Here is a 72089-nt window from a genome sequence, read left to right on the forward strand (position 1 = left end):
CCTAGGCGCGATTTTTTTTTTATCATCAATTAAGATAATAAGTACGAAGAAAAATTAAACAAGAGAAATCTGAAACATACTCTTAAAAATGATAAAAACGTCGCCGCCCGCGCCCCTCACCATTGTTACAAGGCTTGGACCGCGCTCGCAACAGAGTTGTGTTTCTAGAAACGAATTGCATCATAATATTGAATAAAAATTGCAATTTAAATTTATTCAAATCTCATAAATACCTATTTTTTTATCATGAACGTGTTCTAGTCATTGGATACATGAACTGGGCTGCTTTTGTAAGACGACTAAAAAATCACGGTGTATAGGATAACTATAAAAGAACATAACAAATTGAACCTACAAACCTACAAATAGAAAATATACCTACAAATTATATAGTTTGTAGGTTCTTACTTTTAAAGAAAATGACTAATCAAACCAAAAATCATGGGCAAATATAAAGTGAAAATTATTTTAAAATTTACTTTAATAATAATTTAATTTAATACTTAACCGCAGCATATACTTATTCAGCGAAATCTCCAACTATCAGGCTAGCACGGTTCATGAGATACAGCCGGTGCCAGATGGAGTGACAGCGCCAGCGGAGTCTTTGTAATACGATTTGACCGAGATCCGTTTTTACCCTTTGGGTACCAAACCCAAATAAAGAATAATTTCTATTTCTTGCCGACATCATTCTGAAAAGTCCACAGCGGCCAGTTACAAAAAACTATTTATTACTTAAAAAGACTTTTACACGAGGGGTCTTCCATAATTGGTAGGTAAGTAAATTTGTTTGGAACGTGTCGCGTGCCACTAAGTACTACGGAAATTGCGTACATTACATGCTGTCGCGACAAGCTGCGAGTCCTTTGGGCATGTTTGTTTTAAACTTTCATCTTGTTTATTATTTCTTCGGTGTTGGCATGTACTACATTGGAGATACATTTGTTTCAGCAGCTGTTTGAGAGATTTTCTAGAGTGTTACATAATTCTAATCACATAAGAAATAGTAACAGAAATCATCATCATTCGAACTTTTTCCCTTTTTTTTTGGATCGGCTTTCAGTCTTACCGGGTGCAGATAAGTACCAGTCAAGAGGCGACTGGCTATCTGACCGACTGGCTATCCTCAACCAGTGACTAGGGCAACAAAATAGTTAGACTTTTTGCCAGACTTTTTGGCTTAAGCCTACTCGTAACTACTGTATGTATATACTACTAATGTATGAACAACAGCCGCGACCCACAATAAAACGTGCTTTTCGAAACAAGGAGGACCTCGCTACAGAAGAGATGGTCACTCATTTAGGAAAAAACCAAGTCAAGCATAGCTTAAATTGTGATCGATCAAGTTGTGCAGGTGTAGCTGTCTACTAGAGATCTTGTGCGGGAACTTCCAGACAGCAACTCGTACGCCAGAATGTCAGGCCATCTAAATTTCCTCTATTAAAATGCCATAAAAATATGTGTGTAAACCATCAAATCCTTTCCGATGATCCTCGGTCCCAGAAAGCTGTAGCATTACATACACAAGATAAACGTCACTAAAAGCCGCACAACTTGGCAAACAGGAGGGCCCTAAGTACTCCTCGTTTAACGTACTTCACAAACTTTTATGACATACACGAAGTACGCGTCAAGTGGGGACGACGAAATTTTGTGTGTATTGTGATAAAGGGTTGAATAAAACTTCAACCAGTTGCTCCGTTTGCGTCACAAGTCTCACTTGTGCAATAATGACGTTCAAATTGGCTTTTGTGGATGTACGATGAACGCTTACGACCATTTTATAAGATTTGTTGTAAGACAGGGGTTCTTATTGTTAAACAAAATATGTATAAACCTGGAACTTTAGAAATACGTGTTTTTAGGGGCCTTAGAGTAAGTACAAAGGTATGTCATATTTGATTTACCCGTCTTTTGCCCATTTTGATTATTTCCGTTAACTTTGTCTGGTCAGAACCATCGAGACAAGGCACCAAGAGCGATGTAACTCTAGATCCTTTTACTACATTTTTATATACCGTAACCAGTTGTCAACTAAGCAATGGAAATTCACCAATGTTACAAACATAGCAAGATCGAAATAAATTAAGGTATAAAATATTCCCGTTAAAACATGTTCTATTACGCAGGTTATTTTAGGTGACGTGTTAATATTATATAAACCTTTTTCCTTTTTTATTCTATCATAGAAGGCAATTAACCTATATGGTAACAAAGCGAGTAAAAAAGTTGAAGCTGGCTAGCGTGTAAAAAATGCACTAGCCGCGTAAAAATAATTCGATCGAATGCACATCGGTACTCCAACGACGATCAGACACATATAGGTTATAGAAGCATCGTAAATAGTTCAAAGAGGTCAAACTTAGTTTAAAATATATATGAAATAAAAATATGTATGAAATACTAGCTGTTGCGCCCGACTTCTTCCGCGCGATTATGAAGATATGAGTAAGGATTTTTTCAATTGGATTTATAGTTTTGGAGTGCACGCATCTTCTTTCCGCTTTTGTAACATATTTCATTACTTCACTGCTCCTACTAATCATAGGGTATACTCTGCAGACCTCAATAAATTGGCTATATAACAATGCGCCAATTTTTCAAATCAAACCTGGAATTAGTGGCTGGCGTATTCGGTATTGCAAGTCTTATTCCGAAATAAGTCTTGCAATACCCATAAATACTTTTTTTATTTAGTTACATGATTCAACTTTTAAAATCATGTAATTAAATAAAAAAGGTTTCAGATTTTAGAAGCGTATATTCAAATTTGAATGATACTGTCAATTGAAATGCGCGTTAAGGGACTTTTTCTCTAAATAAAATACATGGATCTCCTTTACTTTCGCTTTTCCTTAAAAAAATATGGGGAAAACTGACGTCAGAGAGTTATATATAAGGAAAACGGATTACCTCCGTTAAACCCATTTAGACAGTTAATGAGGAATGTTAATGTTAATCAAAACAAATGAAATTCTATTTGCCTATTAAGTAGACTTGAGGATCGGTCACTACCTGTTTGACTTTATCGAAGTGATAAAGATTATCCACCTAACATTTGTCATTGTGCATGTGATTTGTAAGTTTGTGAAACCCTCCGCGGCACATGATTAAATTCCTTACAGCGCGAGTCATTTATTTAAGAAAAAAAAACATTTGTTTTTTGTTAGTAATGTTTTTCTACGCCAGAAATTCAATAAAAAAAATGTGTAAGACAAAACAAGGTTTGCCGAGTCAGCTAGTTATAATTCAAATATTCCATATTACCATAAAGACGTCGGCAAAAAGGTAGCCAGGCTAAAATGGGATTGAGCGAGTCACGTTAGCCACATGGACAGCGATCGTTGGGCCAAAGTCATCACACTATGGGAGCCAACGGATGGACGGCGTCGTCGTGGGCGACCTAGGAAGCAGTGGCCAGACGACCTCAACGCTTACCAACCAGGCTGGTTCCATGAGGCCCAGAATAGAGAGTCGTGGAAGGATTTGGGGGAGGCCTTTGCCCAGCAATGGGACACAGTAGGATAGGAAAAAAATTAAAAAAATACCATACCGTCCCTACGAAATAAATACACGACAAGTCTTACTACGTATCATAACTTTAAAAAAGGCAAGATACTCTTAAAGAAATATAGTTTTACGTAAGAAATTATGTCAAAATTGGAACAGAGTCACGTCCGTTGCAGCTTTTCCATGAAATAGCAATTTTCGTTTAGAGCACGTCGGTTCCGAGAACCGCAACGACACTTTTTCTTGGTGCTTTATATAAATAGAATAAGGAAACCCCTTCTATCTTTAAGAAAACGAAAGAGTTGAATGACAGTCTTATTATATGATGAATTTAATTATGGTTTTGCAAAAGCGTGACATAGCAGTGGGTAACGCTGTTTTTTTTATTATTTAAGGAATTAGTTTTGCAATCGTTTTAACGATTCCGTATACATAAGATAAAAATAGAAGCCTATATCAAAGCTGGAGTACCAAAAGCTTTTTTGAACATTTCTCGTATCACAGCCATCACAACACATCGGCGATACAAGTAAGTAAGTAACTTTTATTTCCTTTAGCCCATTTTGCACAGAACATTCAAAATCGCGAGTTTGACTTTAATTTTACTGATTTTTAGTAAATAATTCCACTGGGAGTTTACATTCACTTTTCCTTGTGATCGTATTATTTTCGCAAATTGTCAAAAAAGGAATGCGGGAAAATTCTTAAATTCCTGGTACCACCATTTTCCAAAAAAATCGAAGCGTCTTCCCAACAACGGCCATCACAACGACACAACACCAATCCATCAAATACTACTTAAAGAATAGTAACATTTCTAACACAAACAAGGAGGTCTGATAAAGCTATAGAAATATAATCAAACTAACAGAATTCGATAACATGCGTAATGAAGTTATGTAGGGGAAGGTAAAATTGGGTGAAGGCCAGTAATGAGGTTACAAAGACGATCGTCAGGCCCAGGTGCTACTAACAGACTTTAATATGACAACCGATGTAGTTCTGTTCACTGGTTATTAGATCATAAGGAAAATAGTTGGGCACATATACCTATATTTGTAACAGAAGTGTTACAAATATAGGTATATGTATGATGAAATTAAACAAACTATGATGAAAAATTTCGCAGTCAGAAAACGGTTTTTAAATAGACTATTTTGTCCATACTGCTAACAACAAGGATTAAATATATCTTATCAAATCCTATTACGATTTGGCAGGGGTATTTCTTTTAATGTGCTTATAAATAAAATTGCTAGAAAATAATTATAACATTGTTGTTGGTCAACATGGACTCAAACAGAGATATGCAATTTTATAAATGCAATCTAAAAGCTGTTTGATTGTTTTTTTGCTTTGGTATCAAAGTTTTTGCAAAGAAAATTCAAATACAAATACAAAATTATTTATTGTAGTACATAGGTAAGCAAATAGTTGTTACATGTTTTCAATTCGAACGTATTAACAAGATGGCGTTTCAGCGGTGCTCCTATGACCACCTTCGAGCTCGAGAAGTAAATCAGCTCCATGTCATTTCATAATGTTTCATTGTAACACAACATACATATGCTGTCAAAATTTCAAATCAATCGGAAACCGAAATGTGGATCTAATTCAACTCGCAAGATTATTGAATACAGACCAACAGACTGAAAACGGGACAGGTGAAATAATATAAAAGCTTGTAAAAATAGGACACTTTTTGATAAGAACAATAGTGAATTTTCAAACGGTTGTTAATGGCCTATTATGTTTCCAATGACCAAATCATTAAAATTACTGAAACATTCAAATCGTATAATAATCCTTTTTCGTTTAACCAATTAAATTTCTTCGACTCTTTGAAAAGCAGGATAAAAGAATAAAGGTTTCCAGTGGCACGATTTGATACAAAATGCAAATGAAAATGGTAAAGATAATCATTTGATCTCCATTTTTAACGACTGAGACGGCGACTTGTCTTTTTTAGACGTTGTAGGTATTATGCAAAATGGCCGCCGGGCAGATGAAGCTGGAGCTAATACTTCGGAAGGAGAAAATATCTTCATTTATATATAGTTATATAGTTATATATAGTGATGAAGATATAAAAGAGTTATTGATTAATTTTGTTTGCATATATTTCAGGCTAAGATCAAACCTAGCGTTAGACTAGGAAAAACCTGATGGGATGAACTGTAGGCTTTCATGAAGGTCGGAAAAAGAAGAACCGAGATCCACTAAAAGGAACGCACCCCAATTCGTGTATCTGCTTACAATCGCAGCTCAGGTTAGGCCATATTGTCTGGCTAAAAAAAGTATCGGTTAAAAAGACATTTTTTGATGGTTACAAAAATTACGATATATTCTTTCCTGGATCTTATCTGATGCCTTAGAAGAATGCCCAAAATCTATACATCATATTTCGTCTCTTACCATGTCACCAATAAGGTAGGTATGCTTGAACAAGGCTGTATGTTAAGATTTACATTATATCTGTACATATTGGAAGGTGTTTGTTCAACGCTCAAGCCAGAGAGACCGGGTGTTAACGCTTTATACCTCATAGAATATTTATACCCGTAAAATAGCACTTATCACTACCATAACGCTGAAAATAAACCAAATTAGAAATAAAAGTTCCATTTCAGTTTAACATATCTAGTTCATGTAAATATTTAAGTGAATAGAACTTATATATTATGCTAAAAAGAACATTATTGGTATAATTCTATTTTGTTTGCCACTAAAATCCATTTAGAATTAAAAACATTTTTCGTATAAGACACGTGAGTTCAGAGATGAGATAGACAAATGAGTTCCCAAGAATAGATTTAGACTGAGAGGCATTTTTAAAATATATATACGAACGTCTTACTTCTGCGTGCACGTGCACTTAAAAATCTGTCCTATCTTAAATTAATACTGAACTGAATACTAAAGAAGAGAAAAAAATACCCTTACATAACCCATTGAACCCCGATTTTGGCCAATGGAGATTGCATACATAAACATAGTTAAGCTTTTAATACCCCTGTGGGTCTAACTTTATGGGTAACTATTTATACTCACCACTATACCTTAAACTTCAATAAACAAACTAAAAAAATATCTCAATCATTCTTTTGTAGATCGAACTTCAAACAGTATTTAGCAAGAGCCGTCCAGTGTTCAATTAAGACGATTAGGTAACCAAACCAACAGATCCGCAGTCGTTAGCCGGGCTGGTAATTTACTTCTACAAAATGGCAGCTTTTTACTGTCTCTTGTAGTCAAATAAGATGCCTGCTGCTTGTTCTTTGTATTAGAATTGCCATGAAATGTGGCTGTATAGGTATGCGTATGGCTTCATATGTTGCAGATACTAGCAACTTTCAAAGTTTTTAGTTGCTGTATCAAACTAAGCAAAGCTTGCATTATGAGTAGTAGACTTCTAAGTACCTACTTCGTATTGTAAATTATACCCCAGCATAGAAAATATTAAGTGCTTATCACACAAACAATTGTCTTGGATAGAAATTGAATTTATAACCTCCGCCGCCGCCCCGTATATCAGTGCATGCCACTGATCGTTGGATCAATATTTTAGGTACTTTAAGAGACTGTTTCCCGTTACTGAAGGAGGTTATGAGTCAAGAGCTTTGTTGTAAAATAAAACAAATATTATATCGATACTCGTAAAAATAAAAAATACGAGTGCAAAAGCTTTTGCGTCGCTATGAATAAATTGCAAATTTTGAGCGTAGCAAGTGAGATTTCAATTTTTATTTCAAACTAAATTTGTCAATATTTTGCACTCCGTTTTTTAGAAACGTTAAAAAAAAAACAAAACTGAAAAAGAATTTATCCATTCACGTTTATTTTTAGAAAATGCTGTAAAAAAACTTTTCCATAAAAACTTTCAGCGATTTCATCACTATATTGAATATTTTATTTTCTACGATATCACAGCGATTCCACCTAGGAACGGTGCAGTTATGAAAGCAAGATGGCGTACCATGCAGCATAGAACGAAATGTATCTTTCTATAGCTATTGGGATTGGTAAAAGGCCTCCCGCTTCCACATAATGTGAACAAAGTCACAATAATCTAAGTAGTAGCCACAGAACAGTAGCATAGTTTTAATGCCACACATAAAAGAGAAAAATAACCTCGTACCAAGATTTCCTTTCAAAGAAATGTTTTATAAAACTCTCTTGATTACGGCCAACACTAAGTGCAAAGTTAGTTGTAACTTGCTGTAACTTCTACAAAATGTCGTTAATTCGTACTTGTGGCAAAACTACTGGTAAGGGGTAATTAGTTTTGGCTAAATCAATGTCTTTTAACAGACCGCAAAGTAGGTCAGGCACGTTCTATTTTTTTTTGTTTTTAAACTAAAAACGCTTAAAAATGTAATTTTGTCTTAAATACAGAATTTTATTTACCCTATGAACTTACGTTACCATCTTCTTCAATATTTAATAGACTTCGTAACGAAGAAAACCAAACTCAAGAGTCTACTACCTACCTGTCATGTACTTAATATATACTACTACAGACAACGTTTTATGATTTGATCCTCAAATCGTATATCCAATTCACTATTGAATATACGATTTGAGGCTAACATGTGAAAGCGAATGGAAAAGTAATAAAACAAAATTGAACATGGAAATTATCTTTTAATGACTAACATAGGTGTGTAGGAAGCTTTGCGGAGTTGCGCTAACTTTGAACCCATCATAATACCGTCCGGCTGAACAAAATAACTTCATTAAACTTTCGCCACAGCCTTCCGTGTCGAAAGTCCACATAAAATAGAAAGAAAATATCCTCGCTGACTGATTGCCTCATCAACGTAGTAGCTAAGAACGAGAAACACGAATTATTTTAAAAACAAAAATGTTTGTTTACCTAACAAAGCAACAGTAGAAATTGGAATCGGTTGGTTCTCTTGCCACACTATCTTGCGAAATTCAAAAGTAGAATTGGAATAATTAATTAACTCTGAAAGCACTTTACAGGTTGTGTGTTTCTGAGCAACACACTAGATCACTTAGTTAAGTTAGGTAATATTTAGTGATTTCACTCAAGGAAGGCACATCAAAATTAATACCATAATTTTCGCAAACATCAACTTGAACTACGAAGACTGTCATCATTATGGAAAGGAAACAGAGCCGACGCGTCAGGCGCATAGTTACCGCGCGATCTAATTAATATTCGCATTACTTAATATAAGTAAGACTAGAATCAACAGTTAGTAACAAGAATACAACAATATTATTTAGTATTATACTGGAGTATAATGGAAACATAATAATGTGAAGGTGGAAGGTCGAAATAACGTCATTAGCATAAGGGCGGAGGTCTGTTCGGTCTGTGGGCGAGAGATAACTTTTGATAGGGACGGGGACCCAGTGATCCGTGGCTGAGGGCTAGGGAGCTGGAGCCGGTCGAGTGTGGACGGCGGAGTAAACAGACTCACGAACATATGTTTATGTTATGATTTATTATGATGTGTATGTAAATATGTGGTGAATTGGTGGAAGATTTTTATAAAAATGTGATTTTGAAAATCGTTTTTTTTAATTCTTTCAAATAAACCTTCTAGACACGTTTTGTTAACAAATAGACACAAACGATCAAATAAAGCTAATAACTGAAATGTACATCTCGTTACCCTTTCATAAAGATTTGAGGTCAGAGTCCATTAGTTAACAGAACTGCTTTGAGATCCCACAAGAATACATCAAACAAGTCCGAAAAAGCCTAATAATTCTGAACCTCAAATCCGCTGGCCGAAAAAAATAAATAAAACGAGAAAAACAAGTTCCATCAGCTATAAGAGCACAAAGGAATGAATGATGTCTGTACTCGCCTCACAAAATTCTCCAAACGAAGTTTCAAACTCAATTTGCATTTGGAATAGAAATAAAAAATTGACAATTGTGCCGGAGAAAAAACGCGGAAATCGAATGAGGAGCCGGAGTACGAGATAGCATATTTATTAATCGCATTTTACAATTTATTACGACATCTCCACGCCATCAGAAAGCGAAATAAAAAATAAGGAGCATGAAAGGGTGATATTCATGTAGAAAATATTTATTATGAGGATCTGAGTTGAGAATTAATAAAAATTGTGGGAAGTTCCTGTTCATTCATACTTATTGAATTGATTTGGATCGAACCGCAGAGAGAAAACTTAATTAAAATTATATTCAATAATATTCACTTAATGAAGTTACCGCACGTCTTTATGTGTTGAACAAACAGGTGTCTTAAAAAGACAAAATAAAGGTATGTTTAAGAAAAACTGTACCAGGGCTTGTAAACATTTTTGTTATAAATATCAATGGAAATAATCCTGTGATACAATAAGCACTTCCTAAAATTTTAGGATTACACAAACAGCCTTCAAGTAAGAAAGTTTGTGAGATGTTCCATAACCTATACAGTTATACCTACCACCTTCCAATATTCAGCCATATTTGGCTAGATAAGTTAGCCCTTAGGAAAGGTCTAGGCAGGCTGGAATTTTTGTTTATCGAAGACCCTTTTTCTCTACACGTTGAACGGTGTGAATACTAACGTAGTAGTTTTCGTTTGCAATATTTTATGTTATTATCACGAGCTGACCCGCCGAACTTTGTACCGCCTTAGATAATTAATATTGCGTCGACTTCAGCTACATACCTACTCCTGTTGTGTTTTTAAATCATTCAGAAATTCATTGAAATATACGCAACATTTCATACTCGTACATAATGATCCGACTGCTTAAACGACGTGCTTGCAACTGTACCGGTACCTATAATAAGATGTTATTTTTCAGTTACATCTCTAAAAATGTGTCTATAGGCCGTAGTTGCCTGACAGTAAATAATTCATTGCTACTTAACCAAAAGTACAAATACAAAGTTTTCAATCAAACCATTAAGCTCTTTATTCAAAGAGCATTAAGCTTTAAAATACGTTAACGCATATCACTCAATCAAACTCTAATAATCCTTATACCTCCCCCACATTAGATCATTGGCTCTACAATTTATAAAGAGCTCAAGTGAACCACAGTTCACTAAGCATCTGTAATACGAGTTGCCAAAGCGACGCAAAGTATTCGTAAATGAATAGTTACGTAGTGACAATACAACGCTCTTCTCGCAAATGAAAAACGCGCTTGCAAAGTGAAAGACACTCTTTATATCTATGGCTTAGGTCCCATGACTAGCGATTTTGCGGACGATTTTAAGTACTCCTATACTCCAGAATATTATTTTTTCAAATACAAAGTGATGCTATTTTCGAAACAGTATTAAATACCATCATCGTTACGATTCTAATCAATAACGCATTATAATATGCGAATTTTATAAGTCTCCAATTTTTTTAAATTTCAAATTATTAGTTTCTTTCTATATACATAAAAAAAAATATTCTCAACAAATTATTCTCTCTAGCTCTAAATTAGTCCATAAATCATGAGTGAATTATGATTGCCACACTATGTTTGGGAAATTCAATCAAAACAAATCAAAATTATTTATTCAAATTACGCTTCTAAAAAGCACTTTTTGAATTTACTGGATATCAGCCTTCAAGCTTATACATATCAGCTAGCCAATTAAGTCACCAAAACCCATTAGTACTTCACGCCCGCTTACTCTACGACCTCGGCCGCTGTCAGCACAGAGATAACTCCTAGAGCTTTGTACAAAATGACAATACGAGCACTTACAATAACTACACAAGTACGCAATGCGTTTGTACACACGCCTGCGGAAATCACGTATTCAAAATACTGTAAGACGCGAGGAATTTCTATGGATGAGAGTTTCATAACTCCGGAGTTAGGGAAGCGATGGTCTTTGTTGTTTGTTCCCTAAGTAGACATGTTTTACCGATATTACGCTCTTCACTACGTGGAAAGATAATTAAGTGTTCAGAACGAATAGTGACTTGTGACTTAAGACTATAATTGTCTAGTAGCAAATAATGGTTAATGAATTGTTTATTTTTTATATGGATCATAATAAAAAAAAATGTTTTGAATGGGGCCTTGGAAAGCTTGCTATATAAACTCCGACTTCGTTACTATTTATCAAAATGCCTGACTAACCTTTAGTTTATGCAAAACAAAAGGTCGGGTCAGTCGCTATCGAAGCAGCGTTATCGACGAACTGTCACAGAAAAAGTAAACAAAGCCAAAGGGATGTTACTAAACTTAGACAATATCACTTAAGGGCACATCGTACTATGAGAGCGACGTTATTGGTCGAAGTTCGACAGTAAAACGGGGAACGGATTAGCATTTTATTTATTTTGAATCCGACGCGACGGTGTGAGGGGGGAGGACTTTACGATCTCATTTTACATTCGAGACAGCAGACTTGTGGACGAGTTACAACATTCAGGAACTTTGTGGTAATCAAGATATCTATCTATCCATCTTTGCATTTTCAGTAACCTTTAATAAATAATAAAACCCGGCAAGCGCGAGTTGGAGTCGCTCACGAAGGGCTCCATACCATTATATTTAAAAACTGCACAAAAGACCTATTTGTTTTTGTGAGCATCTTTAGCAACATCATTTGAAAAATTTCAAAAATTTTAAGAGTCTAAGTATCACGATTGATTAAATACAACCTAGTGAAGGACAGCGGAGTCCTAGTCATTGAATTTCGTTTTACTCTTAGGTTAGAAATCCCTAAACAAAGAGCCGAAACCATCGTTATAACATTTCAAGTGCGAGCCCCTATGTATTCTGATGTAATTCCAAATTACTTTATAAACTATTATTCTACATAAATTCTCTGTAGCTTAGCCAGTCCCTGAACTATATTCTTATATATAAAGCAAAGGCCAATCCAATATAAAGTTAAGGCAACTGTAAGACTCAAAGCAGAGTATAAATCAGGTCTTAAAACTTCGAAACACTTGACATTTGGAGAAGTTTTCAGTGCTCATGGTCACTCGGTCGCATGTTGCCTTTAAAGCTAGATCCTACTCAAGATTGTTTGATATATATCTATTAATTATACGCAATGGAGCCTTTGTTGTGAATACATTGAATTGAATAGTGTTTGTAGTAATAATTCAATAGATAGTGAAGCATAAATCTAATCTAGTATGGTCCTAGTTAAATTAATTTACTTGGTCTTATGACGTAGGATATATGCTGTGAAATGTAACGTGTTATGTGAATGATGTCTTTTATATTTTATTCAAAAACAACATTCGAAAATGTTTTTAAATATAAGTAGAAAGTAAGAAAATCAACAGTTGTTGCCAGTACAATAGGGACGACGAGATGGTATAAAAAGTAAAAATCTTTTAGTTCGATAAGTAGAATAAAAAAAATATATTTTTATACAATCAAGTCACGTTACGGATCAGTTCCATTCAGTGCAATTAGATCAATTCATATTTACGGATCGAAAGAAGAAAACACTTATTCTTAACAAAAAAAAATGTCGTCATCGCAATTCAGCTACAAATTAAATTATTTATATAAAATTTTCAAAGATACCAATTATCATTTACCTTTTACAGTTTATGATTTTAATACACCATATAAACAACATTCTCCAATCAATTACTCTCGCTAATTGGTTTAATAGACATATTGTATTACAAGATAGCTTATATTTGGGTTCCAGTATATTACTATAGTCACCTGATAATACCGATACATACCGTCGACGACTATTTATTGGGTCATAACAATAATTAAGATGCCTATTCGAAATGCTTGTTATGACATGAAAACGATCTGTTAATTACTAATACAATCGAATTAGTACTTCAGCCAGTTATAAAGCTTACGATATTGTTACTAAGAGTGTCAAGAGTGAATAAATTAACATTTTTGTATGGCATTTGGTATGTAATTGTAAAGTAATTGTAATTACAAAGATAAAATAGTTTATTATAGGATTCGAAAGAATTGTGCCTTCTTTTTTACTTGGAATAAAATTACTTTCTAAAGCGTTCTTAATTTTTAAGACAAATTAAAATAGTTGCAGTGATCCTCTGTTTGGGCATAAATTCTTTTACTATTTCAGTTAAACTTATAAAGCAGTATAAAAAATTCAATGTTATTAAAATATCTCGACTTAAATAAAGTTTTAACCTAACATTTAAAAAAACGGGAGGACATTTTTCACGCCAATGCAATTAGCTTAATATAAGACATTATAGAAATCTAACAGCCGGCCTATGTAATGAATATCTTACATTATAGCAAATCTCCGTCGTTATCTTGAAATTAGTGTAATGGTGGCCGGTGTCGTTCCATTCCATTAATTAGTAATTATCGATATCCCCAGCTCTTAGCTGGAGCACTCGTTACTGCCCGAAGCGTAATGAGTTATTTTAGACTAAAGTAATGAAAAAATCAAGAGTCAATGATCTTTGGTCAATTATACAAAAAAAGGCCGGGCATTTTGTAATCAAACTTTTAATTGCCCTGGAATAAAGACTTTTAATGCCTAAAGGATCGTGCCTACCTTTTTTTAGCTTTCTGTGTCTTACAGCTGAGCAAAGGATTCCATCAAATCCTTCCACGATTTTCCATACAGAACCACACGCCACCATATGTGTTTAGACCGTCCCGATACGGCCTCTTTAACTTTATAGACATCATCATATAATTAAACTTACACAAACGGAACAACGTTTTATCTTAGTCTACTTCCACATCTGACAAACTGCTAGTAATATTCGTAAAAAAAGAGATTAATTTATGGACAAAATCTGTCTTTAAAACTAATCTTAAGTCGTTAACAAAATAATTCGATTTATCTTCTGAATATTGGATAAGTCATTTTGCGGTGATACCGCAAACTTATTTAATAGGAATCTGGTAGAGTAACTATCTTAGTACAAACTCAAGTCTGTTTTTTCAAATGTAATAAACATGGTAAGCCAGTCTTTTAGACTAAGAAAATAAATAAAAAGATACTCATACATACTATAATTGTGTATGTATGTATATCTCATGAGGTTCATTTGACGTTTTCACAGATTCTATACTTTTGCGTGGCGTATTGATTGAGTAGCGAAACGAAATGCATCATTTAATACTGAATCATCCTCGGGAAAGTTACTTTGAAATATATGATGTATATCTATTTTCGAAAGATTATCAAAAACCCTGAACAATTATATCCGTCTCAAGCACTATTTTATAACACGAATATAGTATACTACAGTAACGATCACAATATAACGCTCAGCTTTATTGTAGCTTAAGTGTAGAGTTAATGATCTTAATTAGGGCTCTAGAGAGATAGAATTAATGGGCCCAACATACAGTTTGTTAAGATTCCTTGACTAATAGGTGACCTAAATAGTAATAAACTCTTTTTTTGTGAAATATGTTATTTTTTAATAAATTTACACTTTTTATACATGCAAGTACGTAATTATTTATTTTCTCCAGAAGTGATACAAGGCTTTTGAAAGTTTCTTAAATAGTCATTCCGTGATATGACATTCATTTTAGGTATTAAAAATATCAAAAAGATCTATTTAAATATTGTAGAGCGTTTTGTTAACTAATACTTTATACATTTTAACCACTTTAAACAAAATCTAAGAGATCGTACATCGATAAACAGTTCATTGATCGTTCAATAAACGTTTCAAAAAGAAGGTTTTTGTACAAGCGCAAATAAAGGGTCTATTAAGTAGCACTCACTTTATTTTCCATTCAGGCACGCGTCGTATCGTTGCGTGTTCGTTCTCTGAGTAACGAACCTTGCTTATATTAATAAAATATTTCAATCGTACTCTCCTTAAGTAGGTAGTTTTAAAACACCGATAATGGATTTTCTTCGAATGGAAATGACTTGTCGTTTTCGTTTTGTGTTTAAGATTTATTTGTAACAACAATACAATTTTTTTTTGAGTATTACGATTTTTTACTAAGTTTTTGTTTCAGATTAAATGTTTAATCAGATATTTGATTGTGATTGCAATTCAAGCAAAGATAGAAACTGATCACAAACCTTGGCAGAAAATACTTTGAAATCAAAACTATTGAATCTACCTCTCTTCAACAGGCAGTACTTATCAAAGCTCTACAAATACAAATAGAAGCATTAAGTTTTTCCGACACTGCAGAGTGTATCGATTATGTACCTGTTGTTGAACAACAATGTCCGCTGTGTAACGTGGGCACAAAGGCTCCGTCCATCGTAATTTATCACCCGTATTGATAACAGACATCTATAACGTCAGACCGTGAATTTGCCTGTTTATTGTATTCACAATTTCGTTGTTACGAACGGAATCGTTTTGGTAGTAATAGGGTTTTCCATGAGCACGCAATTATTTATAGTCCAATACCTTTTCGAGTAATTTAGTGTCTGATTAAGTTCTTTTTTAGGACTGAATTGATTTGTTTCGAATTGAATTAAATATTTTTTATGTCAAGATTTTTTTAAATGCTGTTCAGAGCTAAGATACCGACGGGTTTAAAGTATTTTCATACTATGCTTTCGTAGTTTTGATAACTAGGTAAGGATAAAAATGTTATACTATAGAATGGAAATATGACAAAATTACCATAAAAACCTACCGTAAGTTCTTGAACTTCATATAGTCTGTCAGAAATTTGAAACAATAAAGTTCATGTAATAATTTTCTCCATGGGAATAACGACTCTACTTTTCAACGAAAGTGGGAGAAACAATTTATCCAAAATAGGATGAGGAATACTCACAAGACATTTGCATATTCCAAAGTTATGCTACTCATGAAATGCAAGACATCTTCGGTCTCGTAATATGCAACGTTCGGGCACCGCGAGACATGTAATTTATGTTCAATATCGAGACACCAGACATAGCTGCCGTTTCTTGTGAATATGATATCTTTACAACACGACAGAGGCGACAAATATATTCTTAGGAACCGAACAAATATCTTAAAAGAGGTTTTATACAGGAGGTTATGTTTTAGGACACGTGTAGCGCTGTTTACCTACTTACTTACAATAACAGTGTGAAACCTAGATCTTGAACTAGGAAAATATAGGTATATAATAATGTAAATATACATACACGAAGGTAGGTATTTGAAATGGCTTCCCTGCAATGAATTCATAATTTAAGATCATTGTGTTAATTGGTAAGTTATTTTGTTTGATCCTAAATGCTAGGTCTGCCAGGATTTGACCTTCGTTAATTCCGCTCCTAGTGGTAGCAGCGTTATGTTAAATTGCCAATCAAATACAAAAGCAAAGATGTGGAAAATTAAAAATAAAAATACTAATTTGTACCTACACCTAAGAAACACAATGAAGACTGCAGCTTTCTAATATATATTCAAAAGTATTTTCAAAAAATATTATATGCCGTCCTAAACATCTGCCCTAATATTGGTTAAATTCCACGACATCTATGATATAGACTTTGTAACTCATAGCAAACCTAGACACCTAAAACTAACCTAGTTTTAGGTCTAGACACCACAACCTCCAACAGTGCCCTGAAACAACGTGAACACACAAGTAACGCCATCTAGTTCTATTTTAGAGAGCCACATAAGTAGAGCGGTTGAACGCATTAAATTTAGTGCAAAGTTATTTACACAGATGTCGCTTCTATCAGTTAATTAATTCATTAATCCGGTTCTTTTTAGTAATATTTATTCGAGCTTTTATTATATTAGTATTTTTCATATTAGTTTTCGAAATGTATAAGGAGGTCCATTAAAGTAACTTTAACGAGAAACACTTGTACTACTTCTCTCGGCTCGTGTCGCATTTATCTCATAATTTTCTTATTTTCAATTAAGATGAAATTTTATTCCGAGATCGAGGTACTTCATTATCACATCTTACAAATAGATTTTTTAGGTAATGTTCGACTTCAGAACAAAGGCTTCGTTTGTCTTATATTAGAACAGGATTGCCCTAGACGTCCAAGATGCCTTAATTTCATTTTTTTTTCCTTTTTTCCAAACACTTAAAAAGAACAATTAATAATAAAATTCGCTCACCTAAACAACCAAATAGATTTCCAAAGTAATTTTCTACAGAATCAAGAAAAGCATGGCATGCCACGATTCGAATTGCCAGGGAAAAATCCCTACTAATTACAGCAAAATATTCCGTTGCTAGTCACGTTTTTATCCCTTATGTACCCCAGGCTCTTGCTCAAACAACCACCCACGGATCACGTGTTTAACAAACGTGGTACGTCAAAAACTTTTCCAAAGTTTTCCACCCTTTTCTTACCTTTTTACATAAAGTTTTGCTGAGTAATATGTTCTGTATGGCTTCTCAATTCCTACTATAGAAAATCTGGAAAATTTGATTACAACTTTTGCGTTTGAGGGATTTTTCCGATTGTTACCTAATCAAATATGTTTTCAATTGGTTCCTTTTGTTATTTAGATCTTATTTTTCGAAAAAGTGGTTTAATTCTACGATAGTAAGTAGTTGGTTATTTTTCATGTTTTACGTACCCACTACACATAAGTTTTCACTAAATCACGGTTCATAAGTATTTCTCAAGAAACCTTGATAAGTAATTAATATTGACAAAAACTAATCAAACTTTCCATGGTGCTCCATTTCGTTAGTCGTCGTAGGTAATTTAAAAAGTTTTCGTAACTTCGAGAAATTTTAATAATAACAACCATACAATTTCAACGACATACAAAGCTCTACAATTGGAAGAATGACTCCAAATAGTTTTCAATAAATTTCTGATAAAGCATCTTCAGACTGCCAAATTACTTAGAGATAGCACGCCGGGAAAGCAACATAGTACATATAAATACATTTTCCGATCCACCCGATATACACTTAGTAGATCTGTACAGTCGCTGCCGGAATTACCTGCGTAGTTACCGAGGGCGCCTGCGCGGCGATATCGACCCGAGACAACATCGTCTGAGGGCTCATTCGCCCGGTATCTACCAAATCGGTGAGTACGAAACAAATTTACCCGTGTTCGGACTATGTGATCAATTTCCATTAACGAGTCGCTTGAAAACGAGTGCATGTATCTTGCAGTGGCGCTAATCATAATTATAGCAAGTTTGGTCAGGCTACAAGTAAGTCATTTTACATTATAACCGCAAGTACCTTCGCTCTTTGCTTTTAACTTCCTATATTTTATGATCCCACTAAAGATCTAGGCACGCAATCATATCATTTTGTACTTAGACGATCCATAAATCTTTATTTCTTTTCTCATTAACTTGGCTTTCCAAAACTATAGCCACGCATTTTCCTAACAACATAAATGTACACGTCACTAATCGCCCAAAAGTATCCTTTGAAAAGACAAGCCATTTCTAATCCAAACCAATTCATACATCGTTTTCAGGCAATTTGTATTAAAATTCCAATATATCTGTTACATAACATATAATTTAGATTACGTGCAACAGGTAGCTACCTAACATAGTAGAGTTATATTTAGATCAAATATAAATTGTCTCTCCTTTTTGTTGGCACAAAGCACTTTGATCGGTAATTGCGTTTTTTGAGAATTTTATTGCTTCAAATTGAATTAAATGACTTACTAATAAGTCATTCTAAAGAATGTAGAGGTACTTGCAAGCACGGCGTTCCTAACCACATGTTGCGCGTTTGTCAAGTTGCCAGTGTTGCCACGTACGCCGGTTTTCAGGTGTACCGCAAGCAACCTACATTTTCCCCCTTATAAAAACAAAGCGTTGTTCGATTTTGATGTTTGAGATTGAAAAATAGAACGAATAATATTGAATAACAAAGATACCTCTGTCTCTAGTATGGTGAACTATTTACCTATTCCATAAATCCACATTAATTAAGGGGTACTTACTAATAGGCGATACAAAAACGTATCTTTTGATTCTTTATGGCACTCAGAAAACGTTTTCAATTAATTAAGTTAAAAACAAGTTAAAAAAAAATTGTCAGATATCAAATTATTTTTTAAAACTTTAAGCCATCGTTATTTAGCACTTTAATTTGCAAAAATAGCATTAAATCTATCACGTTTGACAATATCGGTTAGGCATTTGCCAATTTAGCATATTTGGAAAATGATTAATTATAATCAGTAAACTCGACCGTTGTAAAATGATTTATACCTAGGGTTGAGAACTACACAAGTCTTTCTTATCTAATCAGATAGATGTTCTTAAAAAGTAGTTCTATTTATACCGCGATCAATAAGCACTTATCGACTTAAAACGGATAAGCTGGTATAGACACTCGCAGCTGTATGTAGCTGTTGCCCGCGACTTCGCCCGCGTAGCTATAATCTGACGTATATTTGTAGTAAATGGAAAGACAACGTGTTCCTGGGGAGTTTGTTACGCCGTTTCTTCTCTCACAGCAAAAGCACTTAGGAAGCGGTGACGGGTGGGCAAAACTGGGTGCTGTCCAATGTAATTTGACCTTTAAAAAGTGCTACTTAGTAGCCTAATTTGAATAAATGACGTTTGATTTGATTTGAAGTGTTTAGTAGTATAATTTTGTAGGATTCACCCAACATTTGCAAGGGAAGTTCAAAAACTAATCTATGCACTGAAAAAAGCGGTTATCACTATTTCTGTCATGTTCATTCATCCTGCTTATATATAAATGTGAATGTCAGTTTTTTGTTACGATTTCATGCGAAAAATACTTAACCGATCGTCATGAAACTTTACACACATGTTTTTGTGGGAATAGTAATAGCATAGAGTTTGTTAATTTAATCAACTTAAAAAAAAACTTATGCTATACAGAGATATACCACGCGGGCGGAGGCACGGGCGACCGCTAGGCGTCAAAAAAATCCACTTGAATCACGAAATAAATTACATAGTTTTAAAAATAAAACCCTAAACAGGGTCAGACATACGAGAATTAGTGACCCCGTTTTTAATGTGTAGAAATAATTATAAATAATAAGATTTTTTTTTAATGATTATTAGACTAAAATTTGTCTACTAATATCTAACTCAATATAATTTTTGGCCAAAACAGCAGCTATTTTGCATCGAACAAAAATCAGACATCTGTAATAGAACCAGGAATCTCGGAGAAATAGGTGTACATATAATGTAATAGCACCAGCTTAAATGAGAGTACGTGCTACTGCTGGGCACAGGCCTTTAGGATTTGAGAAGATTTTTCACCACGCTAGCTCACTGCTAGTTGGCGTTTCAGATATCAATATTTGTAATTCAGGTTTCCTCGCGAAGTTTTCCTTGACTATTTTTTCGGTGTGTTAGGTTACTTAAGAAATTACATACAACTTTAAAGACCATCATTGATACTTTTATTACGTCCCATGAATAGAGCAGCAAATAAAAACATTTTAACCAACATAAAATAATGGACGTGCATAAAAAAATACTGAACGGCTACGGCTGAATTGAGTGCCTAGTAATTTCTTTTTTATGTCAATTTTTTCCTTATGTCGCGGGGGTTTCACAAACATACAAATCACATGCACAATGACACCCAAACTCAGAACAAGCATTCGTGGATTACACAAATGTTTTTCCTACGCGGAAATCGAACCCGCGTCACGACGATCACAGTGGATTTGACGTGGTGCCCTCAACCATATGTTTATAAACTATATGGCAGACTGCATATAAAAACTTACTAGGTATATTGTTTTAAAACTTCCTATTGTTATAACGGTTCCAGTTCTTCTTTCGTATCGTAAAAAGAAGTAACACACAAACGCAACAACGGAGGACTGCGATCGCGATTTCAATAGCAGATTTGTCAAAAAATCCGTTTCAGTCATTCGAACTTAATTATCGTTATGTATACTACTGCATTCATTTCCTTTATTAAACCATAAACATATTCAATACATTTTTAAATATATTTATAAAAAACAACATATGTATATTTAAAAATATATTAAATAGTGTCAAACCGGCAACGGGAACAGGGCCCAAGCAGCCGGTGGTCAGGGCTCCAGAGAGAGGAACCTCCTCACGATGTGCGCCGTGTCTAGAAGTACCGCTTTCTGAATCAATTCATTCATTTCATTATTATGCTTTTTTAATGTGCGATATTTGAGATTCGTTCAAAAGTTGGTAATATGTGCACCTTATTCGTAAAATAAGCTTACAGAAACATTTAAATACATTTTTTTACCTGCGTTTCTTTTAAAATTGTCATAAGCGTTATTGAGACGCTGTAAAATTATCTGATTTTTAAGATTTATGAAATAAATCTTAATAATCAGATAATTTACTATACATTATCAGGTGAAAAATTTACATTTTTCTTTGATGGGTGACCAATTAACTTTAAAATTTTTCACCTGAGAACTTTTTTTATGTCCTATTTTGTGACCCGGTGGAAATCCTCATGCTCTTTCTCCGCTCTGGGAACTCAGGGTAGCTGGGCGCCTGATAGCTAAATCGACGCATATTTTGTTTAAACCTTATCTAACCCGTACCTAATAAATAAATAAACCCTCGATCGACATAACAACTAAAGTTCGAAAAGACGTTACAGGGTAGCAAAGAGCTAATGACAATCACGTATTTTATTACTATTTTTTACATTACATTTATTCGTCGAGGTATCTATCTAAATTTACATGCTATACATTGTGTTATGTCTATTTTGAAGGTACGTATGACAACAATTTATTTTTCTGTTTATACACCGTGATTTTTTAGTCGTCTTACAAAAGCAGCCCAGTTCATGTATCCAATGACTAGAACACGTTCATGATAAAAAAATAGGTATTTATGAGATTTGAAAAAAAATGAAATACAATTTTTATTCAATATTATGATGCAATTCGTAGTTTTTTAGAAACACAGCTCTGTTGCGGGGGCGGTCCGAGCCTTGTAAAAATGGTGAGGAGGGCGGGCGGCGGCGTTTTTATCATTTTTAAGAGTATATTTCAGATTTCTCTTGTTTAGTTTTCTTCGTACTTAATATCTTAGTTGATGATAAAAAAAAATCGCGCCTAGGGGTATTTTACGTCGGATACATGAACTGGGCTGCTTTTGTAAGACGACTAAAAAATCACCGTGTATACTCATGGCAATTTTCTCAGCTGTCCTCCCTTGGTCATCCCACATTTTCCAGCCGTTGTTAAGATGACGTCAAACCATTATTCAGTAAACTTTTTGAGTCATATGTAATTACCATAAAATTACACGTTTAGAGACACTTTTGGTATTAATGTTGCGTAAAACTTTGCTCGTTTTAAAGGCACAATATAATTATGATACACAAAAGATTAGGATAGGAAAGGATAATCATCATTTAAATACATTTAACCTGCCGAAAGTATCTTTACATACTTTTATGTATTCATCGCGTTAAACCTCTATTCACCCCTGGTTTATCCAAAATTAACCGTTACAAAGTTACGTACATAGTAGTGTATTCTGGTAATAATTATAGTCATAATGAAAATTGATTTATATAATTGTGAGCCTTTTACGTGGGATAAGATGGTCTACGAAGAAAGAGAAACAGTAGGCTGTAATTCAAAAACTATAGAGCCCTACAACCACACTGGCTTCGAAGATTTTATACTACTTTACATATGAACCTACACCAACACATATAGCGTTCGTTTGTCGAATCAACAAACCAACCTTTTTCCCAACTATGTCGAGGTCGGCTTCCAGTCTAACGGGATTTTGCTAAGTACCAGTGCTTTACAAAAAGCGCACAGTTTCGCCCACCCTTCATCACTTCTTAAGTGCCTTTGCTTTGAGAGAAGATACGCAACAAACTCCCCAGCAGCACACTGCCTTTCCGTTCACAAATTTAGTTTGAGGAACGCAGGAACTCTCTATGACAAAGGTGGATTAAAATTCCGTCCGACCCCGTCAAGCGTCACCTCTGATCGATCAAATTAATTAGTTATAGCTTAGCCAAGAGCTCCTCGTTCGTTACGTACGCTTTTATGAACGTAACATAAATTCGATTGATCGATTTTCAAAAACCGAGTTTACAATGGTTTCAGATCTTGGAACGGTTCACGGTTCACCGTTCCAAGATCTCTATTGTTCCGAAGTATGGTTGAGAATCCAAACTTTATGATATGATAGTTCATATTTAGTAAACTTTACTTTTACAATACTTTTATAATGTTCGTTCTGTTCTGTTAACTGTCAAATGGGGCAAGAAGATCACATCACTCGCGTAAAATGCTTTGCGAGGCCATAAACATTCTTGAATCAGAAATAATTAGAGAAAAGACGTGTATTTAAGGCGTATATTTACTTTTTAGCTATTCAAACTCATTTGTTCACTAGTTACGTTGTTTAAGAGCTATTTAGAATGACGGATATCTGACTGCATACTGCGATATTCATTGTGACTAAGAAATCAGGTTAGCAAGTAAAAATAATTTAAAATGCGATCAAGCTATTTGCAATTTTTTGCTTAAACCTTTTTTTACAAAAATATATTAAGTTAAGAGTTTTATCAAAAGTCAGTTGCTTAGAAAACCTACCCGTAACTCATAGGAAACAAAAGGCCAATACAAATATAAATATAATCTTTAAATTGAAAAGGAAAGCCTATTAAAAATCTGTTTACTTTAAGCACTACAAAAATGCAAAGTACAAAATAATATTTTTCCTTATAGTTATATTTTCGCGTGTTGACCTTAACCACTCGCCGATAATAAATTGTACGTCTAAAACTTCCTATGCCTAAAATTTATAACTGTCTGTAACTTGTAAACATATTCTTCTTTGTTAATAAATGTAATAATTTTTTCACAACTTGAACGTTATTACATAATATTCACACTTATGATTCACTTTTCACTCTAGGTTTCTGTTTTTTTAAGCTTGTCTTATTGCGGCTTATTCTTAATAAGAATTTCTTATTGATTGGTGAGGCTAATCTAATCGGTACTATATTCATCGATGTAGATGTTTTTGAGAAACACTATGTGTGTTTCATTTACCTGAGAAACCTGGAAAAGTAAAACACAACATAACCTAAATAGCGTACATTTTCGTTGCCTTTACTGGTTGACGATATAGGACCTAGAATAATGATTATAACAGGCCAAAGACTCCTGCAGTAAGGAATTTAATCCTTGTTGTCAACAAAGGCTTGTCCTACGCAGAGATCGAACCCGCCACACGTCGCGCACAATGGGTTTGGTGTGGTGACCTCAACCACTCGGCTATCCATGCATTCACAAGTATCGTTAACTAGCTGTTGCCCGCGACTTCGTCCCCGTGGGTAGAAGATATAAGTTATGATTTATACCTGCCGTGTTTTTTTCATATTTTCCATTGTATCTTCGCTCCTATTAGTCGCAGCGTGATGGTTTATAGCCTAAAGCCTTCCTCGATTAATGGTCTATTCAGCGCAAAAAGAATTTTTCAAGTTGTACCGGTAGTTCCTGAGATTAGCGCGTTCAAACAAACAAACAAACAATCAAACAAACAAACTATTCAGCTTTATATATTAGTATAAAGTATAGATTTATAAATATATTTTTTTAATATCGAACTTCACGCACTTAAGCCTTTCAGTGAACAGTTCATTGTTCTGTTATAACTGAAAGCTCAAAATGTAGGTATCATCATCACCATAATCCCAAAGAAAACCGACAAAAATAAGGCATTTATAATATACGTTAAATAACGAAACTGCGAAACATATACAATACCTTTAGAAAAAATCCACAACTTTCACACAACGCCATCTCGTCTCAAACTTTAGTTTGTTTAGGGCCGGGTGTAACTACATCTACAATATGTATGTATTAAGACATTTAAATATGTTTATCAGTTGTCTAGTACTCATAATGTAAGCTTTGTAAACAAAGCTTACACCCGGCCACAGAACAAATGATCATGCTCATCACTCAACCATTTGCCCTGGGTGAGAATCGAACCCCCGACCTCTGGTATAGCAAGCAGGGCTACTAACCATTAGATCAACATCCAATATTTTTTTATCTTGCCCACTGTGTCCCACCACTGGGCAAAGTCCACCCCAAGTCCTTAATCCACGATTCTCTATTTTGGGCCACATGGAACCAGCCTGCGCGATACCGCTTCCTAGGCCGCCCATGGGGCTGCCGTCCATCTGCTAGCTCCCATAGTTTTGACTTTGGTTCAGCGATCACTGGCCAACTAAGGCCCGGTTCCAACAACATCGAATTAATACGAGAGTATCTACCCCAGTATAAATTTATTCTAATTATTTACTCTTTGGTTAACTTCAATTACATTTCACCATGTTAGTCTACGGATATCTTAATCTTGTATAGTTACTCTGTAACCGTAAACGACTGAATAGAATGAAATTAGAACGCTACCAAGTAAAATAGTCCGGTTTTCCGTGCCTGAGCAATGGCGCTCCCTATTTCCTAAAATTGTTTGGATAATACATAAACCTGACGTTTTGAATAACCTTCAAAACAGCAACCGTTTTGACTTATGCTTTTTTGTTTCCTTGTTGATAATCGTCATCAAAATAAAAATAACGTAGCTGAGAGATCTAGTTACTGAGCATTTTTATGTGATAGAAAATAAAACAACTAACGGTGTTTCATTGAAGCAAAAACAACAAACGACAATATCTAATAAATATAATTCGCAGACAACGCCTTTCCACCGTACTGCCGGAAAAAAAACAATTTTTTTTTTTTGATAAACGAAATCTTATCACCAAATCGCGTTCGTCGTACCTACTTTTCAAAATAATTAGCCCTTTCCTTAAATCACCGTGGACGAAGACAGAAATAATCATCATCTTCGCTATCGGTTTCATTTATTAATGCATACAAACGGCGCGAAATTTTTTAAATGGTATGAACTGACTTGGCTGTGACACTACTAACCAAAGAATAGCAGTTTAAATGGCCAAAATCGGCGGTATATGACTTTACTCTAGTATAGAGGTTTTATCCTTAGTTTAAATGTTGGTGAAACGTAAAATGGTTATTATTATATATTATACTAGCTGTTACCCGCGACTTCGTCCGCGTGGTTAGAAAATATAACTTAGGATTTTTTTTAAATCGGATTTGTTTTTTGCGTTTCTGCCCCTAGTTGTAACATATTTCATTACTGATCTGCTCCTATTAATCATAGATTGATAGTAGATATATATCTCATTGCCTTCCTGAGTTAATGGACTAACACTGAAATATTTTTTCATACCACTCAGTAGTTTCTGAGATCATGGCGTTCAAGCGTGACAAACTCTTCAGCTTTATAATATAAGTAGGTATGTGTAGGTTATGTGCGTGCATATAGGAAAAATAAAAAAAACTTAAGGAAATGTTTTTTAAATAATATCATAAAGAGGTAAAATTCGTGAGTCTGTGACATTGGGGGGATAATCTCAACATATGCTGAACCGATTTCGAAAATTCTTTTACTAATAGAAAGTCATGTTATTTTTTTTGCACCTCTGGCAAGTCACTTTTCCTTCAAAGATTGGACAGGGTTTTTCATACGCACTGTATATACCCAAACAAAGTCGTCTAATAGCGTGGGGATGTGGCAGCAAGTCCTCAAGATGATGGTAGTGTTTCAATCCTTTACTCACCGATCGCGTGCTTCTGCCGGTCAGAAATATGACCCGGTGGGTCATTTTCTCGTGTTGTTTTTGGTCATGATAATTCGATACGAAATATATTTGTAAAACCTTTGGTTAATTTTTAGGCAATCATGACCAATAAGGTGGTAAACTTGGGCTTGCACATTCCATGTCATCATAAATCGGCCTTCTTAAATCTGTTGCACCAAAAGATGGAACGTGAATGGTCACCGCTTAGCAGTCTTAATATTTCTGAAGGATTTTTTTTGATATTTCAATACGTACTTTCCCAACTGAGAAGAACATACCGTTTGTTTCTTTTTGCCATTTAACACCTTCATAATATATACCGTGGTTCGGTATCTGATGTCGGAATCTGTAGCGCAGTCAATCATAGGAGTATAGGAAAATGCACTTCGTTCCTTATCAACCTAAGAAAGGCCGCCATGCCTTGCGGCAACATTTTGAGACACATCCGATACGTTACGTCAGATGATTTCGACATTGTTCAAAGATTGTCGAAGGCGATCAGAATTCAAATGTTCGTTGCGCTCTTTTTCTGTCTCTTAATGTCGTTCTCCAGTTATTCTTTCTTTCTGATTTTCTAATTGATTATGAATATTTTAGTGTGTGAGTGTTCGGTACAATTTATGTTTATCTCGGTCAAACTGTTGACCATCACTTGTTTCAAAAGACTTATTAGTAGATATGCAAATTCGCTGAGAACTCAAGCATAATTTTCTATCAGTAAACGTCTCCGACTCGCGATACAATGCGTGACGTTCACGATCAGCGAACTGTCGCACATGTTCTGCACTTGCCTCTAGAGATCTAGAAGCAGATGCGTAGATACGTTGAGATATGAAACGCAATTAACGCTACGGAGCGAGTTGCAGCCTGATGTTCCCGAACAGCATCAACTCTCTCCTGACGCTCTTCGATAGATTCTTGGGACCTTATGATCCTCCATATTTTAGCTCCTTTGAAACGTTGGGAACCGTTTGGTTACCTGATCAAGTAAAATGTAAGTGACTGGTCCGCTGGCTACTACGTAGGTTTTATGACAATATATAAAACAATAAAGACTTCTTTTAATTTACTTTTCAAACTATGACAGACATCAAAATATGTCAAATGTTTGACAGGAAAGTAAGGTAAAGGCACCTAATTCCGCTTTGTTTTCATGATAACTTGAAAGAACATAAATTGAGTGTTTAATATACCTTTCTGTAGAATTGGCAATTTTTATTAGAAGTGTTATTTATCTTAATTTTGAAATATACTCACAGATTGACTGTATAAAAGATAAAAAATGTTAAATAGTGTAAAATGTAAAGAAGTCTGAGGCATCTTATTCCGATTTAAAATTCTAATTTCAATGCATTTTGTTCCTAATTCTGAGTGTAAAAAATATTTAGGAAAGGAGAGGGGCAAATCTCTTTATTGTCTTTGGATTTTAAATCAATCTTAGTATTTAAAAAGGCTCGGTATTTAAAAACTTAATTTTCTCCTCAATTCGTGAAGAAATACTCAAGAGTTAAGTGTTTTCGATAAAAAATATAAACCTCATAATATTTTGAAATATACAAAAACTCACACAATATAAAACTATCATCTTAAACACTATTTAGCAATTTAGTATGAAACATGCATTCAAGTAGCTGCTAGCCTTAAACTGAGCGATTATTAGAAAATCTTCACATACTAAAGCCATCATTAATTGTAAGACTATTTGTGTGTGTACATAAATTATTAAAAAAACAGCTAAATTATTAATTAAATAAGACCTTGCTTTGATAAGACCGTTTTTATTACAATATCGAAATATGGTGCCTTTACCTTAGTAAATTAAATTTGTTATTTTTTCGCCTTTTCTGCATTTTTTTCGAATTTCCTCACCGTTTAAACCTTCCCTGGACTTCTACGAATATTTCAAGACTAAAAAAAGCCAAATCTGTTCAGCCGTTTTCGAGTTTTAGTGAGACTAACGAACAGCATTTCATTTTTATATATATAGATACTCGGGAGTAATTAACGATTTATTCTTGTACTAAGACTTATACTATGTTGGTGAAACCGGGCCTAAATAGAAAAAAGAATCTGACATTGTTTGATTTCAAATCGTAAAATATAATATCCTTAATCAAAGATTATTAAAGTAGGTAAATAACGGAGAGCACACATTTCCGGCACAGCGTGCTGCACAGAGACTAAATTTAAAAACAATATTAGTTCTGATATCAATTCAATAAAGTTAACAATAAATTGCGTTGTAATTTTTATTTCTTCTGTTTTTTGTTTGTCCTTGTACTTATGACTTGAATGTGAAAATCCCCGCGACACGGACACGGGATAAATTTCTTAAAAAAGTTAAAAAAACATATTTTTTTGTTATTTAATTACTTTATTTTCTGTACTTCTTAAACAAAGAAGAAAACGGTATCCTATTACTAAGACTCCGCTTTCTGCCTGTCTGTGTTTTGACTGATAGTCTTTTATATTATTCTATGTATTTTTTCAAGTGACCCGAGCGCTTTTGCCCAATTCTTACGTAAGTTAAATAATATTTTTTTGAAAGACTCAAACCAAACCCGTTTATGATACAGTCATAGATAGATAAATTATATACTGGTACAAAAAAGTCTTCTGGCTGTCATATAGAGTATCTAATATAGAGTTCAAAAGTAAGCCTCTAACGTAGCTTTACACAGTTTTGGAAAATTCCCGGATTTGTCAGCTTCCTTATATTCCTTTCCGTTACTGTTTTGACTTTTGAGTAAGTGATAAATATTTTGCTTCGTAATTAATACCAATAGATATAAATACGTGCCGGGATTCGAACGTACGACCTTTGCGGCAGCGTAACGGTCACACCACTAGGCTTTTACTGCTATAAAAATTAAATTCTGGATTGTGTAACGTCCTAGTGAAATCCCGCGCTTTCATGCAATTTATGGTGATATTATTATCTATATTATTATATTATATTATTATTGTATCTCTTTTCATTCACGGGCTAACTTCATGGGAAGAGACCCGGTCCTTTTTAAAGGCGTGAACGGGGACACAGGTCCAACGCACAGAGGCCTTCTTGAGAACTTTAATATTTTATGTTATTATTTATATCCACCTGTATAAAAGTGTTTTTTTTTTTTAAAGTAAACATCATTGCATAAACAGTAACAAAAAAACTTCTTATCGAATTATGTATATCTTAGTCAATTACGGACCTGTGACAAATATTTTTTGCGTAAAATTTTTAAAAATACATTTCGGTTGTAATTCACCCGCAACTTTTATTAGGGTTCCGTACCAAAAAAGCTAAAGCCACTCTGTCCGTCCATCTAGGTTTGATAGGTATACAGTTGGCATTAATACAACGTGATTTCTTAGTCGTCTTACAAAAGCAGCTCAGTTCATGTATCCAATGACTAGAACACGTTCATGATAAAAAAATAGGTATTTATGAGATTTGAATAAATTTAAAATGCAATTTTTTTCAATATTATGATGCAATTCGTAGTTTTTTAGAAACAGCTCTGTTGCGAGCGCAGTCCGAGCCTTGTAGCAATGGTGAGGGGCGCGGGCGGCGGCGTTTTTATCATTTTTAAGAGTATATTTCAGATTTCTCTTGTCTAATTTTTCTTCGTACTTATTATCTTTGTTGATGATAAAAAAATAATAATCGCGTCTAGGGGTATTTTACGTCGGATACATGAACTGGGCTCTTTTTGTAAGACGACTAAAAAATCACCGTGTATTTTCTTTTTGCATATTTGATTTTTTTTTTCATTTTACTACTTATTTGTAACAAACTTTGTTGCATGCGAATCATAAGACACCTAGAATCACGAAAATCAGGGATCGAACACGCGACAAGTCGCTTTCAGTGGGTTTGGCGTGGCGAAATCTACCACTCGGCTATCAGTACAGTTGTCATTATTATTTAGCGATTAAGACAATACAACTCATTTTATTTAATAAGTTGCCACTATGTACCAACTCAATATGAATATCTTTCCATGAACGTCTATATTTCTTGAAGATTAGGGAGTTGCGTTGTAAGCGTTTGAACTCGTTAACTCGTTGGTATCTTTTCTTTAGGAATAGGCAGTGCCTTTGTACTAACTGTATTTTTATATGTGTTAAATTTTTACATAGGTAGGTAAATAAATAAATGCGTGCAAGAATAGGTTTCAATTTAAGTTTGGCCAAAGTAAGCATCAAGTAATGTAGATAAGTGATATAGAATTGACTTTTAAAAAGGCTTTTATATACTTTAATCTGTCTTCTTTTCCGATATCTACTCTTGCAATGTTTAATATTTTTTTATTGCTTGCGTGGCAGTGGATAATTATATCGACATGCCGCTGATCTTTTTAGGGTTTAAAGAAAGTCTCAGAAGCCTCCCAAGGACCGCGGTCATGAATTTGCTTTGTAAAGACAAATTTGAATCTTGAAGATTTTAGCTAGCTAACTCGTTAATGAAAATCAAAGAAAGAGAATCTCAGATTTATCGAAGGAGTTCAAGTTGTTGGTACAAAATCTGTAGTAAATTGTTTTGCTTCCCATAGAGTCAAAACTATAAAGAATCAGGAACCAGCAGTCGTAGGTTCCAGCTCCGTCTGAAGGTTAAATTTGTCCACTTCTTATTTTGACGCTTTATTTAATGGCATCATAAAAAAGCCAACCAAAAAAACATAGGTACATCAATCAGTCAAGATTGTTTGTTTGCTAAACAAAGTATACATAACAGATAATTATTCTGTATTGCGTAGGAAGCTTCAAGTGGGTTGCAATCAATATTTCCTGCAGGCTTTCATTGGAGCCCTAGACGGAGCTCAAAATAAATGCAACCCGCGCCTGCGCGCTGCACACCGGCCTAACTATCAAACACACAACACACGACGTTATCTCCCAGCCATAAAGTTCATATTACTTTGGCAATAGTGATGCGATTCCAGGTTCCTGTAATTTCTCTGGTAGACTGAAAGCGTGCAACAGTTCCGCGTCGGTCTCCGTAACGAGCAGTTCAGGCATTATCTTTCCCGGTGTTAAAGTGTTAAACTTCACATATTAAGGAATAATTCCAATAATAATATCAATATTCCTGGTTTTCTGCCTTGAATTAAAATGATCTCGCTGAAAACCCAGAGCTACGTTATTTTCGCCCTGAACATTGCTAACTTCATCTGGTCGTACGTCGTACAATACATTGAAGAGAACTACATTTTCCAAAACTCCGAAGGTCTCTGCCCCACCGCGCCTGTTACTTGCCTCGCTAACGGCAGCTTCATTTCCAACTGTTAAGCATCAATGTGAGTATCAATATTATTGTTTTTTTTTTGTTTTGTTTACTTTTCGAATTTGGAATCAATAGAAAGCGATCCGTAATTCATGTAGCAGTAAATTACAACACTATTAAAACCAATTATTATCTATTTTTAAATGCACCCCCCCCCCCCAATTCATTACTGATTCGAAAAATTCCATCCTCCGTTAGAAAAAAAGCGAGATAACAACTTTGCCCCTGAAATTCGCATTATTTGCCCCCTTAGATTAAACGCCGATAACGCAACCCCATGACCTTTAGCAAACAGAGACTTAAAATCTTTCTTTATTACGCTAAACATGCGTTATCATCTTTTCACGTCTATTGAACTGCATTCATTACCTCAGTAAAAAAACAAAAATCTGAGATAATTAGGACGTATATGAACAACATATTGCGTCGTAAGTTTCATCTCCATGACATTGAGAAGCAATCAATATTCCCTCAGGTACCCTAGACAAAGCTATAAATCAGGTATCCGCGGGGTGCAGTCCCGCGCTTGCGCGATACGCACAGGCCTCTAACAGCGTTACAGGCGATATACAACCTTATTGCACAGCAGTAAAGTTTGATTTTGTGAATTTATTGTTAAATGCGCTTCCGAGCTTCTAGAAAAGGCTGTGCACCAACCCCGAGCAACAGTTTCGCGGTAACCCTCGGTTGGTAGGCGCGTTGCGTGAGCTGAAATTTTGAAATTCAGTCTCAAAGTGTAATTCTAACTGATTAAATTACGTGTACTCTCAATCGCGTGACTAATTGACATTTTAAATAATAATTTACTATTTCTTCAAAAAGATTAAAAAGTTTTTTCATGCATTAGTTGAAAGCTGATGTACTTTGCTTTGTGTCTCATCGTGATTATTGCAAGTTTACTCCGTATACGCGTAAGTAGCTTTAATACTTAAACACTTTACTTAAAACAATAAAACCATAAAGAAATCAATTATAATCCCACTCGCATTTAAAATGGTATTCCATTTTCATAATATAAAAATAGAACCTTATACCGAGCATGCGCACTATCGTCCGGCCTCTAACAAGGTCTTGAAAGAAGCCTTGGAGATTAAATGAAAAAGCTTTCAACTTAAGTTGAAGTAAAATAATTATTTAGCTATCACTCAATGCTTATTACTTAATTAATCGGATAATTAAAAAAAAACTAAAACATAAGAAGGTCAAGTCTGAAAAGCAGATAAAAAACGCAGTTCGCGCCTGCGCGTTGCACACAGGCCTCTAACATAAAGTTACGCAACAAGCACCCGTATGCACTAGCAATAAGGTTCAAAATAGTTTGGCAGCCGAATGATAGATGCGCTTTCAGGCTCATGAAGGCAATCTTGTGTACTGAAAGCAACAGTTCCGCGTTAACTTTCATTGCGAGACGTTGTAACTTAACTTTTTCTTATTATTATAATTATAATGTTTATAAAACCGGGTATACACCTTTACGAGTGTCCTGTTAAAGACTAAACTACTGAAGTTCAAAATGTTTATTTTCATTGCAAAGTTTGTTTGCACATTCGTTTGTGAGATGATTTTTAAAGTCGTTTGGGACAGACCTATGTATGGAAATAAAGGTGTGACGTACCACAATAAGAGCCACATTGAAGACTCAAGTACGTACCTAACACTAATGACCTAAGTAACTTTTCTTCTTGTTAAATTAAAATTAAACATTTGAATCATTTTTTAGAAGATTTTCTGGTTTTCACTATTATTTATCAAATAACAGCTATAACTCTTGCTAAAGCAACAAGCGAAATGGAAATCTTGCGCTTGCGCTTTGCGCGTTTTCAGAAGTAGGCTCTTTGCAAAATTAGCTCTTATTGCGCATCATTCAACATTTGTAGCCAAAATACTTTGTAAATTTGCCTTAACTAAAATTCTTGAAACAATTTGATACAAATTGTCGATTGCATCGAATGACCTACTTTTTTAAGCTTAGAAGAACATTAACACCCTAAGCTCTAATTTAAACTACCGGCTATATGATTATGATTAAACCGTTTAGCATTTTTTTAAAGGTTTTTTTATTACTAATTCAAAAACTCGAGTACCTGTGTAAAAAAATCCTAAAACGCATTTTCAACCTATTTTCCAAATAATTACACCTTTAAAATCAATAGAGCGTTTTATAAAGTTATCAAGCGAATATTTTTCTCAGCGCTTTAAAATGAAATCATTACGCAATATGTCCGGTACCATTCTAGTATTCATTTCAATCACACTCGAGCTACGATCAATATTTCCCTCAGGTACCCTAGACGAAGCTATAAATCAGGTATCCGCGGGGTGCAGTACCGCGCTTGCGCGATACGCACAGGCCTCTAACAGCGTTACAGGCGATACACAACCTTATTGAACAGCGATAAAGTTCAATTTTGCAATGTTACTGATGTATGCGCTTCCGAAGTTCTGAAAAGCCTGCAGCGACCACCCCATGCAACAGTTTCGCGTCGGCCTCCGGTTAACGTTGACCGTTCCGGTTCTGAAATTCAGTCTCATTGTTCTGAAAGTTGGTTTTTTAATGCTAACGTTTTAAGCTGATGTATTTTGCGCTTTGCCTCATAGTGATTATTGCGAGTTTGCTTCGATTACGCGTAAGTTATATTTTTACTATTGTTATATTAGTTTAATGATTGCAATTGAATAGCATACATATTTGATTTACATTTTACGGAAATAATTACGAATTTTAAATCTTAAAGCTTTTTGAGAAATCGGACAAAGCGTTTTCATCACAAGGACACAGACGTAAAATGGACGTAATTAGCGACTTTTTTACAAAGTGTTGAAAAGCTCTACTTTAAAAAAATCTATTTTTTGGTGTCATTATAAGTTAACTTCCGTCTTATGACCGGCTATCAGAATCGCAGTCCTAAAGACTATTTTAAGCTAAAATCTAAGTCATCAGCTTTTCTTACACCCATACAATTGGCACCTCATTATTAATTACCAGTATGATAAAGGTCGTATAGGTAAAATAAGCATTTGTTCCATATAAAATGCTAGTATTAAAATGTATTTAAAAGTCCTGAAAACATGCCTATTCAACATCCTTTGTGTAAAAGACATCAAAAATTTAAACTATGAACTATAAAATGGAGATACGACAAAATTTCATTTCGCTTCACAGCGACCTTTCAGTTCGTTGCAATCAATATTTCCTGCAGGCTTCGCGAGCCCTAGACCGAGCTTAAAATAAATGCAGGCCGCGACTGCGCACTGCACACCGGCCCAACTAGGAAGCACGCAACAAGCGACCCTATGTTACAGCGATAAAGTTCAGAATTGTTTGATTTGACAGTAACCGGTAGATGCGCTTTCAGGCTCATGAAAATAATCCTTTGGACTGAAAGCGCGCAACAGTTCCGTGTGAGCCTCCGGGTCGTGCAGTCGTCGCATACAACTTAACTGTTGGAGTCCAGTACCAGTTTCAAGTTAAAGATAGCTTACCTCGAATACGTTTGTGAGAGGCTAACCAATGCTGTTTTCGGGATAAAGAAAAATTTGAAAATCCTTTGAAAGCAATTGATGTATTTTGCTTTGTGTCTTATCGTGATTATTGCCAGTTTGCTGAGAATTCACGTAAGCATACTTTTTTAATTTCCTTATTTCGGTATTTCTTATTTCGAGTCACATTTTTTTTTTCAAATTAGGTTTTTTTTCACATCAACCTTTAACATTTATGGACGGTTCTAGGCGTTGCTCTTTATCAGGGCATCCGCCCGATGCAGGTCGTCGCGCCTGCGCGTTGCGCTTAGGCCTCTAACAGGGTAACGCCCAACTTTGAACCTTATGTAAAGGTATTACGGTTTAATATAGTGCGAAGTTAACAGATGCGTTTCCCGGTTCCTGAAATGAGCTTTGCAATTGGGAACGGGCTTCCAGTTCCGGACATACTCCCGATGGAGGAAGTCGTTAATTATATTAATTAATTAAAAACTATTGAAAATTCAGCATGTTAGTTGAACGGTCGGGCGTGTCAATTAGAATCAGTTTTCAGTGAACATTAGTGCTAAAGAAGTTGAACTTTAAAAAGATCAAAAATATTTTTTACTAATTAGCTACATAAATCGATGTATTTTGCGGTTGCACTCATCATAATTGTTGCAAGTTTAGTTAAATTACGAGTGAGTACCTATTACTTTTTAATTTCTGTTTCAAAAATTTGTCTTCTTTTTATTTCGAAATTCGGCTTTAATTAATAAGAAACAACGGGCTAAATTACAAATCAAATCTCGTAACGTCATAACCGACATTTTGTGGAGATTCATCTCGGACTCTCCCGCGCCTGCGCGTTGTCCATCGGCCTCTAACAAGGCGTGGCGCAATATGGAGCTCTATTCGATAGCAATAAGGTTCACTTTATCTTGTTACATGACGTTTTAAGGCTCACTAGCACCTGAAAGAAGCCTGTGCTTGAATGTTTCATCACAGAAAGCAACAAGTCTAAGATTGAAATCTCTATCCTTCACTTTGAAATGATAATGACTTGAAAGTAATCACAACTCAAGTATTTCAAATTAATAATTAAGTAACAACTAATTATTCAATATCCATTTACATAAACTTCTATAATAATTAAAATTTATTATTGAATAATAAATAATCTCGACGCTCTTGAAAAACCGACATTTTGTGGAGATTCATCTCGAACTCTCCCGCGCCTGCGCGTTGTCCATCGGCCTCTAACAAGGCGTGGCGCAATATAGAGCTCTATTCAATAGCAATAAGGTTCATTTTATCTTGTTAATTGAGGTTTTAAGGCTCACTAGCACCTGAAAGAAGCCTGTGCTTGAATGTTTCATCACAGAAAGCAACAAGTCTAAGATTGAAATCTCTATCCTTCACTTTGAAATGATAATGACTTGAAAGTAATCACAACTCAAGTATTTGAAATTAATAATTAAGTAACAACTAATTATTCAATATCCGTTTACATAAACTTCTATAATAATTAAAATTTATTATTGAATTATATATAATCTTGATGCTCTTGAAAATCATATAAATTGCCAGCAAAGCTTAATCAAACAGGATTATTTAATTATAGCAATTCAGTGACAATTCTAAACAAAGTACCTTGTGGCATAATTGCTCAATCGTCTAGAGAATTATGTCAACATTATGTGGTGTTTATCTTGTACAACCTATTATTATAAAGTCATAAAAATTAAACATTCCTACGTTGATAACATCTTAGTACTTGAATATGTAACTTTGTCTTGTTGGAGGTTTGGTGCCTAGATTTTATCGATTCGTTCTAGACCTGCGCAGTTCGGTCCGTGGGTGGAGCTAGAGCTTTTGTAGTGTTCCTAGGAATTAGTTTCGCGGACTAACACCCCACCCCTCCCCTCCACCCACTTTCACACCCGTTTCATAACGCTCGCCTCCGTCCTGCGCCCCCTGCTATCACCCATCATGGAAAATCGATGAAACTTCAATTACATATCAATTTTTAAACAATCGAGTTCCTACTTGTATTTGTGCCTTTTAAAGTATTTTATAAGAGCTATAAAGAGCTGATAGGGGTTCTAATGATTTGATGGAACTGGTGACAAAATATTTTTTTTTTTAAACATAAACAATAATTGAACGCTTCTGCAAAATTGTCTTTAATAAAAGTTTCTTGAAATAAAATGAGCAAACAGTAAGGGCGATGAAGCATTGGGATATAAATCTCGGACCGATTACTTTAATTGATTCAAAATAAAAATATTAGTATTTTAGCATTTGGAAATCAAACATTATTTTGTATAAATCTATAAATCTTAACACCCTTTAAACATTAAAGCAAAATTCCTCCACGATATCTTGCTTGGTTTCACACTTGAAGTGAATTTGTTAACAATGACGTAACTAAGTTAAATAGTGGTTTGGAATTCAATTTTGTTCACAAAAGGCCTAATCATGGTTAGAAAGGGCAATGATAAAATCCCCTGACGTCATGTAATTGTACCGCGGCTGTCAAATTGTGATAAAACGTGACTTTGTTCGCACGTAATAAACTTTAAGTAAAGCTTTGTAATCAGAAACAAACTAAGTTAAACAATTATTAACTTACAATTTAGAAGATTTTAACTCTACCAAAGTTCACAATCCATTGCTTCATTAGTATTCGAAGTTTAAACAAAAGACTGTGCAGAGCGAGCGATGTATTAAAAACAGTTACGGGTTACCGTCTCAAATAACATTCGTCAATCAGAATTGTTTCACATTCTTTGCCTCCGATCCGTGAGTGATGACACTAATTAATGGCGCTTAGAAATAGTACAACGGACTGCGAAGTGTTTATAAATCACAATTAACTAGAACAAGATAGTCCCTCCCTTTAATTTTCATATAACCGACATAAGAACATTTATGTCACAACAAATTACGGTTTGCAGAACGTAACGGCTATAAATGGCGACGATATTTGAAACTATGTTATAAAAATGTTTTGCAGATACGACATTTTTATGTTTAATTTCGAATGCTTAGTATTTAATCAATGACTTACCTACTTGTGTTCTAGTTTACTTGATTTAATATTTGAAACTCAGCGAAGTACGTCTTCAATTAATATTGCAACTAATAACTTTGTCTTTAAAAAAAAATATTTTTGTTTTGTTTTGTCAAATTTACAGTTTCTTTTTCGGTTTACAAAATTCCAGCCAGTTACAATTTTTTTTTAAAGAAAACGAATTAACGACTTACGATTGAAACCTTGTTGAGTTACAATATTATAAATAATCTAAATTCTAATAAATATTTTTTGGATTATGGGAAAGACGGCAAAATATCTTATGTGCTTAATTATATTTTAGTTTTATTTATCGATTAATAGCTCCTCAAAACAAGTTGAAATTAAAAAGAGTTTTAGAATTTTTTAGTAAAACTCAGTATAAATAAAATCCAAAATAATATAATCAGTTCAACCACCATAAAGCTGAAAATAACATTAACAAAAAAGTCTTAAACTTTTTAATTAATGCCTCGCGTTTCACGGTAGACTTAATTAACCCGGAGCTTAATTTAACGAAATAAAAAAAAACTTGCTTAGCTTCTTACTTGCAAAAGGTGGATAAGGCAGCGATCCACCAGGAATGGCTTTTAAGAACTTATGAAAACTCTTTCGTAAAATCCGTGCAATACAAGCTATATCTAGGTAAAGGAAGCGATCCTACATATAGCATCTTGAAAAGCACATTTGTGACAATGCAGCCTATTAATTTTATTATTATCTGGTAACGATAATATTGTGTATTATTAAAATTCTTATTTATTTATTATGTATCATTTTACACTGCATTAATCTTGCCTCCTAATACCTAATTGCATTTAACTAAGCTAATACATATACGTTAAATACATTACTATATTATTTATACTATTTGCACTACTATTGTACTAACTGGAAAATAAAAAAATATTCCATACTGTAAAAAGGGAAAAGAGGTCTTTTTCCAGATGAAGGACGACATGACCTTATAATATTAAAAACACACACACAATTACATTCAATACTAATTAATAATATTCGGCCCCAATCAAACTACGAAACTCTTTTGTGAGATATTGTTCCATAATAAAAATGAATAATAGAAATACATCACTAAATTTTCCACATTCAAATCGGTTTTCGCGCGCAACCGGACCCTCAGTTTATTAACTTGACGTGTACATGTCAACACACTCATTGTTTACTATCGATCGGTATCAGACATCTCATCAGTATTCCAACCTCGTTGGTTACGTACGCACGTACGTACGAATACTCCGGGATCCGGCACCAATTGTTGCTAACTTAATTTGTCATTCCTATTTTTATGTGAATGATGTTTAGGTTCATCATGTAATCAATATGTATCCTACACTCATACGTAGATGTTACCACCGTTTACTGACTCATATTTTATCGGGATCATCCACTTAGTTCTGTTCACAACCGCAGCCGTTAAAATAACGTCAAGCGTCAAAGTTACTGTAAAAAGATAAGAAAATAAAATATATTATGCAACAATTTACTCGCGGACATCTTTGGTACTGTCTGACCATAGAAATGTAAATAATACTTATTATTTAGATTTCTGTGTGCCTGACTATACCCAAGCAGAGTTTGTAACCAACACTAAACTTGCGATAGAAAGTAGACATTCAATTTCATTTACTCTCGTTAGCATTTTTGTTACTGCAAGGCTGGATTTTACTTTAATACTTTAATTATTCGCTGACTCGAAGGTACTAATCGTGAAGTCTTAGATTCGCTTACTTACGAAACATTTAAAGATCTTAAGTTGGCATATCTACCAAACTTACGATTATTAGGAACTGCAATTATTTATTTACCTTATTTTATTTTCAGGTTTCGATTCTTTGAGTTTTAAGTTCTTTTTTAATTACGTTTAGCTAAGTTAAAGGTGCTTGATACTTTTCTAATGTACCAACCTACCTAAGTTCTCATTATTTGGTAATGCTAGTGCGAAATCTTTAACAATCATTAATTTTATTGTATCATTAAAGTAAAGACGTTAATTTAGCTCCAATTTCAATATCACTCGTAAAATCCATTTTTGTTTTTAAGACGGGTAAGTATTTAAATTCAAACACCACTTAATTAGAAACTCTCATCATATTTTTATTACAACGAGTTCAAAAACGTCAATTTGCTAACAGCTGACTTATCAAATTCATATCAGTAAGTTATCGCTAAAGTAGTGCAATCGTTATCAAGAATCGAATATCGATACGAGCATTACACCAGCATACAAATCAAATAGCATATATAGTGTGTATTCAAAAAACCGTCTTATCAATAAAGGGGTGGTAGTAAAGCGTAAGAAAAAAATATTTTTCGCGATCTATTAATTAATTTTTATTTTTAACTACCTGTTGCCCGCGACTTCGTCCCCGCGGGTAGAAGATATAAGTAATGATTTATACCTGCCCTGTTTTTTTTCACATTTTCCACTGTATCTTCGCTCCTATTAGTCGCAGCGTGATGATTTATAGCCAACAATACAAAAAGATTTTTTCAATTTGGACCAGTAGTTCCTGAGATTAGCGCGTTCAAACAAACAAACTCTTCAGCTTGATATGTTAGTATAGAGTATAGATATGTCGTACAAATTACCCATGGCAGCACTGAAAGCGTTTTTAAAATGATATCAACTAGGTATCGTAGGTAGGCTTAGGGAAATGTCCGAAAATACACGGTAAAATTTGTCTTTAATGCTGTGCTAAAGAAATATTTTTTTATCAAGACCTAGATTACCTTAGCACGTCTGACGGGTCACTTATATGTCCTTCGAAGATGGGACATAATTTTACAAACATACTGTATTCGAGTACTTCGATCTCGTAAAATAAACTTAGAGCAGTTGTTCAAGGGAGATAGTGCTCTATAGGATATATAGTGTCGTCTCGCTTCCACAACCTTCAGCCTTACTATAGTAGGTGGTGGTAGTCCTCTGCTATCGGAGAATCGATGCGTTGGACGAAAGCTGCAATCGATTTATCGATTTGTCATTGCCTGTCAGCTTATCGATCATGTGCTTTTAAAACTTTATTGTGCTCAACTAAAGTAATGGTACGTGCACTACGAAAATACTCTCATTTTTATGTAACTGTTTAGGTTTTTTTAATAATCTGTAGGGACGTTATTTTAAAATGAGTGCTGTTAGACGACACCACTAGAGTTCAGTGATTTCGGAATATTTCAATCGCTATACCTAAGGTACACAACTCTTTATGTAATAACATTAACATTTTAAACAAAAGGAGGCATAATAGACATAAAAAATAATATCCAATTTATCGTTAAAAAGCTTATAAAAAGTAATAACTACCACCCACACAAATAACTCAGTAGCTAATTTCTAAAAAAACAATATAAAGAGGTTTTATTGTTTTTACATCCATAAATTAAAAAATTATATCTTTTAAAACAATAAAAAGTTTATGCGATTTTTATGAACAATATTGTCTCGATTGTGATCATAATATTGTTCTTATTTGGTCGTTTAATTTTGATTTGAGTTGGTTTAATGTAGATAAAATTTTAAAGGTAGATATTTTTTACTTTACACTTACACAGGCAACAAGGTTTTATGAGATAACTCGCCTAGCAATAAGTACCACAAGAAAAAAGAATTCTTCGGGATACAAATATAAGTTTTTTTTTCTTAAATATAAAACATTATAAATAAAGGAGTTTTAATTAAAAAGTTGCAATAACTATCTCAAATCCATTTTTCTTTAATGTGGGTAATGTTAGCCGATGTATCTAGGCTATTATTCACAAGTTCAACTCAAAGAAAACATAGAAAAAGACTTTGTTTTCATCTGCGATCCAGCTTAGTTAGTCCATGTTCAATGTTAGAGAAATGTAAAACAAAATGCAAGTATATGTTGACAATAACGAACGATTACAATATGAAAAAGTTACAGAAGGTTAATATGATTAAAACGTATTTTAATATTAATGTAAAAAAAAAACCATTCTCTAATAAGCGAATTTGCGTTTTTTTTTGGTGGACTTTTTTAAAACACGTGATAACTTCATAGGAAGACACGCTGTCCTTTTTTAAGGCTTGCATGAGAACTCGGGCATGCATAGGCCTAAGCACAAAAACTCCTTATTCTCTACATTATTCTACTGTCATTCCAAAATAGTAAGTGCTCAAAATGACAACATTCAACTAGGTTCCTCGAAATAAGTATAAGTTATGTAAGGTTAGTAACAGACCGGTTAGGTTAGGATCAGGTCAAGTGACTATGAGTAGAATTAACCTATAACTTATTAGTATAAGTGGTTCTTCTGCGTCATAACTGCGATGCAAGTGATGTCCGCGGGCGGGGGACCGCGGACGCGCCGACAGATCGTCCGCCCACGAGAGGCGCCCGCGCAGGTGCCCCGCCCCCCACACCCGCCCGGCGCACAGACCATGTAGTGGATAGATTTAGCAATTTTTTATATATTTTATTATGAGTCTACGACTATTACTCAATATGAGTTAAGTTTCTGTTGAAAGATAAGAAATTAATTCGGATACATAGGTATTTGTTTTCATTTCACTCTTTTTAATGTTTCTTGATAGTTTTAGTTAGGCATTTATTTCACAAATATATTGCTTAAATTATTTGTATTTATGAATGTATATTTTTTTAACTGCAAATCCCCATTAATACGCAATTACTTGGATATGCAATTTAAATAATATTTAAATTGATTTATATTTTTTAAATGTCGCGTCTACATATTTTTCCATCCATGATCTGTGGCAGTAGAAAGCTTGAATGAACACTAGTGAATGGACAGAGTACAGACTTGATTCCAGCCTAGGCTATGTCTAGGCCATGTTCAGCCGACACGGGTCTGACCGGTACTTTATCTAGTCTCGGCCACTCTTGGGCACTACTTAGGTACTCTCAAGTACTCACAAGCCATACGCATCGGATATTACCGGACTTTCTTAGACCTTAACGATGTTATACAATTACTGGTTTTCATAAGATTATTATTATTATTGGTTTTCGTTTCCGGCGATACATTTGCCTCTTTATTAGTAAGTGTAGAATATTTGACATCATTGTTCAGTGTGGCATAAATTAGTAGAACTTAGTTGCAGTAGGTCAAAACTTAAAATGATGATCGTAGCTCTTGCATATTCTCGTGATTATGAGTCAACATTTAATTTACCCTAAGCGTCTGTCTATTTAATAGTATCACGATCTTAAGATAAAGAGATTCAACGCGATATCTTTATAAGTATAAACGTTGATTAAATAAATAAACACATTACGAATAATAAATTGATTTCATTAAGGTAATTGACTAGACTGATAGTCGGAAGACGAAACCGGAATTAAAAGCAAGTCAGCGGGTCTCGGTACTTAGTACTACGATGCGGTTTGTAAGTAAACACGGGAATAAATAGGGTTTTTTATACGTAAACACTGAACAGGATTAACATATAAATACGAATTTGTATAGTTTTTTATTCGAGACACAGCTTTTTAAGTATCGCAACTTGAATTCAGCACCTTCCGAAGTGTTGTTGATTAAAAGTTTGATCTCGAAGAAAAATAGTTGAAATGTTATTAATAATTATGCTATTATAATAAATAATATTCGTTTTTCAAGAATCCCTAGTGTCATTTACAAGGTTCTAACAATAGAACTATAAATCAATCAACAAATTAGTTTCGCACGTACCGCGGCCGGAGTCCAAAATGTTCCATAAGTTTTTAATTAAAACATAATTAAGTCAATTATGTACTTGACTCGTTTCGGATCAAAGAACGCCGGCGTATAAACATTTTGATAGCATCTTAATCTCGACGCCCACGCCACTTCACACAATGGGACCGAACTCGATTTTTTCTGAACAAAAACACCAAACAATAATGTTATGTCATGTATCGTTTGATTGATATGAATTGTACTGATGGGTTTTATAAAAACCTACCTAATTTACATTATGACTAATTGCCAGCATTGACGGATTTATGACTGACGTTTTGTAACATACAGGACATAAAAATAATTGTGTATCGAGTAGTTTTAACTTTGCTTGTATAAAGTTTTGATTATTTTCGTTTGTCGACAGATTCGCAATGGGCCCACTCGCAGTCTTAATTATGGCGACAAGCATCGTAGGAACAATGGGCTTTATCCCCCATGGTTCTATTGGGGAAAAGGTATGTATTCTCTATTTTATCAAAGTAGAAACTTCGAAGTCAAACATCCAGTCAGCAACAGAAGTCGTTAAACAATTCGTTTTACAAACTGGAAGTACATTGTGTTTAGTAAGACTTTGAAATCCTCGAGCATATTTGTTTTTGTTTTTAAAATCGGAGGGCCTTGACAATTTTACCTAGCTATATACTTAAATATGAATATAATCTTAGAAAAGTGTAGAGTGACATATCAATGCTTTTCGGCAAATGACGTTGAATTTAATCTATACAAAAACATTTAAACGATTTACCAATGATAGTCGGCTCGAAGATGTTTACCATGCAGAGTGTGCTGACCGGCGACTTCTGTTACTGTTCTTAGATTACTCCAAACCAAACTCATGGTCAAATTCCTCCCAGGACCCCATCCTAACGGAGGCTTTACTTCGTGAAGTCGTCGAGCGTATGGGCAAGGAATTCAACGACGCTGCGTCCTCGTATCTCGAGTTCCCGTCGAGCGACCGTCACCTATCGCTGATGTCTCGCGCCAACAAGGAGCTGGAGAACGAACAGCTGGACTACGACTCCCTCATCGACGGCAACCCCAACCCCAGCCTGCGGGACCAAGAGTACCTGCAGCACAGGTGGGTTGTATGAGAGAGACTGTTCGTGTATTAATTCGCCTTGAAAACTAGAGTTCAATGAAAATCTTTAGAACACTATTTAACCGGTTGCGAGGGAATGCGGCTGATAACAGTTCATCCAAATTCTTCGCTATTTCGATTTAGGCTGGATGTTATTGGATGAGAAGGATTAGTAGATAAATGGAGGTAATATATTATGAGAAAGTGGATAAATGAGTCAAACTTTCAATTTCTTTAACAATAAGTAACATAAAAAAAACAAATACCTAAATGGGTTTCTGTACCATACTAACACAGTACAACAGCCCATCTTAAATTGTCTTCGAGAACAATTGAAAACCAACAATTAATGTTCAAACATGCAATAACAATAGAAGTGGTCCATTGTCTACAATCGTTCTAATTCAAAAAGACAAATCAAGTCTAGACGAGAAATTAGGACGAATTAACAACATTAAGATTGACGGATAACACGATTAGACAATACGAGGTGGGGCTGTACCACAAGCGAATTGTAGCCAGCAATTATCTCGTACATTTAAATCTATTAGCGCCAGGGTGTAATGAACTTAACACAAAGAATTCAAGAAGCCAACCTCTTTTGATATAATTAATCTATTTTATCATAAACCTGAGTATTTTTTGGTAGTCCGTGTTATGCTCGGGAACTAATTTTTAGTTTTTGGTTTGGTGAACATGTTTTTAGTTTTTGATAGGCATTAATCTAGAAAAGCTCTAAGCTCCATAACGAACTAAGCTGCCAGTGTTTGCATGCAAGTTATTTAATTTAAATTCAATCAGGCTGCACCTTACCTAAAAGGTCATGGACTCGGGATTAAATGAACCTTAGCTCGGAGATTTATGACGGATTTTTAATTAGTTAAAGAAAAATGGACTGTAAAGTTCAAAGTAATATGAATCAATTTCGTCTGGCAGCTCCCTCTGGGGCCATCAGTACGTAACCGGTGGTGCTGGCGAGGGTGAGCAGCGGCTTCAGCCTTCTGGTGTGATGCCTAACCATCAGATGGTGAAGACCGATGCCGTGCTCCCGGCCTACTGCAACCCCCCGAACCCCTGCCCCGTTGGATACACAGGTAATATGTTACGCTGTTAGGTCTAGCTTGAGGCTTCTGTTATTTTATTACAGGGTATTTTGCACATTTATTTTGTTCAATAAAAGATCGGTATTAGAAAGTGTCTCAGATAATACCCTACGACACTATTTAATCAAGCTTTCCAAATTTTTTATTCCTTATCTTAATTGAAGTGAAGGGTGGGCGAAACTGGGTGGTGTCCAATGTAATCTGACCTTCAAAAAGTGCAACTTAGTAGCCTAATTTGAATAAATGACTTCTGATTTTGATTTTGAATTGCATAGCCAAAAGCAGTAAGAAGGTACCTACATATATTTTTGGCTTGCAACAGAGGATCAAGGCTGCATCAGCGAGTTCGAGAACACCGCCGCCTTCAGCCGTGAGTACCAGCTGTCGCAGCACTGCATGTGTGACGGCGAGCATATGTTCAGCTGCCCCGCCGACTCCTCCTCGGACCTCGACCTTCCTTTCCCCGAGCACCACAAGAACCTCGTCGCCAAGAAATACCAACCGGCTGTTAGTATGCTTGGTTCCATTTTGCCAATATAAATGAGCAAACCTCATAATATCAAAACGTTTTCGACCGATTTTGGATTTTCATTTTCTATGACATCATTCTTGACGCATTTTCTGCCCGGATCAAAACGCTTTTTCGTTCATATACTACTAAAACATCAATTTCCGTTTCCAGGTAGAAAATCCTTATTTGACGGGCGAACGCTTACCGATCGCAGCCAAAAAAGGTTTTGATGTCAATACGTACTAAGTCTAGTCTTAAATAGGTGTATACTATATTAGTTAGTGTCTATTTTGTCGTACATAATGTACCATCTCTAGCCCAAAGTCTTTGAGGCGTATTCTATATCTTTGTCTAGCGGTTCTGTTACAACCTCATTTATGGTAAGTGTCGGGATCCTGCTGATAGGGCTAAAAGTCTTGGCAGAAAGCAAGAACGTCTTTGCTTGACACTAGAGGGTGGTAAAGTAAGAAAGGAAAGAGATTGTTATTGAGAAGTTGGTAGGTATATATTTTTGTAATCCCAATTTAAACTGTCACAGTTTCCATGTTTCCTCTTGAAAGTATATTTTCTAATATCTTTGTATCGTAATAGATATCGTGGCGGACATTCCTTAGCATAGATGTACAGTTAATTGGAAGGTTTAATTAGCTGTAGTTCATTTAAAGTTTACTATTATTAATAAACGTTGAAGCTGTGAATTTTGTTAGATGTACATAACTTTCATATTTTGCGGTCTTAATTGATCTTCGTTGTGCATTTATTTTAATATATTTAATTTAATTAGTTTGTTACGCATTTACCTCCTAATTTTTTCTAGTCATTTTTTTTATTTTAATTATAAATTGTTTAACAGTTTGATCAGTGCTCTAGCCTACTATTAGGTATAAGTTAAGGACTGTGTATATATAGCCGTTTGGAACAGTTGCGAACAAGCTAAAAATTTCATAGTTATTGTATATATGTATGTATCAACACTATCAAGGCCGAATATAGATTTAAAAAGAAATAGATAAGAACCTATTTAGTGTATAAATTGTAACATAAGTTTCAGTAAAATTAATTCATTTTTTTTCATTACAACAACTAGTATGATTTTTCTAGTCATTTTGTGTAATACTTGCCAAAAGATACCAATGATACATCTATAGCCAGATATAAATTCACAAAGGCAAAACATTCCTTGTAGCAAAGTTGGGTAAAAAACAACTACTTTTGAGCATATTTATTTTTATTATATTTGACAATATTTGAAGCCCTATCACGAACTCTATCAACAAGTATTCATAACATCAAATGGCGCAGAAATTGAATTTAAAAACACCTTGTTCAATATATATTCTCTAAGGAACGGTGCAAAATTGCCAGAAAGAGAGAGACAGTACAGCAAGCTTCTTAATGGTATTCGAAAAATAAACATCTAAAAAACTCGAAAACTTATCCCAATGTAGTTTAGACCCGTCACCTAAGCGCCGACCTTAACACCAGTACACCAACCTTACAACACCATAGTCCAATCAGCCTAAACTCAGACCAAAGAGAACTAACGAAAAAGGTTATATATGAATATTCTACTGATCCCGTTCGTGATAGTAACTCAGTACATAATGATTTATTTTCAGTATAATTGTAAAAATGTAAGTCAAAAACTAGTTATTATTCCAAATAAATGTCTTCCTTAGTATTTATATCTTGTAAAATATGTTCGAATATTGGTTAGCCCACGTCACACTTTATATATTTATAAATATTATCTATATATTATTATTATATTTACCGTAAATATTTGTGTATAGTATTCGTCATTATTACGTATGTGTACTTTACAAGCGCCAGGTTTATTAAGTTTCATATTAATTTTCATGTAAATTATAAACAATTTAATATAAAAATACATAGTTATAGTAATGGTGAAATGTTCCAACGATTCCCTCATGAAAGTTTAACATCTGCGAAGGAAGTAATAGCAGCTATGGCGTGAAAGCGAGACAGCGTATACAGTATAGAGCAGCATCTCTTTCCCACGATTTTATCGTTCCATCTTCAAAAAGTACAGTTTGAAACAATGACACTATGTATTTATTCAACACATGATGAAGGCAAAAGATCAAAGAGAGGTTATATATGGGAGAACAAAGGGAATTCGTTTTCAAAATTCAGAATTTTTATGCCTTATTTAATTGATTTAAATACTAAATAAATTAGGACCATAGGATAGGTATATTGTAAGTAATATAAGGCATTAGGTATATCAATAGTGAGGTTTAATTTTTTAATTAATTTTCTCACTTGAAATTATTTTAAAAGTTTAAATAATACAGACAAATCAAAAAGATGTTTAATACTTTAATTAATTTCCTTGGTTTTGTTTACGAAGGCGCTTGTTTAAATATATATTTATCGTATATGTTTATAAAATAATATATTTATGTATTTATACTTTTACTTAAGTCTAAGGGAATACGCCGGACGGCCATCTGCGATGAGTAACTCTAGTCATTTGAGTAGTCTGTACATACAGTAATAAGTTAGATTAAAGATTAATCCCCTAAAAATAATTTATTTTAATTATTTTATGAGATTAGTATGAAAAATCACTAAAAAGATATCAAATACCTTGTCCAGCGGGCTCAATGCTGTTGACAACTCAATTGAAAGTCACTTGTTACATAAAAGTGAACATACGCAAATTTTATAACCGACTTACTTTGGCCTCCAAGCGGATCTTTCAACATGATTAGCTATCAACATCATAAAGCTCAGAAATGCCTCAAAATGTCCCACTACCAGGCAAAGAAAGACCTGTTTCCATATAGACTGAGCAATGGTCTCCTTACTGTGGTTTTCAATTCCACCAAGACAAGAGCCTAAGTCAATTTGCGTTTGGACCAACATAACTTGAGCTGACACGCTTGTGTTGTCAACTGATAAACACCAATACGTCTCCCGGAGGTCCACCATCTCTTAAAGTAATAATGTTGAAAGACAGCGCACTGCAGTCTTTCAGAGCTACAGCATCAACTATTTCGAACGAAATACAAGTACTTTTACTTTATGAGATGGTGATAGACCTTTAGGTGACAGCCCACTGGTTACACCTTGGGATTCGCCACTCTCCCAATTAACACCAACTTGATGCAGCCCAGGACCTAACCTAACCAAACTCCTTGGTGAATCTTATTGGAACAGCTATCTAACCAGAGTGATTCCTAAGTGTTAGTAAATGTGACTGATTGCGATTGAAACTATTTAAATTATTCGAATTTTAAGATCTTACAAGTATCGGATTTTTAATATTTACTGAAGTTAAGGCTTATTCTGAGAACTTTATGAGAAATAAGAGCACCAAGTGACGTGGCATCATAAATTCAATATCTTGAAATGTCCACAACAACTGTATTGCAATGATCTCATTTCCATCAAGAGATAAATAGTTAGGCACCCAGCTGCTGCCTCTTTCAAGTTTTGAGAGAGATCTGGAGTCCACCGCTTCACACTGCATTTTAAACAACAAGCGGTAAAAATATCCAGGCATGAGGGTCATTGAAGATCAAATGCACCACTTGCCTATTTGAAAAATAGGTCGTAAAAAGAGGTTTGAAAAGAGAGGTCATATCATCCAGGTCAGGCGAGGTGACTGCCTAGTGTTATCCAGAAAGTACTAAGATAAGATGGGGTAACACAGGGAGTTAATTCACTTACACCTCGACCAAAGCATGAACATCAAACAGAAAGGATGTTACGAAACATTTTAGTGATACAATAATAATCTCATAAAATGTTAACAGAAATATATTTTTGTATAAAATATCAAAAAATACATAAACACAAGAAAGCAAATATATTTTTTTACAAATAGATGTATTTTTCCAGAGTTCAGCAACGTATGACCGTGAACCGATATATATAGTAGACTATAAATATAGTTTAAGTTGTAAATATTACTCAGAGTCGCCTAGTTCCTAGTTATAACTAAAATATATAAAAATAAGATATTTAATTTATTAAAAACGTGTAACACGCACTAATTTATTTAAGTATTTAATAAAAAAAATATTATATGTTCGGAAATAATAATTTAAATAAAAAAAAGTTCTATTTTAATTTATAAAGCGTTGGCGAGCAGTTACTTAATGTTAGGTCATAAATTGTAAATTTAAAAAATATTCGTTCGGATGGCATTAGAATTTATTAATAATATTTACTTAAATGTTTTTTGCAATAATTCAAAATTAGTCTTATTTTACTACGATTTATCTCTTGGCCCTAAAATAACAACTCAGATTCTACCTCAGCGATTGTACAGTTTAGTTTTACCGCGTTTTATCAACAGGCTAACTTACGGAAAAATAGACTAATGACAAATAGATATACATCCAGTTAAAATCTAAATTCAAAATTCATAATAGCCACCTAATTGATTATTAAGATATGTAAAATACGGTAAATATAATTGCATAGGCAATAGTCACTTTGGAACGGGTTTAAATATCAATATGTATGTCTTTAATCTGAACAATTCTCCTTTAGACAAAACCACAATACCTCTCAAAACAAATATACAAAAATACTTGGACAACGGTATTTAGTTATCTTTTTATTGCTTTATTCTACTCAATATAAATAAACATGACATAAGTACAAAAATAGAATTTCAAAAATCGAGTCGTTTTTTTTTCTAAATTCACTTGCACAAGAGCACTCAATAGACCATTTAAAACCGTAGCAGAAGCTAAATAAGTAATTAAATTTAAGTAACGTGTAAGAGTAACATGATTGTCAAAAGTAGAATAAGAAAAAAAAACAAAAAAAATTAAAAAAAAAATAAAAAGCCAAAGAAAATCCAAAAAAATATCATACTTCATTAAAAAAATAACGTGTTTATTAAAATAGGGAAATAAGTATCATTTATAGTTATATATTTTATTTAATTTTACTAAGTATTTCGCCAATTTAATGATATAGTTTTTGAGGATTATTTAGATTTAAATAATTTGCTGGACACAGATCTAATTTATTTAAGTGTTTTTAATGCATTTTACTCTTTATTAATTTAACTAAGTTGTTATCTTATTAAGTAAACTGTCAAAGGGAAACATACTCAATAGAATATTATTAAAACGTCATACTAATTAGTTTTTAAGAACCATTAGTAAAATTTGTGTAAAGCGGTAAAATATCCATACCAAAACGTGTATTCAAAAAGGACTAAATCAAAAAGAAAATCTTGGCAAAATAACAAAAATTTCGGCATCCTCATCAAAATTCAGGATAGTAATTACGAAAAGACTGTTATCCACTGAAACACACCGGAAAAAATAACAAAAATATCTGCTACGCACACATTTAACATGAAAATAATTCAATCAAAATAAAGTACTCGAAATCGCTTACATCGAGACAATAAAAACCGATTTCCAAAACAAATTTTGACAAAAAGAATCCACCATTTTAAAAGCTACCATCAATGAAAAATCAAAGAATCAAATTTAATATTATATGCGAAAACTTACTCAAACGTCTCTTATAAATAACCTTACAAAGAACAATTTGAAATCACTATTCAGTGGTATAAATATTAAGGTCTAATTTAAGAGACCTTTCCATAGTGGTAGTGCTACACTGCGAGCTCAACCTACCATCACTTCCTGAAGTGCCTTGCAGTTGTAGAAGCGAGAAGAACGCCAAAGGCGAAGTACTACATCATATAGAGCGGCTTGTCACTTCTATAATTGCACCAATGGTAGGCCTCCAGGCTCGCAGTCATCCGGCCGGCACGCCCGGGGAAGTACCACTCTCCCACTTGGTGCCGATCGTGAAGCAGCCCTGCTGTGTTTCGGTTGAGTTAGTGGGAGATCCGGAGGCCAAACTTTTCCGGCACACGCTTCGCTTAGTTCAAAATCTTGTGAATGGGAACTGTCACTTGTCATCAAGTGAACAGTTTACCCTATTGGCCTTTAACGAACAATAGAAAGCTAAAGCATAAAATGTCATTTAAAATCCGTAAAGAATGGAGAATTGTAAGAAAAGTTTACCATCTAAGGAGGTTAGGATTTTACATAAAAACACGCGATGGTACCTTTGTCGAGCGACGCCCACTAGTGTTAACTTTTAACCAAGTAACTCTACATTCGATATGTCACGTAACTGAAGTCATTTATCCGCATACTGCATACTTTTATATCAACATTCGACAGCGGAATTATCACTAGTCTGTATGTATGTATGTATCACTGTCTGGTAAACACTAGTGTCCGTCGAGTGGCAGACACGGAGCGACAGCTGTTTACTCCACCTGATGATGGATTCTTGGTGCACAGATACTGTAACGGCTTCCAAGGAAAGCGGTTTCTATCCCAACTATTATATACTGATGCACTTTCAATCGTCATTGGGTGAGAGATCGATAAAGATTTTCCATCTATTCTCTGCCTCCGTGTAATGAGAAGTACAATCGTGTTCGTTTACGTAAAATGAACTATAGTGAAGGAAAAAGAAGGTTGATAATGGCCAATGCAATGGTGTCATTTACCAGCTTTACACAAATATTACAATTGTATATATATAAGATTTTAGGACTGTACATATAGAAAATACATGGCGTAGGTACATAAATAACATTGTAGATGAATATAATAGATAGGATTGCAGTGACATAAGTATTGTAAAGTATAGGTCACCGCGCCACGCACCCATCTTGTTTAGATGTGATTATGCCGTCTATAAGACATACTAGCTAAGATAGGCAGTAAGGCCCAAACGGCAAATGAAGCAGTTGAACCAAAGATACATTATTATTTGCGAGGGTTGAACGAACGAAAGTATGACTCTTATGATAATCGCCGAAAGTTCACTTTCGACTTTTATTAAGATGAACAACTTATCACCTTTTGATTTTGTTAAAATGAAAAACACATACAATAAAATGAAATACAACCAACAATACTAAAATACCTGGTAAAGTACTCAGTCTAGTTAGTATCATAAAAAAGCAATAAGTCATCAATCAAGAGAGACAAACCAATGTAAGAAAATATGAAGTTTGTAATGCATCTAAATTGTTACAATTAATAAAACGGGGAAACGAGTTATATCCAGTTGGCAACACAAAATACCATAAATAACAACAATATCAAGACAACAACCGTGACCAATGCAATACAGCAACGCAAAACGGTCAAAATATAAATTGAACTCCCATCAAAAACTAATTCAGAAAAATCAATAGTTAAAGCTCGCTTGAAGCTACCAAAGCCAAAATTGACACTGACAACAGAAAAACACCTCAAAAATCCTCGCTCAATATACTGACACCTTAAAATACAGTCAAATCATTCAACAATTATCGAGACAACAATTACTAAGCTCTATAACAATAAATCCAACGAACAATGAAGTAAACTAATATCAATTCGCAATGCGTTTAGTTTATTTGACGGGTGCCAGTTGGCGATGCAGTGGGCGCTAATTGCCAGGATTTTTCCTCAACAAGTGTTGTAAAACAATTGATTGCGCTTCCATTACTCGACTGCAATGAACAGCTACAATTGACCTATCAGTCACTCGATTAAAACACTAAGTGCTGACCACTAATTTCGTATAATTCGTATGTGTGTTGAGTATTGTTTAGCTGTAGTATTTAGTATTATTTCGTGGATTTGGGAACAATTTATAATGCTTGGGAGCAAGTGAGTGTGTCAACATGTGTAGGTGTATCTAATGAGGTCGTTATTTGTCTCTTCTTTATTTTCTTTCTTGCCTTGTCGGGGCTGTTTGGGTTCACATCACTAGAAAGATGTTGCTCAGTCAGTTTCCTATGGGCAATCCTGGTCATGTTCCTTTGACTCTATCTCCTAAATAAATTACTTTTATTGTGTGTCCTTTCCCGATCATGCTTCTTGGGTCTGTGTAGAGCACTCCGCTGGAAAGAAACCAGGGATTTCAGCTCAATCAGTTTCCAATCATGATCATTTTGTCTTTGTCTTTATAATTACATGTGTGTTCTTATTTATAACGCATTTTTGATCATGCCTTGTGCCAGTGCTATTAAAGCACTTTGTTTGCCAGAACTAAGGAAATACAGCACCATTTAATTCCTATAGGCAATGATATTTCTTTACCTATCGTGGATCTCCATCCAATTAACCATTTTGATGTCCAGTAATATTTTCTTTATTAGTCTTTGAACAAGAAAACTCAAAATTAACAACCGAACTCCTTACAAGATCTTATTGGAACAACTGTCCATCTCGAATGATTCTTAAGTCTTAATAAATGTAACTTATTGCGGTTGAAACTTAATGACAATTGTCTAACTATAAGACCATATACACATCGTAATATAAATATTTACTAAGCATAAAACTTATTCTGAGTTCTTATGGAGAAATAAGGTCAGAAAGATATAACATTATGAAATCACTATTCAACTATAGTCGCAATCTAAACAACTTCACAACAAATCCCTATGAGATCACTGATTACCATACGATCTCCAATTGTTTTCTTGTTCAAGCAATACCAAGGTATTTTCCAAACCTGCAAAACGTAATGCATTAATAAAACAAAATTCCAAATAACGTTAAGCTTGATATTATTCAGTTGTCAGTATAGTAGCGTCATAACGTGTATTAATAACGGTTTGAGCGTTTGTGAATACATATATAAAATTGCGTAGTCGTCATTTATTACATTCGTAGTTATATTAAAGGCTTTTACGCTTTATAATTACGTCCTGTTAAAGTTTGTTTATGTAACCTAATTCTTTATGTACCTATTTAATAATCCCTAATCATAATTTTAAAGGTTTCGCAAAAACGAAAGGAGTTTACGAGAAGGTGCCAAAGGCATGTAATTACGTTGTTGTTATTTGTTTGTTGTGTTTTCTGATATGTTTAAACAACACGTGTTTCACGCGTTAATTAATTAATTTATATGAATATTTAAAATAAGAGCTGTACTTTTTGTAAAGCATGTCTTTCATCCCTCGTTATTAAATGGTTAATTTTGTGTTAGTACTGTAAAGTGGTTGAATGTTAAATATAAGATGGCGTTTATAAGTTAGGGGAACGCGAGCTTCGTGCCATGAGTAAATAATATATGTAAATAATATATGTAAATATATATTATATATGTTTGTTTATTTTCTATTTAGTTTATTGGAAGACGGGAGTTATTTATTATATAATTAATATGTTTTACGATATTCTTAATGTTTATTTCTCGTTGATTACCTCATAAAACAAGCGCACTAAGCAGGAATATAATACCTAGAGAAATAAAATATATATTATTATATACTATATTCAGTAACATCTAACACAATATTGCGAAAAATCCTGTAGTTTATTCGAATAATTTGGCACTTGGCTCGCATTGGTTAAGAGTAGGTTAAAAATTGTACATTAAAAAGTTCCGGCGAAGTGACAGCAAATAAGTTTTAGTGTAAATATAGTAAAAGAGCCAGGCATAAGTAAATCCGCTGTATTATTAGGTCTAGATTTAAATCTACTGTAAAGGTAGCTAGTTTTAGGTCTGCAATTAGGTCAAAAGATCATAGGCAAACGTAACACATATAAAAACAAAAATACCTGACCGGAAAATTAAAAAAAGGATCCTATCTAAATCTGTGATTATCGAAAACTGAATAGACGACATTAGAACAAAAATCAAATTGTAAACAAAAGATGTTAGATACTACTCAATATTGATAATAGTCTTAAATAACATCACACTAAACAAAAACGTACAACGTCAAATGGACAAAAACACCTATCAATCCAAATTTAACTTAAATATAACGTCACAACAAAGCTCAAAATTAAAAAAAAAACACCAAATACATCTGGCAAAACATAAACATGGACTTGAATATTCACTAGTATTGGACACAAACTGTATCCCACCGACTAGCAAAACCCGGGGAAGAACCCTACTTCGTTACCAATGAAAAGCAGACCATCTGCTGCCTCGGTCGGGTTTGCGTAAGATCCAAAATCCCAAATTTATAACGCCGACACTAAGCAAACAACAGAATATCCCACCTTCTAAGATATAACACGGCCAATTGTTGGTTCCACTTCAAAAAAGTATCTACATCTTTAAACAAATGAACTTAATTAAAAACTAAAAAGAACATACTCTCACATACGTTTTGACGGAAATACAGAGACATTCAATCTGTACCAAACACACACACATACACAATAGCCACACTTGTACAATAGTCACACAACAGATAAAAGAAACTGCGCTGGCGCATACAAAAATTTTCGGCTCAACCAACGAAATTTAAATAGTCAAACAATAGCCTGAGATTTTTTGATCTAATTCCTTTATGTCTCTATTCTCTTTACTATTGTAAATACATTTTCTCCGACTTATTGAAAGTCTTTAATCGGATCAGGCGTTTTCGTGTGCTAAATTAGGCTAAGTCCGTGGACAGTTGACTGTACATATACTATGGCTATACATTCTAAGCTTCGTAACCTACTTAATATATATATATGTATATTTATTTTATTTATCGCGGCTTCTAAAGCCATTTAAGACCAGTGAAAATATACTACGTATGAAGTAGTTGTAAAATAACTATAATTATTATTTATTTGTAAAACATGTAAATATAAATGATTGTATGATGCGATGATCTCACGGAAAATAAATAGCTGTAAATATTTTAATATTGGATGCAGTCGCAATAACATTGTCAAACTGATCATAAAAAAATACCAAACGAAGAATTCTAGTCATTTGATCAACAAGAAATAACTAAAAATGCAATTACAATAAATTGTAAATACCAAAAACAGACTAAATTAACAATATTACTGCGACATATTCAAGCTGTATAAAAGCATGCACGTGTAACTGTCCTTTTTCTTACTATCTTTTTAACCCTAATTAAAAAAAACATGATAGATAACTAGAAACGGTATTGGAATGAGATTAGCAAAATGAATGATGAAGTGAGGTTGTAACAGAACCATTTTATTGATGTCTTTTATATAAGGAATGCACGATAATGTTCTCTTTAGCTGAACTAGATTAAACATACAATATAATATACTATATTTATAATATCAATATTTAAGAAAATTTAATAAACATTATTATGTATTTAATGTGTAACGCAGATTAAGTTGGAAGGTATTAATATCAGATTTAATAAACATCCACGTTGACGGCACCATCAGGCAATTTTCCAAATTATATTTGGACCTCTTTCGTGTCAAATCACATCTGTTTTGCGCTACATCGGAATGACATCACTTCAAATCAACATCCAAACTGCTAATAAACTCGTATACTATTATAGCAGTCTTTATAATAAAAGAAGATAATGAGAAGTCTTCACACAGATTCGAGACTATATTGGACAAAAAAGAACACTTAACAAGAAAATGAACAGGACATTGTAACTAATCACTGAGGACAGGACATCAAAACAAAGGGATAATACACAAATATTCAAAAACCTAATAAAAAACACAACCCAAAAATGGGCACTTAACAAAGAATACACCAAATAACTGAACAACCACATAGGAAGGAGCTAAACGAACATCACACTTACAAAAACACTGAAAATTACAAAACCTCTCTCGATGGAACTCGGACGAAAAGCAAAATAAAATTCAAAATCGCCAGATGCAAGAAAATTGTATACTTACATGTCCGATCAGTATCTATTTAGGCACTCACAAGCTATGGTGTAACATCCAATACACTCGGGCGATCACCTACTTGCAGTCTGAGGGAATAAATAACTATATTGGACTTAAGCTCCCACTCACATCTAGAGAAGCGATTTGCACTCGTTTGCAAATCTTTACTGACATTGGTATTTATGCTCCCAGACGCAAGTTGGTTCGGCCGACTTGCTCAACTGAATTCTATAGCTAAGTGTCTAGACTAGTCCAAAAAAGATTATTGGAATACCGAGTTCTGGATCTAACTGCTCAAGTTCAATTTTTGATATTAAAGACGATGTATAATAGTGCAGGTATCTTAACAGTTTTTTGAATACAGCAAGGATTGATCAAAACTAACACCATTTTAAAAATACAACAAATTTGTAATGAAACTCGTAAGCTGTACGTTCTTATAACCTATCTTCACTTGGGCTTATACCGTGTTTTGTCTGAGGAGACGAATATTTTTATTGGACTCTAGCTCCAATCAACAACTTTGGAGCGATTCGCATTTTTTTTGTGACACTTGACAAAAATATTTTTCACCGCAGACATCAGCTGGTTTGAGCCCAGCGGTCAATTTGATAACCACAGCTTCGGAATTTGAATCTAACACTAGGCCAATACGTCAAAAAGAAAAAAAAACAACTCAAAGATCTAAAACAATTGAAGTGAGAAACCATGCAAGTATACTTACACACAGGCATCAAACACAAATCAAATTATATCCATACACACAAAGATCAGATAAAAATGGATCATTCAAATGTTTTCCAACATTGACACAACACAGGTCGTTAACTTTCATACGACAATGTTGACTGAAAATTTAGACCTGGATTCCAGACAAAGGTTCTATTGTTACTCTGCCTGACTGTCTGAATGTTTCGGCATTCTTATCGCACAACACCGATGCTCGACCACCGATATTCTAATTTGACTACGTATGAAATGCAGTTTGTAAGGATTTGACCTATATTCATAGTATCAGAAAAACAATCGGTAAATGTTGAATAAAAACTTTTTGACTGTAACCAGCCAGTTCCAATCAACAGTCAGGATAAAAATGCCGATGTGATGCCAAATAAAACCTTCTTTCGTGTCACAAAAAAAAAGCAAAACAATGTGAAACATTTTGACCTTACTGATGATCGAATTGAATCTTAATCCGCGTTTATGAAATAGAATGTGTGTCTGAATTTTAAATGTTAATCTTATAAATTATGATATATACTAACCTATAATATGTGTCTATAGTTATCAATATCTTGATGTAACTGTTTGTCTATCTGAATACTGGATTTAGTTAATCGATGTTGTTATATTATAATAGTTGGGTGTCTAGAAAAGGATAGGAATTAATGAAAAGTGTTATCATCAGGATTTCAAGTTCTCTATAATATAAATAGGTAATTAATATCAGAAGAAGTGTACTAGAATAAAACGCAATAGTACAGTGCAGAATCAGATCTTGAAAGCACAAATAGTTAAAAGAACAAACATCTTTATGTAAGTGCAGTGATTACAATATTAAAAAAAAACTTATAAAATGATGCACAATATGTAGTTTTAAACATAAGATCACCAACTCTTGACCACTTAGCGAGAACCATTGTCGACAGTCTTTAACATCTGTACCAAGCATAGGAACAAAAATAGGCTGTAATCAAAACCTGGTCACCCAAAACAAATGAGCAATGACTAACCCACTTGATCTAGACACGGAAAGGTTATCGTGCATTATAAGTATTAAGCTTCTGTTTTAATAAAATAACAATATTATCTGTGTATATCTTGTTTTTTATTTATCACACTCCTTAAATAAGGTCCTATTGTATTGTAGCACGTATATAGCATATGCATCAATTTAGACACATAAATAGTTCATCATCTAGACTGGCTTAGGACTGTAGAAATTGGCACGAGAAAGGGGAGGCCCATGCTCAGCAGTGGGAGGATAAAGGCTGTAGATGATGATTATGTTGATGAAATAGTTCCAGTAATTTTTTGTCTATTTTTGGTAATCATTACGAGTATTCTAAAGTGGATAGTTTTACAACCAGTCTTCACATCTCGTTGAAGAGGGCTATCGCTCCATGTAAAAAATGGCACTAAGCTGCATCCGGTTAGACTGGAAGCCGTCTCAAACTTGGGAAAAGGTGGGGAAATAATGATGAAATAATTAATTTCTAGCAGTATCTTTGTTTAAAATCTGTACCTACCGTCCCGAATTTTAATAACTACAGCCTTTCTACACCTCTTTTAGAGTAATACTTTAATGTGTGGAAGTAGGATAGCGTACACCTCGAATAGCGGCGTCTCTTTGCTGCAAGACTGTCACAGTAAGAGATGATAATAAGCTCCTTATTTTTTATTATGTTTCGTATTATTTAATTCATTAGATGAAGGATAAAATTAAAAGTAAAAGTTATTCTTGGATTTAACACATTACACCGTCATTTTGAGCTTACTTAAAAAAAAACTGAGGCTCTTGACAATTTTACCTCAAAATTATGGAAATGACATTCCATTTCGATATGGGACGTTATATTTTCTTTCAGAGCATTGGAGCTTCATAGAAACAGAAATATGGTGAGAAAAAGGAATAGATACAGTAAAAAAAACAAATTATAAACGAATTATTGTTTATTTCTGAAAAAAATGTGTTGAACAATACTTTTGTTTGACGACAACGCCGTAATACTATTACATAAAATAAAGTCGACCTTTTTATAGATTAACAACCGTTTAAGATAATACAACGTGTTTACATGGCAATTAGGTGACGATTGTAGCAATTATAGCCTCTAACACTCTTGTGATAGGGTCGACAATGGTTTGTACTATTTTGATAACTAATTGCTAATTGTTACATGTACTTTTTCAAATTAAAAACAGGTTTTAATTCAAAACACAGGCTGTGACTTCAAGTCGAGTATTGAATGATTAATATAACAATGAAATTAAAATAAAATAATTTAAGTTAATACACTTTGATAGGCTTTGTAAATCAAAGTTAGATACAGAATAATTAAATTAGATCTTCAATGACTATAAATCTGATAAAACCCTGACTGAATTAATACAATGTTTTGACATCAGACTGCTTATTTTAATACAATAAATTATTGTGGAATGAAAGATGGGGCTTCGAGACGACCAAACGTGATTAACTCAAACGTTTTTTTTTTGTTGAAATAATTTGAATATTTTAAAAAGTATTGCGCAGCCCAGGGCCAAATGAGTATTACTACAAATTTAATTAAAAAAAAAGGCAAACGTAGTTCAAGCACACAATTGTTGGACAATTAACTTAGTTCTTTAACCAAAACTATTTGAGACAAACATGTTTGATCATCTCAGGAACCCCTAAAATCGTGAATATCAAATCAATAGAAACAGAAATGTAAATTAAAAAAAAACGAACATTTCACCGTCAAAACAAATTAGTACGTGAAATTCAAACTCACGTAAAACTGCAAGTTTATAATTGTACTTGTGACTAATCGTGGTACCGTATTGACACTATTCCTACTTGCAATCAAATCAACAGTTTGAGACTATTGCAATTAATTTGACATACAGGCGATGGCAGGTAATTGCAATTAGCAATAGACTCGTGTATTCATGACCTATTGACTTATAGTATTTTCTATTCATAGAATATTGGATACATTGAAATCACACTAATAAAAAATACACGAGACCCTTATCAGCAAGATTTACTTTTTAGACAGTTGATAACACATAATTATTATCGTTCAAGGCCTCTATATAAGTGAAATTTTAACAATCGTTAACCTAGAAAAAGCTCAAGTGTGATTGAGATGACAGTTCTAAGTCACGTGATTAAACGAAATTAAATGTCATTTCCATACATTTCGCCGTTTCAATTGACGTTAACAATTGTCCCAATATTACTTAAAGGGAAGATTAGTCTGAGTTTGTCTGAGTGTCTCGTGCCTTTCGAATCGAGTAATTTCGAAGTATCTATCGAGCAACAAAATGCAATGGCAAGAATGTATACAACCTACAATATTAACAACTACTTCGAACAATACAATCCTACATTTAACATCTCTATCTATCGTGATTTCAACGAACTAATCTACAATAAGTACGTGACATGTTTAGCTTTAAATACTTGCCTAATTTTACAGTTTTACATTTAACAAGAACTAGGACAATTTAATAAGTACATTTTCGATAACCTGCACACTACTCCCTATGTCAGATCATGTAAATGGATATATTATGTTAACAGTAATACATAAAAACAAATGCATACGTCTTGAGAACAAACAGAGATCATAATTTTGTTTCGAATTATCATAAAACCTAACGTTACTTTATACTGCGATGAAATATATTTAAATACATATCGTATACCACTACCTACTCATATTTTATAGCGAGATAACAAGATGAAACCACGATCAACATTAACTTACTTATAAGCGTATTCTGTTTTAGCTACAATATCTTTATTACGATAGAATAAATAAAAACACTGGAGGACGAGACGTGAATTAAGTCGCTACATCTTTATCTCGTTTCATAGTTCGTGTGACTCACCGATACGCGTTAAGAAACACAATTAACTGTCAAACTATAAACTAGTATCACACATTATTCTGTAGACATAAGAACGCAACTTAAACTCTCAGAATAATCACTTTTCGATAAACGGCCATCTTTCACAAGTTTTGTACCAAAACAAAATCCTAAATCGATTGGAAGGCCACCGCTATTCTCTAACACTAGCTAATTAGTTTCGCTACGAACAATTAAAGCTTTTGCTCGACGACTTGCAGTCGAAGCCGCTCTATTACAATGTAACTCTAAATAGGCATCTAATCTATGCATCACATTACGTCATTCGCATTGACGTATGAGAGCACGGCGTCTCAATTTATTTGACCAGTTCATACACAGTCTATAACACTGGAACGTGATCGCAAACAATCAACGGTAACGATGTTGAACATCCCTGGTCGTCAGCGCTCTCGGGGTGTAGGTCCGGCATGCCCTGGTGGTGCCCGGGCCCGGCCTGTCGCTCGCAAGCCTCGGCGGTCGCACCGCGTCTGGTACTGCAGGCTCCGTCACACTCTCAGCGTCAATTCACTCCGACCGGTAAACACTTGCACTGTTTAACCTTCTGCAACCGCTTGCGTTTGAACGGCGGGTTCTGGCCGGGACAACGCAGCGTCACTGTCACCCATGTAAACTTCTTAGGCCTACAAAACGAGCACGACTTGAAGGCAGGCTGCGGCCGGTCGGGGTTGTTGTCGCGACGCCGCGGGCCCTTCGGTATGTAAAACGAGTTGCACTGTCCGTAGCAAAATTTGTTTATCACTGTGGTGGGCAGACAACCAGGTTCTCGGATTTTCTGAACCAAAGGCTCAGTTTTACACCAATCTTCTTTTAAATAATCCTTCTTCGTGACAACCAAGGCATTCTTCGATGATTTCAATATTTTCCTGAATTCGACACCGGGAGGCAGCTCCGTGTTCTCTTCTTGCTCCGGCATGGAGACCACCATACCAGTCTCAGAGCTGCCATCTCCGAGTTCGTTTCTCTGCACAAAAGAGGTGGAGGCCGAAGCAGTGGCCTGTTCCGCTCTCTGCCTCTCAGCCAGGAACCTCTGCACTTGTTCGGTGTCGATGATGTCCAGGATGGAGTCGGTCGGGGTAAAGGGCTTCCTGTTGCCCACACCGGCGCTGGCGCACACCCCACAGGTGGCCAGGAGCGCTGCAGCCGCCAGCCAAATATGAGATTTCGATAAATTCTCCATCTGCAACAATAAATTGGTCACTATTAAAAATATATTCAATTCACTGCAATTAAACCGTTCAAATAAGGCCTCGCGTTAATTTTAGTCCGTAGGCTTCGCTCGAACGGATGTCGTAGGCTAAACTCACGTTGTATCTAGAGATGGGAGCCAACATGTCGTAGGCAGTGCGTCGGTGTAGACGGTCCGCGAGCGGCGCGCTGTTTGCGTGTGCGCAGGGCCGGCCGGCGGAGCGGTAATGAGCGCAAGCGCGGCTCAATGGACCACCGCTCAATGAACGAGAGATGAGTCACGCACCGCGCCTCCGCCACAGAACCGTTACTACCAGCCGCCGCACGCAGACGCGACACCTTCGTGCACATGTGTTTCGGATTACTACGCTCACTATAGAAATATTTACGACCCCTAACATAAGCCGCTTACTGATAACGCAGATGTTTATTTGCAAACAATTGTAATTCCTGCCTTCTAGGTAAAGTCGGAAACAAACGTAAGCCGATTATGGTATTTGCTGGTAATTATAGTTCAACTTTATTAAGAAACACATTTTTCATTATCGTCATCCTTCCCAAATACAAAAAACAAATATTTTTATTTTTATTTTTAAAATGGTTAATTCCTTTGTAACGAGCGAGTGAAACCTCAGAGAGGGTGTTTACATTTAGGCAGTATATGTAACGCACGTCGGACAGGTAATGTGGGAGAGATTTTGTCAGCGATCGCGGTGTTGCGCGGCGCCACGCAGAGGCAGCGCAGGCGCCGGCGCACATGGTGCCCATCTCGAATCAACACGCTTCCGCCCATTTGTGCGTCCCACAATACCCATACAAAGTTGAGCGAGCGTTGTGTTCCATCCGCAGCCTTCTGCGAACCGTAGGCGACGTGTGGGTGCCCACTCTGTTCAATTACATTTTTAACAATATATTTCCAAAACCTCTGTGTAGCGAAGCATTCTTTAGTAAAATAGGCAGGAAGTCCGTTCAACTACGTCGGGTCCTTAATGACATTATTGCAAATTAATGCCAGCATTTGTCACCCGAACGTGTCGGCAAATCATTTTGACTTAGAACACATAAATATTTTAATTATACCTTGGTACGAGTAATTGATTTTAAAGAAAATCGCTAAGTATTAGCTACCTACACTTTATTGGTTTCTGTGAAGGTTTAATTAGAGGTTTGATTTATAATCGAGGCAATCAATTCATTATATTAACATATAACTTGTGCAAATTGTACAGCGGTTTTAGCATGAATATACATGTCGAACACAGTGTGTGAGATACTGGTATGTGTTAAATATAAATAAATCATTACAACATAAAGGTATAATTTCGAAGAAATATTACGATATTAAACATTACGGGGGAGCTATTAATTCTAAAGGATCACAAATTCCTTAGCGCAAAGGAAAAATTTTACGACAAAAGGAAGTCCTTTTTAAATGGTTGGTTTATTTTTTCTATTACTACAGGGGCGCTTAGCATACCTCGGGAAAGGAATTTCATTCATTCATTCATTAAAGTGATCGTTTTGTGCCCGTAGGGCTGTCAAAAAAATGAGGCCGTAATAGGCGTTAAGACGACCCTTAGCGACAGGCCGTCTGACTCGCCCACGTATATACAGCGTGTTCTATATAAATACTAAGATATTTTTTTTATAGCTTACTTTACAGAGCAATAGAGTTTATATCATAATAAATTTTAACCCATATTTGATACTTAACATTAAGTTTTTTTTTTCGACAAACTTGGATAAATATTTTTCTGGACATAATATGACATTAAGCAATATCAAAATACCGTATGTTAATCATAATAATTTTGTGCAATTCAACAATATTTTTTAAGATTTATTTATTTATAAAAGACTAGCAGTACTATTTAATCAATAATATAGCAGTCGTAAATTAAATCTACACTATGATAAGCGCTCGACAAACACAGAGAACTGATCGAGTATTCAAAACAATTATTTGATTTAGCATACATATAAGAACAGATGCAAATAACACGTTTCTAAAGAAATAATAAAATTAAAATGTTGAGAATAGCGCGGCGCTTCAAAAGCTTACAAACAAACAAACATCAAATATTGGTATCGATTATCTTTCTGTAAAAACAATAAACGATCGAATTAAAGTAGTTTGAACGTTTTAACATCGATTAAGTTTTAGTAACAGCCTGTATACGTCGGCTTGTGATGTATTGAACACCTTTAGGTGTTTGTAGCGCCGACTTCTTAGAAGAATCCCAGGAATCACACCGTTTTAGTGTTCCAAATGATGTCATGGATCAACATTGTTCAATCGTAATATTTTATGTGAGAACGGATGTTATTGTCAATTATACGTGTCACTTAATTATTTTATAAATAAGTATGACTGAAGGTAAATACAGGATAGCTCATTTCAGAGTCGTTTACTCAAATATGTGATGTCTATACAAATAATTACAGAAGCTATTAAATTGCTTTACAATATTTCTTAAAATTTTATTTTAATAGATACATTCTTTAAGCCTTTAGTTATTCCGTTTGGAATAGTACTTTGTAAATTTAAAATACACTGCTAATTTTAGCCGACGTAGTCCTAACAGTTTAACCAAATAAAATAAAAGACTATACTCGAAATTGGGCGTACTTAGTCACAGACAAATTACAAGTTAAATTGCCTGTAGCTGTTAGCTAAACTGCACTTTAATTAATTTCATTCAGTCAACGGTTACATCATCTGTTATCGTTGATCCAAGTTCACGTTTCGACAAAAATATCCGAAGCTGGCGTCACACTCAAATAAATAACGTTTTGTTGCGTTTGGTCTGATGCACAACAGGAATGCATTACAAGAAAACCATTTAATCAGTGTAGGAGCATTATTCGTCATTTGAAATGTGTACCGCGACTGCGAGGCGCCGCAGTGTATTGTTGACCATCTATATATCAACTAAGTTTAATCGTCTCCAATCGCTTTGATCAGCGGTCGTATCGCGGCGCCGGCGCACGGCCCGCATTATGCCGCGCTCCTACAAAAAACGGGAACAGAAAAAGGTAAAGTTCCTCAAACGCCAGGTACAGGCGTTTAATGCGAGCAGACGTATAAATCAAACCGAGGGCTCTAACAACTTATGACATAAAATCCTTTATTATTCACACGGATTCGAATAAAAAAGCATCGTCGGTGAATAGCCGAGCGCGGGCAGCGGGCAGGGCCGGGGAGCCGGCGCGCCACGCATCGAATAACATTATAGGATTAAGAACACTTTTGATTTCTTTTTTCAATGGAACAATTAGAGACGGACGTGATAGGTGTGACAAAAAATATCTTAAACTTTTTGCTTTAATATGGGATCGGCTTGACTTGGCTGCAGCGGCTGCCTAAAATATGTTTCTGGGAAATTGGATTAGGTGATGCGCGAAAACGTCTTTTGTTACTTTTTGTTAATTTGTAAGGGAATCGATTTAATATTATAATTAATTGAAAGTTATGTTACCTGGGCATTGGCTAAAAATAAGAAATACCTTAATTTATTTACATCAAACGACTTTATTGGTTTTATTTTCAGTCGATGCTTGAACATTATTGACTCTCGTTTTTTTAGTATCGGTTTTGCTTTGCGGTTACTAAATTCAATATCTTTTTAAATTTTAAATCTATTTTATCTGAATCTGAATAGTCTGCATGTATTAAATGATCTATGCTCAACAACGCCTATTAAAACTATATTAAAGCAATTATAAACACTTGTTTCCTGGGAAATTTGATATGGAAATACAGATTGCCAAGAGTCTAGACTGGTCATCTAGACAATAAGACTATACTGTGTAGTCATAACTACATAAATAACGTTTATTTTTAGTTACATGTGAACGCTCCAATTAGAACATAACCTACAAAAATAGTCATTAACAAACTACTCGACCCGGTTTCACTTGGGCTAAACAAAGACTTATCATTTCTAGTTACATTTGTGACCAAAGAGGTTTCAACATTTAAAACTTTTTATATATATACTTGAAGTCAAAGCAGATTCTTTACTCTTTGAATTAAAAAAAAAACGTCTCTACATTTTTTATGACGCTGAATAAAGTAATTCAATACTTGAGCCGCTTCACACAAGTTGTGTTCGAGCAAACGGGTTATTGTAGACTTTGTAGTGCTTCCACGCCAATAATAGGATCACAACACCTAAGCAGCATTATGATCTTTAGATCCAACACTTTATTGCTGTGTTTAACTTCCGCACTAAAGTATGAGAGACTCTATTCAGATATCGTTGCTATACAAAATGAGGTAATTTAACTAAGTAGGTACGATCTTTTTTCAGGGTCGGATCTCATCAAATAATTTATCCCGCTTTAGGGTGAGCATAAAGGAGAGTCAGGCTTTTCTGGCTAAAAACCATCCATGTTCCTTCCTGAACGAAGTACATACCTAAGTTTGTAAAGCCTTAGAATAAAAACAAAAATAAAGAGTTGACGACTCTGATAGCTGAGTGGTATAGTTTACCATGCGTAAATCATTGCGCTAGATCGATGCCCGCGTCTGACAAGCATTTATGTCATCCACAAAGGTTGTTCTGAGTCTGGGTGTTTTTGTGCATTATGTTCGTGAATTTGTATTTATTTTAGAGTTAATTAAGTAGAAGATAAATATGCTGAGTGATGGAACTTTCTGATTAAATACTTTCATATATCTACCAAATCTTAGAAAAAATTAACAATATTCCTTTTAAAAACCTTCAAGTGACAGACAGACATTTGTATATTTCCCAGTGGGTATAAAGTATTACAAACAATGTGTACTAGAATTAATTTACGTCCAAGACTAATGATATGAATTGAAGTGTGTACCTACACACTTTGACCGCGCTAAAGACGGATCTAGCTCAAACTGGTTATATGACTTGAATGATCTTAATGAGTCAATTTCAAAGTGCACTTTCATTTTTATTGCGCATGTATAAGTATTTTTTAAAGAATACCTAAAATAAGACCGAAAATGAGTGAACGAGTATAACAGATTACTGGTCCTTGAAGGACGTGCAAAAAAGAAAACTGCCAGACGTAAAAACATATTAGAATAGGTACAAGTTTTCATAAAACAATAAAATATAAGTGTTTCTTTAGCACAGCATTAACGACAAATATTATACAATAGTAATAATAATTTCTCTTTACTAAATACTCAATTTTAGGTAGTTACCTACCTAGTTATATTTCGATATTATTTGATTGGAGATTTTTTTTCTTTTTGATGAAACAACCGCGAGTACTTGATTTTACAATACTCTAGAACCCTTTAATTGCCGGGACAGGTTTTAATGCATACTGTATAATATGACAAATCGCTAAACTGTTAATACAACTCTTTCCTACCGGATCTTCCTGTACAATGAAACATGTCCATAAATAATTACAATACGATGCATGGTGGCAAGCAATTATATTTGACGCAGACTGCGCTGGGCTAACACCGAACATAGAGTAGTGACGTACTGTTTGTCAATGTACGATACGTTGACTTTGTTATCGCTACAACACTATATAAGTGAGGAAAGGCATTGGAACACCTACCTCTATTAAAGTACGCTTGACTGGCTCTTACCGTTCCTTACAATGAAGGCTGAGTATTTTTGACGATCTGAAAAGCACCTTTGCGTCTTCAAGGGGAATTTTAACATATCTTTAAATAAGTATGTCTGTTCCAGTTGTGAGAGACGCCATTCTACGTCTTGGGGTCACCAGTATAGAGAAGAATAAATAATAGATAATTTTCCTCTATTACTTCTTCTAGTGCCAAATCTGATATATAAAATACTCGTGTCATGATGTACGAAATTAAACTCCCCCTCTTCTTGTCTTTGTCATAATACAGGCCAGTGCATGGGAATAGATATTTTAGTAGAGGTCAGTGCATAAAAAAAATATTGGTGTTGGGAACACCTTGTATTAGTCATGTGTACTGACAAATTACTGAAATGACATTTCTATCACTTACCTTTTTTGTCGGCATAATATTTGAGTACGAGTCATCAAAATATTTATGTACATCAACATTTGATCGAGCGTGTAAGCAGAAATTTTGTATGATGTCTATATAGTTGTCTAGATATTGCATCTTTAAGAATATTTATTTTAAAGTTCATTAAATGATTTTGTTTTTGTTAGAATGAATTGCAATAACATAGCGCAAACTGTTTCACTAATATTAATACTATATTTATATAAAGAGAACTTTAAAGTACAGATCAGTTTACAGAAATAGCCAAATATCAAGCAGAGCTGAATAGTGTTATTTTCTGTAAACTCTACAAAATAAGAATGTGTTATTTTACCTGAAAAAGTATCGTTAAAAAAATCCAAATATAATGAAACACGTAATGTAACAATCCTTCGGAAATGCCAAAAGAAATACTCAAAAATATTGAAGTGGATCTGCAGCGATGAATGGGCTAACTAATGAACTCTAACGGATGTATTACGTATTCAGGTTCCTGCCAAGAAACACTATTGCCAGTGTGGAAAAGAGACAACGATATACACCATGTGTGCTGTCTTGCTTCCACGCCAACAGTCAAACTTCAAGTGGTGTTCGCGGGCCCCCAGATTGGCAAATAAAGAATTCATGGAAAACAAAATTAAAAATAAAATGAGGTCTAAATGATGAAGTATTGTCGGCATCTAAAACGTCATGACCTATCACCATAACCTTATGAACTTTTTTTTTATATAAAGCTTAAGTACCTATTAAATGTGAGGTTTTGTCACGTTTCGTCATTCTATTGCAATATATGACTCATTTAATTTAAATTTGCAGTCGATATTATGAAATAAGTAAAACAAAAGGTGTTTTCTTGTCAGAAAAATACTTTCGTAATCTAAAAATTACTCTCACCCGGAGGTCCTATATTATTATTGCACGATAATGTGTAAAACATTTAAGACTGAATAGTTTTTCCCAGTCTGGATTTACCTCAATCTAAACTTAGATCTGTCACCAACCAAGCCACCAAAGGCCCAGATTCTGCTATTTTACAATGGCCGATGAATGAGTGGCAATAGCAGAATTGGGGCCCTGAAAACATTCCGTGACAATACATTACAAATATGTATTACATTACCATTTACGTTTACCTATAATAAAACAGGAAATAAAATACTTAATTATTCATCCTTATGAACGTCTAACTTTGACATAATCTGCCTATTTTTAGACCGCTACACATAAGCGGAGATTTACGCAATTTCATATTGTACAAAAACTTTGGGAATTTCACACCAAGTCATGATTTATTTAGAACATAAAATGTTTATTAAGTTAGTCATAAGCAGAACATTAAGTTTTAAGTTGAATGAATTATGA

The 72089-nt window shown here is 34.4% G+C and overlaps 2 protein-coding genes across 8 annotated transcripts; one reads left to right on the forward strand and one right to left on the reverse strand.

Annotated features, from left to right (window-relative positions):
* Nucleotides 1-18182: 18182 nt before the first annotated feature.
* Nucleotides 18183-48517, forward strand: LOC113497533 (neuroendocrine protein 7B2). 7 transcript variants are annotated; one of them, XM_026877121.1, is made up of 6 exons: nt 18183-18550; nt 44919-45009; nt 45409-45632; nt 46569-46726; nt 47058-47242; nt 47418-48517. In XM_026877121.1, the coding sequence occupies exons 2-6, from the start codon at nt 44926-44928 to the stop codon at nt 47490-47492; spliced, it is 726 nt and encodes a 241-aa protein (XP_026732922.1). In that variant the 5' UTR covers nt 18183-18550; nt 44919-44925; the 3' UTR covers nt 47493-48517. The 7 variants fall into 7 exon arrangements, with proteins under 7 accessions (XP_026732922.1, XP_026732917.1, XP_026732915.1 ...); XM_026877116.1 differs by lacking the exon at nt 18183-18550 and adding an exon at nt 31516-32308; XM_026877114.1 differs by lacking the exon at nt 18183-18550 and adding an exon at nt 32752-33206.
* A 13051-nt stretch (nt 48518-61568) lies between these two features.
* On the reverse strand, nt 61569-65264 carry LOC113497568 (gremlin-1-like). Its single transcript, XM_026877157.1, has 2 exons — nt 64858-65264; nt 61569-64730 (listed from the first exon to the last, which is right to left on the reverse strand). Exons 1-2 carry the CDS (start codon nt 64882-64884, stop codon nt 64053-64055), a joined length of 705 nt encoding a protein of 234 aa, XP_026732958.1. The 5' UTR covers nt 64885-65264; the 3' UTR covers nt 61569-64052.
* Between the last annotated feature and the right edge of the window lie 6825 nt (nt 65265-72089).

The sequence above is a fragment of the Trichoplusia ni genome, chromosome 9 (assembly GCF_003590095.1).
Source record: "Trichoplusia ni isolate ovarian cell line Hi5 chromosome 9, tn1, whole genome shotgun sequence".
Classification (NCBI taxonomy): Eukaryota; Metazoa; Arthropoda; class Insecta; order Lepidoptera; family Noctuidae; genus Trichoplusia; species Trichoplusia ni.

Excerpts from the sequence above, each read along its gene's own strand:
- LOC113497568 (XM_026877157.1), bottom strand. The coding sequence starts at position 64,884 with ATGTTGGCTCCCATCTCTAGATACAAC. Across the intron at positions 64,731-64,857 it reads CTCCCATCTCTAGATACAAC|ATGGAGAATTTATCGAAATC; the intron begins GTGAGTTTAGCC and ends TTATTGTTGCAG.
- LOC113497533 (XM_026877121.1), top strand. The coding sequence starts at position 44,926 with ATGGGCCCACTCGCAGTCTTAATTATGGCGACAAGCATCGTAGGAACA. Across the intron at positions 46,727-47,057 it reads CTGCCCCGTTGGATACACAG|AGGATCAAGGCTGCATCAGC; the intron begins GTAATATGTTAC and ends GGCTTGCAACAG. Across the intron at positions 47,243-47,417 it reads CCAAGAAATACCAACCGGCT|GTAGAAAATCCTTATTTGAC; the intron begins GTTAGTATGCTT and ends TTCCGTTTCCAG.